Source organism: Malania oleifera, chromosome 5 (genome assembly GCF_029873635.1).
Source record: "Malania oleifera isolate guangnan ecotype guangnan chromosome 5, ASM2987363v1, whole genome shotgun sequence".
Taxonomy (NCBI): domain Eukaryota; kingdom Viridiplantae; phylum Streptophyta; class Magnoliopsida; order Santalales; family Ximeniaceae; genus Malania; species Malania oleifera.
The window spans coordinates 22,339,914-22,412,002 of record NC_080421.1 but is presented as its reverse complement, the minus strand read 5'-3'; the positions used below and the strand labels follow the sequence as shown (position 1 = coordinate 22,412,002).

The 72,089-nt window shown below is 35.9% G+C and overlaps 1 protein-coding gene across 6 annotated transcripts; it reads right to left on the bottom strand.

Annotated features, from left to right (window-relative positions):
• Positions 1-32,315: 32,315 nt before the first annotated feature.
• On the bottom strand, positions 32,316-42,241 carry LOC131154971 (pentatricopeptide repeat-containing protein At1g08070, chloroplastic-like). 6 transcript variants are annotated; one of them, XR_009136718.1, is made up of 5 exons: positions 42,051-42,241; positions 38,211-40,378; positions 33,671-33,806; positions 33,022-33,151; positions 32,316-32,795 (listed from the first exon to the last, which is right to left on the bottom strand). XR_009136718.1 is itself a non-coding variant. In XM_058107833.1 (3 exons), the coding sequence occupies exon 2, from the start codon at positions 40,137-40,139 to the stop codon at positions 38,253-38,255; it is 1,887 nt and encodes a 628-aa protein (XP_057963816.1). In that variant the 5' UTR covers positions 40,140-40,378; positions 42,051-42,241; the 3' UTR covers positions 33,549-33,806; positions 38,211-38,252. The 6 variants fall into 6 exon arrangements, 1 of the variants encoding a protein (XP_057963816.1); XR_009136719.1 differs by having other exon boundaries at positions 32,316-32,792; XR_009136716.1 differs by lacking the exon at positions 33,022-33,151.
• Positions 42,242-72,089: the final 29,848 nt, after the last annotated feature.

Genomic DNA, 72,089 nt, shown 5'->3' with positions numbered 1-72,089 from the left:
GTAACAACCCAAAAATTCATATCATTTTTTTTTTATTTATGCTATATAATCATATTACTCTGATACCCCTGATAACATCTACTACAACATCTCAGTCCCAAAGTGGGCACCAAGGAACACCTGTTCATAAGATAACACACCTATGCGTGCAACGGAAAACATAAAATCATAATACCATAAATACAATACCAGAATTTCAGTATTTTCCCCAATATATACATACACATCACTCGAGAAACATCCACCAGACCTCCTAAGATCTATTAAAAAATACATCTCTCTGAAATACTTACCTTGTAGACAGGGCAGTACAAACGTCTCCTCTATCTCTAAGCTTGATCTGTTAGTCTAGCTGGGTCACCTGAAATGTGTTGAATTACTGGGATGAGACAACTCTCAGTAAGATGAAATATGTTATTACCAGTATGTGGCAGCTGAATTTACATGAATAATATACTGTTAAAACAACAGAAATTGAGATAGTATGTAAAATAATATACAGTGCAACTCACACCTATGAGGCTTAAAATACAATTGTTTCTGAACTTTCTATTTAATCATACTTTTAGTAATTATAAATATATCTATTGTTTTTCTGTAAATCTATATATATATATAATTGTGTAAACATCCCTGAATGGTTGTATGTCATGATTTAACCCCTCATGGTAGGGTTGAGCGGCCAATAGGCAGGACTAAACACTGGTTGGCCAACCAGTGCTAGTCTAACTATATATATATATATATATATATATATATATATATATATATATATATATATATATATGTCTATAGCACGAAAGGCCTGCTCCACCTGGTTCGGATGCTAGGGAGCTATCTACTCTACTTGTGGCATAATCAGCATCCATCACCACACTTTATCTGAGATGATCTATATAATTTCTATCTGTTTTAGCATGATTCTGTATCAACTATAATTACCATGATGCTGTAATTCTCGCTATTAACCATGACGTTATAATATAACTGTATAACTGTATCAACTGTATGTCATGATTCTATAATTTGTATATTATGGTTCTGTATAACACTGTATAATCATGGTTCTGTAAAACACTGTATATATATTCATAATTTTGTAAAATACTGTATATTCATGGTTCTATAATCTGAATCACATGGTTCTGTATAACACTGTAAAAGTTGTATATCATAATTTTGTAAAAACTACATAATCATAGTTCTATAAATCTGTATAAAATTCTGTAATATTTTAGTATTTCTTATGCCACAGTTAAATAAAACTCATTAAGTATAATTTGTAATACTATATAATTTCCATGCTCTAATTTTTTTAAAAAATCAATGCATAATCAAATACCATGCTTTACAGGTAAAATTTCTAATTTAACTGGCATAACATATTTTCTTTTCCTGACTAACTGTACTCGTTTACTAACTTCTAACTCACGCCTACGACGTTCATAATTCCAAAACCCTAAAATCACAACATCCTAATTTAATCAACTCAAACTTCAGTATATTTTCATCTAACACAAGATCTGAGTTCAGAAAAGCCTGTTAACCATGAAAACCCTAAAATCACCTACTTACCCTAATTTTGGGATGGTTCCTGAACTTCTTAAACCAAAAGTTTGCTCTGGTTAAGTTGTAGAGAATCTCCCTAGGATCATCGTGGTAACTTCTTATCATCAAAATGGGAAAGATCGAAGCCAAAATCTTAGAGAGAAGGCAAAGGATCTGAAAATCTAGAGAGAGAAAGAGAACAAGAACTGATTTCTCACGAAAAATCTGATTTTTGCATAATTATAAGTGGCTTATAGGTGGCTGGCCACGTGGCTTCATCGATGAGACACGTGGACTCCTCGACAAATTGAAGAAGAGAGTTTGTCGATGAAGGCAATGAATTCGTCGACGAACCTGAATGTCCTATAATCCTGCTCTTGGTATCTCTTCGTTGACGAGACTCATGTCCTCGTCGACGAGTCAAAGGAGTCTATTCATTGACGAGCTCAGGGTGCTCATCGACGAATACCTGTAGATTCTTCTTTAAAAATCCTTTTTCCTTCTTTAATTTCATAATTTAAATTTCCAGGTCTCTACATTCTCCCCTTCTTATAAAATTTCATCCCCGAAATTTTATATGTATGCTAAACACCATCATCTGAGGAAAATTTACTACTTGTTTTATTAATTACCCTCACCTATGATGGAGGAATACCATGGTTACAATTAAGGTTCTGGGAGATTATAGGTATATATATAAAAGAAAATTCTTCCAAAACCAAAAACACTACTTATCCTTTAATCTAAAATACAACTTATACATACATTATCCTGCTTTGCATATAATAAAACCAAACTATATTTACTTTACCTGAATTATTACCATTCCTTTTCTATCTAATGCTAATCCCCACTGAATAGATGTGGGTATTTATGTCGTATCTCCTCCCCTGGCTCCCACGAGGTCTCCTCCACTGCATGATTCCTCCACAGGACTTTTACTAGTGGAATTTTCTTGGTGCGCAACTCCTGTTCTTTTCTATTTATAATCTGTATTAGTGTTTCCTTGTATGCTAGAGTATCTCTAAGCTCTATCTTCTCATAACTGATCACGTGGGAGGGATTTGGGACATATTTCCTCAACATGGAAACATGGAATGCATCTTGAATCCTGGATAGAGTTGGTGGTATAGCTAGCCTGTAGGCGACTGAACCCACTCTCTCAAGTATCTTGAATGGGCCAATAAACCTAGAGCTCAGTTTACCCTTCCTCCCAAACCTCATGTTTCCACTTAGAGGTGCTACCCTCAAAAATAGTTGATCTTCTACATCAAATTCCAGATCTGGTGGTGAGTATCTGCGTAGCTTTTCTGTCGACTTTGAGCTGCACTGATTCTGTCTTTAATAAGTCCGACTTTATCGTATGCTTGTTGCACTAACTCTGGTCCCAAAACTCACCTTTCACCTATTTCATCCCAATATAGTGGATAACACCTCCTACCATATAATGTCTCGTAAGGTGCCATCCCGATGCTAGTCTGGAAGTTGTTATTATATGTGAACTCAACTAGCAGCATATACTGCGTCCAACTACCCCCGAAATCTAGCACATATGCTCGTAGCATATCCTTAAGTATTTGGATCGTCCTCTTGGTCTTCCCATCAGTCTATGGATGAAAGGTTATGCTAAATGATAACTGAGAACCCAAAGGCTCCTGCAAACTCCTCCAAAATCGCGATGTAAATCGTGGGTCTCTGTATGAAACTATGGATATTGGCACACTATGAGACCGAACTATCTTCTATCTGTATAACTCTACCAGTATTTTCATAGAGTAGTTAACTTTAATAGGGAAAAAATGAGCGGTCTTTGTTAATCGATCAACAACCACCCAATTAGCATTCTATCCATGTAATGCTGGCGGTAACCCTGTAACAAAATCCATTGAGATATGATCCCACTTCCACTTAGGGATGTGGAGTGGCTATAACTATCCTGCTGGTCTCTGGTGCTCGACCTTTACCTTCTAACACGTCAAGGACTCTTCCACAAACTCAGCTATCTCCCTCTTCATGCTGTTCCACCAGAAGGATTCCCAAAGGTCCCGATACATCCTAGTGCTTCCTGGATGCACTGTGTAAAAGGATCTGTGTGCCTCCTCTAGAATAGCCCTCCTAATGTCAACATCTGTAGGTACACACAGCATGGTATGAAACCTTAGAGATCCATCATCTGAAATACTGAACTCCTCCCCTTGTCCGTCCTGCACTTTATCTATCATCTCTACCAATTCTACGTCATTCATCTAGGCAACTTTAATCCTCTCTTGCAAGGTAGGTTGTAACACTAGGTTGCAATAAATGCCTGGTGTTTATTTTCTATTAACTCCACACTGAGCCTCTCCAAGTCCATACAAATCGAATGTTGAATCTCCACTGCTGATAATGTTGCTCCCACTGATTTTTAGCTCAAAGAATTAGCCACCATGTTTGCTTTCCCTGGGTGGTAGCTAATAGTGCAATTATAATCTTTAATGAGCTCTAGCCATATTCTCTGCCTCATATTCAGTGCTTTCTGAGTGAAGATATATTTTAAACTCTTATGTTCAGTGAAGATCTCACATCTCCCACCATAAATATAATGCCTCCAAATCTTTAAAGCATACACCATTGCAGCCAATTCTAAATCATATACCGAGTAGTTCTTTTCATACTCCTTAAGCTGCTAAGAAGCGTAAGCAATAACCCTCCTGTGCTGCATCAGCACACACCCAAATCCGTTATGAGATGCGTCACTGTATAAAACAAATTCATCCTCTCCTAAAGGAATAGATAATATCGGTGCAGTGACTAGCTGCTGCTTCAACTCCTGGAAGCTCTGCTCACACTCGTGAGTCCATTCAAATCTCACATTTTTCCTCATGAGTTGTGTCAGTGGACCCAATAATCTAGAAAAGTCATCCACAAAATGCCTATAGTACCCTGCTAGACCTAGGAAACTCCTGACCTCCTGAACGTTCCCCTATCTCACCCAATTCACCACTGCTTCTATCTTACTCGAGTCTACTGATATGTCATCCCTAGATATCACATGCCTAAGGAAAGTGACTTGCCTCAGCCAGAATTCACATTTCTTGAATTTAGTGTATAACTTCTTTTCCCTTAATACCTATAATACCAACCTCATATGATCCTTGTACTCCTTAAAACTCTTCGAGTAGACCAGTATATCATCAATAAATATCACAACAAACTAGTCTAAGTACTGATGGAACACCCGATTCATTAGGTCCATAAACACTGCCGGTGCATTAGTCATTCCGAACAGCATTACCAAGAACTCGTAGTGTCCATGCCTGGTTCGAAAAGCTGTCTTCAAAACATCATCTACTTAACTTTTACCTAGTGATATCCCGACCACAAGTCAATCTTGGAGTAGACCTAGGTCCTTTGGAGCTGATCAAATAAATCATCAATTATGGGAAGAGGATATTTATTTTTAATTGTCACATTATTTATCTCTTTATAATCAATGCACATCCTTATAGTCACGTCTTTCGTTTTCACGAATAGAATTGGTGCTCCCCAAGGTGACACGCTAGGCATGATAAATCCTTTATCCAACAACTCCTGCAATTGGTCTTTCAATTCTTTCAGTTCAGCTAGAGTCATTCTTTAGGGTGCTTTAGATATCGGTGTTGACCCTGACAGTAAATCCACGGCAAATTTTATCTCTCGATCTGGTGGTAACCTAGGTAATTCTTCCAAAAAAAAAATTTGGAAATTCTTTGATTGCCGAAATATCAACTTATTTCAATTCTTCCTATAGCATCTCCTTTATATAAGCAACATACCCCTGGCAACCACCTTGAAGAACCTCCTTACCTGAATGGCCAACACTAACTGTGGCGAGGCGCGTACACGTGACCCCACGAATCTCAATTGCTGTTCACCTGGGGGTCTGAAGATCACTTCTTTTTTAGGCAATCAATGCTGGCATAATTAGATGCCAGCCAGTCCATACCTAATATCACATCGAACCCCTGCATGTCTAATATCATGAGATCGACTGGTAATACTTTCTCGTGAATGCCCATTAGATAGCTTTTAAGTACCCTTCTACACCTCATTACCGATCTAGTCAGCGTGGCTCCTAACAATTCAACATCTAACAGTTGTGCCTCAACCTCAGATAATTTAGCATATCTCAACGACAAAAAACAATGGGTGCCACCTAAGTCAAAAAAAACAACAACTTTATATGGTAAAATATAAAAATACCTGTTACGACGTCGCTGCAGCCTCCGCATCTCTCGGTGGCAATGTATAAACCCTCGCCGGGGCTGTGTTCCTATGCTGGCCGCCACCCTTGGATGCCTGATTATGTCTCTGGATGTGTCTAAGGGCTAGTGCACTATTCGGTGGCCAATGACATTCCTGTGCTATGTGTCCGGGTCTACCACATCTGTAGCAAACATTGTTTTCCAATCAACATCCTTCTGAATGTCTCCTACCACAAATGGGGCAAATAGGGTATGTCTGCTCACCCTGGTACCCATGATCTCCCCTCTCCTATCTCTGAGTTGTACCATATCTATCTCCCCTCCAAAGGCCTCGATTGGACCCTGCCTGAAATCCCAGAGGCATAGGCCTCTTTCTCTGACTTGGGGTTCCCACATCCCTTTGGCTACTCTCCTCTGCCACTGTGGCCCTGTCCACCAATTCGGAGAAATCCTGCACTTTTAGGACTACCACCTACTTGTAGATATCCCGCATCAAGAGTCTCTCAAACATCCTCACCTTTTTAACCTCATTTGGGATGACGTAGGGGGCAAAGTGTGGCAACTCAATAAACTTTTCCGCATTCTGTTGGACCGTGAGATTTCCCTGAGTCAATTTTAGAAATTCTGCTACCTTAGCCTCTCTGAGGGTGTTAGGAAAATAACGATCAAAGAAAATTTCTTTAAATCGGCTTTGGGTCATAGCCACTGGTACACGTCTCTACTCCTCCAATAATCTCGTAGCCGTCCACTATCTCTCAGCCTCGCCTGTCAACTTATACGTGGCATAAAGGACCCTCTGCTCATCGATGTAGTGGAGCACTGTCAGCATTTTCTCCATCTCTTGCACCTAGTTTTCAGCAATTGTAGGGTCAGCTCCTCCTGAGAATGCTAGAGGATTCATTTTAGTAAACTTCTTTATGGTGCAACCCTGGTCTATCGATGGGTCTCCCTGCTCTCTAGAGCTCCGCACAATCTCAGTCATAACCTACTGAGCTACACTACAGAGAATGACATTAGAATCCCCGCCGCCCCTGCCAGAAGGCCCAGCACCATCGTCACCGCTAGCATGGGCATTGCTATTTCCTGGATCCATCCTGTAACAACACCAAAATAATTTTAGAATCCATACCTCATAACATTATTCTTACATTAATCTAAATAAGACATCCTTTACCACTTATTTTTAATTTATGGTTCAGTCCTATCATCCAGAAATAGAAATTGACAATAGTTTACTATGGTTTTCTTGGAATCGTCACCCCAGGAAAAACACGGAAACCATCCCGAAGTTCCGGTATCCAAATTGCGAGACAAAACCCTAAATTCTCACCTTAAATTCCTAACATTAACTCACTGAAATTCTGATCTATCCCAATTTTCATAATCTCCCAGATCTATTCCTATACTCTGGTATTGTTTTTCACTGTACTCTATAGTCTACATAACTTAGCAACTTAGGCTCTGATACCAAATTGTAACGACCCAAAAATTCATATCATTTTTTTTATTTATGCTATATAATGATATTACTCTGATACCCCTGATAAAATCTACTATGACATCTCAGTCCCAAAGTGGGCACCGAGGAACACCTGTTCATAAGATTACACACATATGTAGCGGAAAACATAAAATCATAATACCATAAATACAATACCAGAATTTCAGTATTTTCCCCAAAATATACATACACATCACTCCAGAAACATCCACTAGACCTCCTAGGATCTACTAAAAAATCCATCTCCCTAAAACACTTACCCTGTAGACAGGGTAGTACAAACATCCCCTTTATCTCCGAGCCTGATCTACTCGTCTAGCTGGGTCACCTAAAATGTGTTAAATTACTGGGATGAGACAACTCTCACTAAGACGAAATATGCTATTACCAATGTATGACAGCTGAGTTTACATGAATAATATACTATTAAAACAATTGAAACTGAGATAGCATGTAAAATAATATACAATATAACTCACACCTATGAGGCTTAAAATACAACTATTTCTGAACTTTCTATTTAATCATACTTTTAGTAATTATAAATATATCTATTGTTTTTCTGTAAATCTATATATATACATAACTGATTAAACTTCCCTAGATTGTTGTATGTCATGATTTAACCCCTCAGGATAGGATTGTGCAGCCAATAGGTGGGACTAAACACTAGTTGGCCTACCATTGCTAGTCTAACTATATATGTAATGACCCAAAAAATTATGATATTTAAATAATAAAAGATGGAGGAAAATGGGAATTGGAAAAGGGGGTGACAGCAGGCCTCGTCGACGAACGCTTCGAGTTCGTCAACGAGAGCGCATTTTGTCGACGAGAAAATACCAAGAGACTATTTTTCCATCTCTGAATTTCGTCGACGACAAACAAACATTCGTCAATGAACTTCCTTCATGACCTCGTCGACGAGGTGACGTGGCTCATTGACGAAGGCCAGTGTATAAATATACCTAAACTTCATTTTTGGCCGACATTTCACACGCAGATTCTCTTCTCTCTCTCCTCTTCGGTTCCCTACCCTTCTCTCTTAATTTCTGGGTCCATTCTTTCTGAAATGATGATCCGAAACCACCACGACACTCCTGGGAAGTTCTCTACAAATCTGTTGGAGTGGATCGTCAATGGGGCTAGTTTGGAATTCATCTCAGATTCAAGGTAAGGCTTTTTATTCAGAATTTGGATTTACCATAGTTATAGGGAATGTTGTACACGAAAAAATACTAAATTTTAGTTTCGAGAGATGTTGTTTTTAGGGTGTTGAATAGGGAACCCTGCAGGTGCTAGATTGGTTATCTTAAGGCTTTTCAGAAATCAGGTAAGGGGATAAACTAAACTAGTTGTTTTCATGAAAATGCATGTATAATTTTACAGTATCTAATTTCGAAAAAAATAAATATATATTAGCATTATGTTTGGGAAAATACTGCTGTAAATGAGAATATGTTTAAATATGTGTAATATCCATTCTGTGTGGCATGAGTTGAATTTATATGATTTACTATTTTCTGGGAAAATTTTAAATGATATAGAGCTTTAAATATGATATACTTGCGTACAGGCTGAGGATTTATGTGATATGCCGGCATACGAGCCGAACTTTAAATATGATATATTGGCGTATGGGCCGAGGGTTTATATAATATGCCAGCATAAGGGATGAGATTTATATATGATATGACGGTGTATGGACCGAGAATTTAATCTGATATGTAATATGGCGTACGGGCTGTGAATGGTAAAATATGAAATGTTGGCGTACGGACCGATGATTTTCACGTTCTATATATGCAAAATGATATGATGAAATTAACTTGGCAATTATTATTATGATATAGCCATGTATCACTGTTTGAATATATATTATATATTATCAGAACCTGGTTGGCTTGGTTTAAGGTTACACATGCATGATATTGTAGCTATGTGATTATGATCATTATGATGATAGTGTTATCGTTGTCATACGGGGCAACGTGATGATGGATAGTCGATGTGGTTTATTGAAGTGTCGGCGCCCTTAGTGTACGGACCAGGTCTAGCAGACCCATTGTACTTATAGACTTTACTTTTGACTTGGCAATGGTCGACTAGCCATTGTCAGGTCCCGCCTTTGGGCCACACAACTGAGTCATATGGGGGTAAGACATGACAACAGCCAGCTAACCTACCATGGTATTTTCATATTATTAATATATGAGATGAATTATGTTTGTGGAAATCCAATATGTTCTACCATGTTATGATTATATATGTTTTCCCAAATATGAAACATATAGTTTTACCAAATATGTTTTAAGTATGATTTTATGTATCACACATGGAAAAACTCATGTTGCCACACATTGGTATTAGTTTATTTTCCTTTACTAAGAGGTTTCTCACCCTAAATTATATGAACATTTCAGAAGCCCCGAATAGGAGAGCGGATAAAACTCTGCAGAAGTAATTACAACTAATCTACCCTTTCTGAAGGGTAAGTATTTTGCTAGGGTCAGATGGATTTTTGGGTAACGACCCTAGGACTGGATTTGATTGTTTTGGGATGTATATGATGGATGTAATAACTCTGGTATTGTGATGAATGGTGTTATGTTATATGGTAATATGAGGTGTTTATGATTTTATGCTTCCTGCTACTTAGGCTTTCGTGTTATATTTTTTATGTATCCCTGGTACCCATTGGTCCAGGTGGACTATGAATATCCAGAATTATTGTAGTGGTGGAAAAAATATATATATGTGGAAAATAAGCAGGTCGTTACAGTTTGGTATCAGAGCCTAGGTTGTTAGGTTCTATAAACTTTAGAGTGCAACGGAAACAATACCAGAGTATAGGAAAAGGATTTGAGGATGTTCTATAGTCTAGAGGCAGGACTTTCGTGGTGGTTTCTGTGTTTTTCCTAGGCAGACAATTTCAGAAAAACCATAGTAAACTATTGTCGGGTTATGTTCCTAGAATATAGGACTGGGGGTTAGAAATAAGCTGAGAATGTTAAGATAAAAGGTTAGGTTAGGCGGGAAAATTATAAGGATAGGATTTCTAAGTTATATTTATTGTTTTTTTTTTCAGGATGGATCCAAGAGGAGCTAGTGCTCATGCGAGTGGCAGTGATGGAGCAGGGACCTCGAGTGTAAGAGGGACTGATTCTGACGCAGTACTATGTAGCGTGGTTCAGTTGGTTATGGATGAGATTGCTCAGCATAACTCTTCTGTCAACTTTGAGCTGCTTTGATCCTTTCCCTAATCAAATGGACCTTTGCAGAGGTCTGCTGAATTAATTGTGGACTTAGTATCTGCCGCTCACCTACTTGATCTCAGTACAACAGAGATCAACACCGACGACCATACAAAGCCTCATAAGGTGTCATCTCTATGCTCGCCTGGCAACTGTTGTTATATACGAATTCAACAAGTGGTAGATATCGTATCCAACTATCACCGAAATCTAGTACACAAGCCCACAACATATCCTCTAACGTCTGAATTGTCCTCTCAGACTATCCATCCATCTCCGGGTGAAAATACGTACTGAACGTCAATCGCAATCCCAAGGTATCCTGTATACTCTTCTAGAAACGAGATGCAAAATGCAAATCCCGATTTGAAACAATAGATATAGGGACACCATGGAGTCGTACCACCTCCTGCACATAGCGTTCTACCAGCCTATTCAGAGAGTAGCTGACTCTGATTGGAATGAAATGTGCAGTCTTCATTAATCGATCTATTATAACCCATATGGCATTCTGCCCATGCACCGCCATAGGTAAACTCGTCAAAAAATCCATCGAGACGTGTTCCCACTTCCACTCAGGTACGTCAAATGGCTAAAGTGGTCCTGCCGGCCTTTGTTGTTCCTCTTTGATTCGCTGACATGTCAAGCACTGCTCTACAAAACGGGCGATATCTCTTTTCATGTTGGACCACCAGAAAGATTTCCTTAAATCCCGGTATATCTTCGTACTACCAGGATGTACAGTGTAAAGTGAACGATGTGCCTCCTCTAGAATGACCCGTCTAATCCCGGCATCATTCGATACACAAATCCTGCCGTGAAATCTTAATATCCCATCGCCAGAGATACTGAAATCCGTCTTTAACCCCTTCTAAACTCCTTCCATAACCTCAACCAACTCGAGATCCTCCTTCTGCGCTGCACGGATCCTCTCCTGCAAAGTTGGTTGTACCACCAAGCTAGAAAGAATGGCCTTATGGTTTCTTTCTACTACCTCCCAACTCAGCCTCTCAAGGTCCATACAGATCTGATGCTGAAACTCCATTGCTAAGACTGACACATCAACAGACTTCTGACTCAGAGCATCAACTACCACATTAGCTTTTCCTGGGTGATAGCTAATAGTACAGTCGTAGTCATTAATCAACTCAAGCCATCAAAACTGTCTCATGTTGAGCTCCTTCTAGGTGAAAAAGTATTTAAGACTTTTCTGGTCGGTAAAATTCTCACACCTTTCACCGTATAAGTAGTGCCTCCAAATTTTCAGTACAAATATTACCGCTGCTAATTCCAAATCATGCGTCGGGTAGTTCTTCTCATATTCTTTGAGTTGACGAGAAGTGTAAGCAACTACTTTGCCCTGCTACATTAAAACACAGCCAAAACCCTTTTTCGATGCATCACTATAAATAACGAAGCCACAATTATTGGATGGAAGAGTCAGAACTGAAGCAGTGACCAGTCGTTGTTTCAGCTCCTGGAAACTCATCTCACACTCATCCATCCAATCATACCTCACATTCTTCCATGAGTTTCGTTAAAGGACCTGCTAAACTGGAGAACCCTTCCACAAACCGACGGTAGTAACCTGCAAGACCCAAAAAACTTCTAATCTCTTGAACATTCTTCGGTCTCGTCCAGACCACTACTGCTTCTATCTTACTCGGGTCCACTGATATACCTTCTTTAGACACCACGTGCCCCAGAAATGCAATCTATTCTGGCCAGAACTTGCACTTCTTCAGTTTAGCATACAACCTCTTGTCTCTAAGCATTTGCAATACCCGTCTCAAATGAACTTCATGTTCTGTAGCATTCCTGGAATATACTAGGATATCATCTATAAACACCAGAACGAACTGATCTAGATACTCATGAAATACCCTGTTCATCAAGTCCATAAAGGTTGCAGGTGCATTAGTCAAACCAAAAGGCATAACCATAAATTCACAATGGCCATACCGGGTTCGAAATGTAGTTTTCAAGACGTCCTCTGCTTTCACCTTCAACTGGTGATACCCAGATTGTAGGTCAATCTTGGAGAAGACCTGCGTGCCCTGAAGTTGATTAAACAAATCATCGATCCTGGGTAGCGGATATGTATTCTTTATCGTCACCTTATTTAGTTCTTGGTAGTCGCTGTACATCCTCATCGACCCATCCTTCTTCTTCACAAATAACACCAGTGCTCCCCATGGAGAAACACTAGGTCGAATGTACCCCTTGTCAAGCAACTCTTGAAGTGGTTCCTTCAACTCTCTTAGCTCATCTAGAGCCATACAATATGGAGCTTTCGATATCAGCGCCGTACCTGGAGCTAACTCAATAGAAAATTCCACCTTACAATCCAGAGGTAACCCTGGTAAGTCCTCTGGAAACACGTCAGGGAACTCGCGTACCACAGCAATCATCTAATTCTCATTCTTCCACTGGCGTGTCTTTCACAAACGCCAAATACCCCTAGCACCCTTTAAGGAGTAGCCTTCTAGCTTGCATAACAGAAAGGATACGTGGTGTAGAATGCACACACGATCCAAGAAATTGAAATTCCTGCTTTCCTGGCGGTCTGAACAACACCTCCCTCCTGTGGCAATCAATACTGGCATAACTAGCAGATAACCAGTCCATCTAACTGTAGATCCGGACGGTGTTGCTACTACCAGTTCATAACCTAATTGTTGCACCTCTAATCCACACAATTTAACAAAACCTTGGGAAATAAAAGAATGTGTTGCCCCAGAATCAAATAATACAACAGCTTCATGAGAAAGCATGTAAATGATACCTGTGATAATGTCACCAGCGTTCTCAGCATCACCAAGAGTCAAAGAATACACCCTAGCTTGGGCCTTACCCCCCTATTGACCGCCATGCTGTGTCGGAGCATTCCCTCTGTATTGCTGCTGCGAGGCTCCACTATTCCTCTACATCTGAAAATCTCTCATTCGATGTCCTTACTTACCTCACTGCATACAAGCCCCCGTAGCCAACCAACACTGCCTATGATATTTCTTACCACACAAAGAGCAATGTTGAACACGTGCGGTATTATAGGATAAACCACCACTGTTCTTTCCCAAACAAAGAATTAGGAGGCGCTGGCCTCTTCTTCGTAACTTGAACCTCTGCATCCTCTAGCAAACACTCCTCTGCTACCGTAGCTTTATCAACCAAAGTAGCAAAGTCCTGCAACTACAAGATCGTCGTCTGCTAATGGATTTCATTCCTCAGACCCCTCTAAAACTTCCAGGCCTTCTTCGTTTCATCAGGAATCATGAATGGAACAAATCGAGACAACTCCTGGAATTTGGTAGTGTACTGCTACACTGTCAGCGATCCCTGCGACAGATTCATGAATTCCTCCATCTTCACGTTTCTAATTGTGGCTGGAAAATAACGTTCAAAGAAGAGTTCTTTGAATTGGGCCCATGTCAACATTATTGGTATCGGTCGATGCTCTTCCATCTGCTTTACAGGCACCCACCATCTCTCAGCCTCTCCTGCCAACTTGAATGTGGCGAAGGTGACTTCCTGCCTCTCAGTGTAGTTCAACACGTCTAGGATCTTCTTGATCTCCTAGATCCAATTCTCAGCACGAACTACATCTGCATTGCCCATAAAAGCCGAGGGCTTCAACCTAGTGAACTGCTTAATGGAGCAACTCAACTCAGCCATAGGACGATCCTGCCCCCTATTCGTCCGCACTACCTCAGCCATAAGCTGCTGTGCGAAGTCACGCAACACACTAGTAGAGTCATTACCAGCCTTAGGGCCGGCACCCTCACTACTACTGCCACCTACGTTGGTAGTGGTATCCCTAGATTCCATCCTAAAAACAATTATGAGAATCCATTAGAAAGGTAATCACCTAGGAATCAACTAATACCATCATGTTATAAACTCAATCCCTTAAGTTCACATTCCCAATATTGACATACTCCATTAATTTGACAATATTATTTAAACTCAAATTTCACCCTTCTACTAGGAAACAAAACCGTCAATGGATTGCCATGATTTTCTGAACCTTTCGATTAATCTAGAAAAATACAGAAGTCTATCAATGGATTTTATACAAAGCAAAATCCAAGGTCTTATCCATGTCATATACTCTGGTATATTCTAGACTATCACAACTAGCACCTCCTAACTTCAGCACATCTCCCTAACCAGGCAGAATGAATCAAATCATACTTCCGACTGGCTATGTCTCTGATACCAATTGTAATGACCCGACCCTTTATATGGACCTAGGTGTCACTTACTTATACCAAATACCTGTACCTGTTCAAAATACGTAATCAGCCCACCCTAAATAGGGACATATGGATATAAATCATACAAAATTACGACGTAAATGTCGCAGAAAAACATAAACATTCATTGGGATTTCTATGAGTCTTATACCAGAGTTTACTAATACATCCACAAAATTTACATAAATTCGGACTTAGAATGAATATTGTTATTACAACCCTCCAAAAAGGAACTTCATTGAAGTTTAATACAAGATTCAAATGCTTACGTAAGCTAAACAAAAAATAAGCTCCTCAGTCCCTTTAGCTACTAGGACCGACCTACTAATGGACCTGAAAATAAAGGTTGTATGATAGGATGAGACACCTCTCAGTAAGGAAGAAAGTGTTACAACAGTGTGTGGCTGCATATAAGCACATTTTCATACAAACTCATACGTTTGAAACATTTTTTTAAAATACTATATCATATAACATATATTTGCACATCAAGTATTTAAATCATGCATATGATTATTAGAACACCTCCAGCTTGATATGACAATTTGCCTATTTACTCTATGGCACGAGTTGTGCACTAATTGCCTCTAACAGTGTCATGTTCGTGTAGACAAAGTCGAGCATCTTTATAGTCTGATCGCCCCCTGGTTTACTTTTACCAGCAGCTTACTAACTCCTCACAGGTCGACCATCTAATATACCCATACTGATTTTCTCATGTATGGTTGCACTGCCAGCATCGGTACCTAGCCCTAGGAGTTTATTTCAACCCCCGAACTGGAGTATCTTTCAACCCCTTTTTTTGAAGTTGCTTTCAACTTCTTTTAGTCACAAACTGTGGTTCCAGTATCATATATACAATTTATAGCAAAATATAGTAACCTATGCAATTCCAGTATTTTAGAAAATTCAGATAATCACATTGGATTCAAACCGATGCTTTTCCACTCAGTTTACCCCTTTTTGTTTATTGATTCAGCTCGGTGTATCACCGGCCTCCGTTTATCACATTCTCAGTATAACAAATTGGAACTTCGTTTCCATATCTATATCCATAGTATAGAAAATTCATACATTTCCATTGCAACATATATCACACAAGTTTAATCCAAATCCCACTAAATGATAGAAATCCAGTAAACATCATTTAAATGGTTAAGTAAAGGATTCGAGCATCTCCTATTACAATATAAATGCAAATAAGTAATTTTCGTAAGATTTGAAGATCATACGCCAAAATCCTCGTTTTTACCAAAAACCGTAAAATCGTAAAACCGGCATTTCTACTCGGTAGAATTTAAAAAATAAACAGTTAAATCATACATAATAACATAAACTAGCTTTTTAGCGGTTTATTTTTTCCAAAAATGCTATTGTAATCAAATTTCCCTTACCTTAAACTCGAAACGAAACTTCGTGCAAACACGGTCCAAATCGACAACTCGGGACCTTCAAAACCTAAAAACCACAACATATAATCTTACTATATTTCCTACTACTATTCAAATATCCAATCAAAACTAAGATCAGATCCCTACCTCGATTTTTGGGAAAAACCCAAAAATCTCCGAAACGACGATCTGATCCGCTAAAATTGTGGAGTTTCCTCTTCTGATCCACGTAATACCCTCCGTTTTTGGAAATGGATGACGAACGGTGAAGAATCTTAGAAAAAGAGAGAGAGAGAGAGAGAGAGAGAGAGAGAGAGAGAGAGAGAGAGAGAGAGAGAGAGAGAGAGAAATTAGAGAGAGAGAGATAGAGAGAGAGAGAGAGAGAGAGAGAGAGCTTTTGGGAGAAACTTAGCTCTTAAGCAACTCAAAATGGATATTTATAGGGCCTTTGACGAAGTCCAACTTGTCGACGAGGTGGCGTCTTCGTCGACGAATCCACCACACAGCTCATCGACGAGGCCATCCCTTCGTCGCCGAGCCCAAGTTCGAGATATTCTTTGATTTGCTCAGTATCTGCTCGTCAAAGAGGCTCTGAATTTCGTCGACAAGGATCTGAAGGATTTCGTCGACGAACGTGACCCTTCGTTGAAGGACCCAGCTTATACAAGTTTGGGTCTCTACGAAACTGATTTCTATAATTCATTAAATGATTGAATCTCTTTTGTGGATGATTTATATGCTATGTGAATTGTTAATTATGCTACCTGATTGCATGCGTAGTCTAGAATGTCTTCTGCATGGTGGATGCAGTAGATATGAATTGCATATCGATAGTGGATATAGGTTCTCGTGTGCCTTGAAATAAATCATAAATTGCTTATTTGAACCTATCAGGTACAAGTTTTAATGGAAAACGTCTAATTTACAGACAGCATGCTGTCGAAATTTTGGTAGATTTTTTACCCAAAGTAAAACCTTATACAAAGATGATTATGTTAAAATAAATGATAAAATATTTTTAAAATGATGAGTGAAAAATAATTGAATATTAAATTTCATCCTAACATAATCATCGAATAGTTAGAGGAGTTCAGCTCCATCTAGTGAAGCTAGGTCCATAAACCTTAGAGATAATTTCTTGGAGTTCATTTTTGTTTTCCTTTTTGAAACTATTTTTATTTTTTGGAGATACTGGAACTGTATTGATTGTGCTATTAGGACTTGATTTATCTTTTCTACAATATCATATATGTGTAGACAAACCCTAGGTTGTGTACTACTGCTGTTAGCTTAGCTAAACCTAGGAAGGACTTTTGTGATTTGCAGGTTTGGGAAATTTTCTATTTACGGATGACATGTTGCTGAAAATTTGTTATATTTCAACGTTTTCTTAACCTCCTCCCAAATATTTTTGTAGTGTGTTCTGCTTAAGATCAATGCCAATGTGTATTGCTTGTGCTATTAGGACTTGATTTATTATTTCTACAATTTCATATATGCATAGACAAACCCTAGGTTGTGTACTACTGCTCCTGATTTAGCTAAACCTAGGAAGAACTTTTGTGACTTGCAGGTTTGGGAAAAGTTCGATTTACAAACGGTGTGCTGCCGAAAATTTGTTAAATTCCAACGCTTTCTTAACCTTCTCCCAAATAAATCTTCTGAACACTATAACTTAGCCACTTATGAACATTAAAACCCATTAAAGAATCACAACTCGAAACCTCCTATATATTGAAAACTTTTCTAATCAAACTCAAGTTAGAAAATTAAATCCTAAGGACCAAAGACAAGCTCAAAAATCTCCAACAAACTACAAAAGGCAATCTTAAAACCTTCTAAAAACTATCATCAAAATGCACATGAGAAACAGACTTCATTCCTGCCAACCAACAAACCTCCCACAAGACCACAAGCCTCACACCTAATTAGCGCTCTAATTAAGAAATTTACCACCAAAATGAACAAAAAATGAAATAGCATACTTCCATGAAGAAAATGGAAGATGTAAACCAAGATTCCACCACTATCATTGAATAGAAGAAAAACAAACCATAATCCATTTCCTCAATCTATAACCAAAGCTTCCATAATTGAATCCATGAAACTCCAACTCAATCTATCACAAGCCTTCTCACAATCTACGTAACAACTTCATGCACAACCCAAACTACATCAAGAATGCTTGAGAAGCAACCTTCTGGACAAAACTAGATACCTTAGTCAAAATTTTGTTAGCTGTAGTCACAAAACCAGTAGGTTTGAAATTCCTTGATATATCCATCCTTCTTCGGCACTTATGAAATTAGGACTCTTGGTTACATCATTATTAGCATGAAACTCCGGTAGGAGGTACAAAACCTTCGTATAACATCCTTGACACTCTCCCAACTTAGGATAAAGTCCATCACAAACCCATTAGGTCCAGGAGCTTCATCTCTCCAACTCAAAGATACACTCCCATACCTTTGCAACTACAAAAGTGCTCTCTAACCACCACTTAGCTTCTTAGAAAGAAAATTCCATTCCAAACCTTTTATTCATAGGCCTAAGGCAATTTTCCTCAAAATCCAACCTTAAAAAAAATATTGCTTACCTCCTTTACAATAAATACAAATTGGACAAACTCACTATTCAAAATCTCCAACTCCCAAACCATATTCATATGCTTCCTCAGACCAGCCACATGATGAAGGAGTTGCAAAAGGCTACAATCCCAAGAGTGGGACAATCTCACTATTCTCAATCTCCAAATCCTAATCTACATATTCCCGGAAAAACAAACGACACCAGCTTTGGATACTTTGTGAGGCACCTTTAATCATAAAGATAGTAAAGGAGAGCATTCTTCTTGGTTGAAGGTGGAACAACGGTAGTAAGGGTCCCATTTATTAGTTACTATGATGTTGATCGGCTCCGTGGATTTATACTAAAATGTTCTTATAATGGTTGAGTTCTAATCCTAACTTTGAAAGCTTCACTCGTAACCCATACTTAAGCTGGTAGGGTCGTTAGTCATCACCCATCACATGTTATCAACAGGAAAGCATTCAATCTTAATCTGTATACGTATATATATTTATGTGTGCGTGTGTGTATATATATATATGTATGTATGTATGTATGTATGTATGTATGTATGTATGTATGTATCTATGGAAGTATGTATGTGTGTGTATATATATTTAAAGAGTTCATAGTGTTTCAAAGCTTACTTATATCTTCTTTTTGTTTGTTTTCTACCACTTATATCTTTCAGACATAAATTGAATTAATTGATTGGGCCTTTCATTCGGCTGCGTAGTCCCTTCACCAAAAAGGGTTTAAACAAATCACCCACTCACCAGTCGCCACTTAAAAAAATCACCCTAGCCTCTAATTCCACAAACCGCTTCTTCCGAGCCTCAACTCTTGCCTCAGCTCTCACAAGCCTTCTCACCTTCATGAGAACTCCTCAAATGCCGCAATAAACTCTCGTATCCCTCCTTCCTCCTCTTTTTCTTATAGCTCATTACTTTGTTATCCTCTCGCAAACGAATGATCATCTCTTTAGCGTCTTTGTACTTTTTCTCCAAGTCTTCCAATTGATCTTCAAAAAAGGGTTTACTGAGTGCCAGCTCTCCATTCTGCTCTCCAATTGTATATGCTCTTCTGGTGAAGTTAACTCACAAATGGATAGCAGAATAGAGAGCTGGCGCTCAGTAAACCCTTGCTTGAAGATCAATTGGAAGACTTGGAGCTAAAGTACAAAGACGCTAAAGAGACGATCATTTGTTTGCGAGAGGATAACAGAGTAACAAGCTATAGGGAAAATAGGAGGAAGGATGGATGCGAGATGTTATTGCGGCCTTCGAGGAGTTCTCGTGAAGATGAGAAGGAGATTGTTGCTTATGTGAAGAATAAGCTGAACGATTCGGAGTTCTCACTAATGCGAGAGCCGAGATGAGGGTTGAGGCTTGGAAGAAGCAGTTTGTGGAGTTAGAGGCTAGGGTGATTTCTGCCTGTAAGAGGATACGACTTTGTTGATAAGGTTCAAAGTTAGTTGAATTGTGTTTTAACTTTTTCTTGGTAATATTTTCTTGATGCATGGTATTATGTTATATGAATTGTATATTGAACTACTTGAATACATACTTGTATTGAACGCCAACTGCATGGTTGATGCATTATATTATGAATTGCATGCTGGTAGTGGATTTAGGTTATTGCATGCTTGAAATGTTATATTTTGTGAAAACAATCATGTTTGAGGTACAGGTTTTATGGGAAAATGTCCAATTTACAGACGGCATGCTACTGAAATTTCGTTAAAATTTTTTCAAAAAAAAAAACCATATACAAAGATAATTATGATAAAATGAATGTTAAAATATTTTTAAAATGATGAGTGAAAGTTTAAAAAAAAAAAAAAGTCATTTCATTAAGCCCTAAATTTGCATTTATTAACATACATGACATAGCATTTACTTTTAATTATGGATAAGTATTATCATTTGTCCACCACCAAGGATATTCTGTTTTGAGAACGAGTTAAAGTGTTTACGGGCGTGGTTTGATGCATGCAACTCTATATATTCATACGTACACCATTCACATTTATTTCAGTTATTCATTTAGGGTTGAAAATTATTATACAGCTCACTCTCTATATTTTTCTTCTTGATTATACTAAGCGTCAGCTCTCCATTTGTATAATAATTTTTTTTTATGATTCTTAATTTTTAACGTTCGCAACTGTCATAACATCAGTACAATATCATGCATGCACTATAGTCGTCGGATGCAACTTTTGGTTATTTCTTTGTAATTTTTATTGTTATTTGAACAAATGGAATTTCTATATTTTAATTTGAATTTGTATAATGTATTTGTATTTGAATTTTGAATTTTTTGAAATTTTTTTTGTTATTTGAACAGATGTTATTTCTATATTTTGATTGAATTTGTTTTTGAATTCGAAATTTTGAATAATTTATGAATTTTGTAGTAATTATGGTTTCAGGTTATGTATGCAAAAATATAATTGCAGATTTTTATAGGAACTGATGATTACAAAAATTAGTATTAAATTTTTTAAAATTTTTTTAATTATTAATGAAGGATTAAAATTTACCACTAATAGTAGGGTATTAGTGATGAATTAGTCACTTATAGTGCAGTATTAGTAAAAGATTCAAAATCGTCACTAATAGTAGCGTATTAGTGACGGTTTTCAAATCCGTCACTAATAGTAGGCTATTAGTGACAAATTTATAATTCATCACTAATACCCTACTATTAGTGATGAATTTGAGTAGAACCGATGTAGAATTTATAGTGACGGTATTAGGGTTTTAGTGATAGTTATAATCTGTCACTAATAATATATTATTAGTGATGAATTTATAATCCGTCACTAATATTGTATTATTAGTGACGAATTTAAAATTCGTCACTAATAGTTAATAGTAACCGCAGATATAGCAACTAATTTAAAATCATCACTAATACTTATAAATCTATCACTAATAGTATTAGTGACGAATTTATAAGTATTAGTGACCGATTTGATCCTTCACTAATACCCTGATTTTTTGTAGTGAGGTACTCATTATATTACACATGATATTTTTTTAACAACATTTGAATTGATAGGATTTGGCAGGTCATCTCCATCCATATCGTCTAACAATGGTGCTCCTAAGAATGTCTTCTTTACAACATAAGACCCTTCATAATTCAAAATCCATTTCCCACGAGGATCATTATGAATTGGCAAAATTTTCTTCAAGACCAGTTCTCCTTCCTAAAACTATCAAGGACGCACCGTACCTAAATTGACTGTTGAAGTGGGATCTTTACTGAGCACCATTTGTTTTCCCTCATCATTCTTAATATTTCAGGAGGTAGGTCCACCTTTTCCTTTTTTATGCTTCTGTCTCATTGATCGGATTCTCAAAGCCAACTATCAACTCTAGATCTTTGATACTAGTAAAACCATTTCTTGTATCCCTACTGTAGACACCCCATTTTGTCTCTGGCCAATATAACAAAATTATACAAATTTTTATTCCATAAATTAAAATGAAGAAAAAAAATGAAACACAGAGGCAATTGGGAGAGAAAAGTAGAGTGTTTTGATCAAGAGATAGCCATAATTGTGAATAAAAGAGAAGAATTCAGAAGAGATCTGAAAGAGGTGGTTGGAGTTCGAGAGTTAGAGCTTGAAGGTTTGGAGATTGTTGAAGGCCATAATCAAAGAGGAATTGAAGGACTGACATTGAACCTAAAGATAGGAGGAGTGTGAAGACTAAGGTTAGTTTCGTTTTCTTTTTTTTTAAAAAAAAATTGCTTTTAAATTGCACAAATTTTAAAATTGATGATCATTGTTTGAAATGTAAAATCTTGTTTAAATTAAAAGGTTTGGAACCAAAACTGATCCATTAATCTTATCCATTATTTGGATCAGACTCGTTGACCCAAGATCTGACTAGTTGACCCAAGGACTAGGACTCAAGACCTAGGTCCAATTTGGGCTTAGGCCTGTTGACCATTGAACTTGAACTTGACCCAAAATAAATTATCTTTCTTTTCAAACTATTCCTTTTTTTTTTTTTCAAAAATAAGAAATCAAATTTTCAGCATTGCTTGATGCGGCTGAGTCCTTTCCTTTAACTAGTAGTTTCCTTTTATCCCTTCTAACCTTAACAGGCTTCTTTTCATTATACCCTTGTGCAACTATATAAATGATTATAATCCTTCTCTCTTTAATCTCTCTTCCTCTTTAACATACAATGCTATAAGTTCATTAATGATCCATTTATCTTTATATATGTTGTAACTTATCTTAAATGGACCATATTGAGAAGGAAGAAAGTTGAGAATAAATAGCACCATAAAGGTTTCTACAATGGTCATACTCAAAAAAATTAAGTTGTTCAACCAAGTTATTCATTTTCATTATGTTCTCTCACACACCGCTAACCTTATCATATTTCTTAGTAGCCAAAATCGCCATTAGTGTACTTGTTAATGTCTTATCAAAAGTTTGAAATTGCTTCTCAATAGATTCCAAACATTCATGTGCCTTTTCAGATATTGAAATAGACATGAAAAAATTTTTAGCAATTTTAATTTTCATTATCATAAAACGTAATCTATTGGAATGATCACAACTTTCATAAACGCTTATCTCTTGAACCGAACTTGTGTCAAATGGCTTTTGAGGTTCATCAATACGAAGACATAGATCTAAGTCTAAAGGTTCTAGCGTGATGAATATTTATTCTTTCCAATCAAGAAAACTAGAACCTTCAACTTTAGAAAATTAGACATATAACATAAAAGTGAAGTGTGAGTAAAAGTTAGAAAAACATGTCAAGAATCACTAACAAAACTTAATATGACAGATGGTGCACATTCACATATCAAATTAAAAGATTTGGTTATTAATAATGTATGGGATATGGAAAATTTGTAAAGACTTTTGGGTTTTAATAAAGCGGAAGAAGTGATGGAAAGAGTTGGAAAACTTAGAAACTCTTCGTACATCCTGCTATGGCTCTTGGAAAAGAATGGTTTCTTTAATACAAAGTCGGCATGGGATGCTATCAGATTTGGAGCTCCAAAGTTTGATTAAAAAAAAGTGGGTTTGGAACAAATGGTTACCAAAGAAAATTGCTATCTGTATGTGGAAGGCAGCTTTTGAGTGCTTAAGCGTTGATGAAAAGGTGAGAAGGGTAGGGGTATCACTTGCTTCAGCATGTGATTATTGTGAGATGAGGCAATCAAAATATGTGGAGCATGTTTTGAATAAGAGAGATCTTGCTGCTGATGTATGGAGGAAGGTTTCGGTGGAGGTAGGTGTACCTTTCCTTAGGCACCAAAGTTGGAAAGAAAGAGTCCAAATGTGGTTTAATAGGGCCTTCCGATACTCTCAATTGGGAACTTTGATGGGTTTGATTCCTTATTTTGTAGTTTGGAGACTGTGGAGAAGGAGATGTGTGGCTAGAATGAAGGAAAAATTGGAGAGTAGTACAGATGTGTGGTTGTCCATTAAGAATTAGGTGGGGCTTTTAATTAAGAACATGACAGTTATGGCTCATTTAAATGATGCTGATGTTCGGATATTGTAGAATCTGGAAGTGCAGATCATGAATAAAAATAATAAATCTATGCAAGGTGTGAGATGGCTAAAATCAAGGCAAAGAAGGTTGAAACTAAGTTTGGATGGGAGCAACTTAGGGAACCTAGGGCCTGCGGGTGGTGGTGGCATTCTTAGAGACTGTACAGGTTTTTTTTATTTTTGGTTTTTCAAAATATTTTGGTTCTTATTCTAATAATGAAGCGGAATTGAAAGCAGTGATGGAAGGAATAAAGTTTTGCAAACAATTGGGTCATACCAGTATTGACAATGAATGTGATTTGAATAATATAGTAAATTAGATAAGATCCAATAAAGGCTCTTTATGGTATTTGTGGGATTTTTGGGAGTAGCTTATTGGTTTATTTGAGGGAGTAGATTTTTCTATAAATCATTTATATAGAGAAAGGAATAATGTGGCAGATGCTTTTGCTCGATAAGGTGCCATGGGGAGAAATAGTTTGTTTACAAATAGTAGCCAATTTCTTAGAGTTATCAAAGGTTTGTATAGATTGGATAAGGTGGGTACGGCGTATATGAGGAGGTATGTCTAGTTGGTTTCCTTTTGGCATTGGTTTAGGTTTGTTTCTTCTTTTGTTTGGTTTGATGCATGGTATTAGTATATCTTCCTAAAATACCCTTGTACCCTTGTATGCCTCCTCGTACCCTATAAAAAGGATGCCTGTGTATAGTTGTATTAGTACAAAAGATTTTAATCTTAACATGGTATCAGAGCCAGAGTTAACCTAATTTTTTATGTTCTTAAAATTTCCTTCCCCTGCTCAGCCAGCCATCGTTCCTGCTCACTTTCATCCCCGTCCGGCCTCGTTCCTGCTCGCTATCATCCCCGTCTGGCATCATCCCTGTTCCTGCTTGCTATCGTCCCCGTCCGACGTCGTCCCTGTTCCTGCTCGCTGTCGTTTCCGTCGTTTCTTGCTCACTGTCCGCCGTCGCCATTAGAGCTCTGCTTCAGACTCGTCATCGCTAATCGTCTCCAGATGATCCTCTAGAGCAGCAATGATCGCACGATCCCTCCTTCACTGTTGTTGTATCATTGTTCGCACGACCATACGGGTGTTGCGTATTGCGCACACAACACACCCAAGCACGACGCGCTCCCAAATCAGTGACCCAGTGGCTACCCTTCGATCCGATTCAACCAAAGTCGGTGAGAGATTAGAGAGAGAAAAAGACACGGAGAGAGGGTTGTATGTTTAGATGAGAGTGAAAAAAGGGAGGCAGGGAAGGTTACTCGGTGGTTGGGATTTTTATCCTCTTTTTTCAGTTCTACTCTTAGCTTGTGCGGCCCCAGCACTTACAAGCTACTTGAAGCCCGGCTACGTAGGCACAACCAAGGCACTGAGGCTTGTTTAATTTTATTACTGTGCTACAATTGCTGCTATTGCCCTTGCATTATTATTATTTTATTTTTTTTAATTTATTATGGAGTCTTTAACTGATGTTGCTCGCCCTATAGAAATTATTCTAAATGGCTCCAACTATAATGCATGGGCCAAGCATATGTCAGTTTTTTTGATTGGTCGGAGATTATGGCGTTTTGTCACTAAAACAAAACAAAAACCCACGAAAACTGACATGCAATCAACAGAGGAGTTTTATGAGGCTCTTGATGACTGGGAAAGTACTCACTGTAAGATCCTTTCCTAGTTTATTAATACATTTATTCCTACTATTCAAAGTCTCCTTCCTAAGTTTCGTAATGCCTTGGGATTTTTTGGCCAAACGGTACAACTATGGTAGTGATGTTGCTCTCGAATTTCAGTTGGAAACTAGGCTTTCCCAGCTGCGTCAGGAACCTGGACAATCTATTGTCGAGTTTCATACTCAGGTTAGTGGCATTTGGGATCAGCTTTCTCAAGCAGACCCTGCTTTTTTTAATGAGCAGTCGATTAAACTTTTTGCTGCCTATCGGGATCGTCGTCAGTTTATATATTTTATTATGCATATCCAGAATGAATTTGAGAATACTCGAGCTTCTTTGTTACATCGCTCGCCTCTTCCTACACTTGAGGTTGCTCTTGCGGAGCTCATTTCTGAGGAGACACGCCAACAAACTCGTCGCGTTCATTCTACCGATATGGTCTTAGCTACTGCTCCATCTTGTTCCTTTTCTTCGGCTACTCCTGTTGCAGCTGTTGCATCTTCTAAACCGTGTTGTTTCAATGGCCAGTGCCACTATTGTAAGGAAGACGGTCACCGTATTTCTGATTGTCCTAAGAAGAAGGCCAAGGATGCTCAGGATGCTCTTAAGGCTAAGGCCTCTTCCTCTTCCAAGTCTGTTGCTACTGTCTCCACGAGCTCCTCAGTTTTTGCTCCATCTTCAGCACCTCCTCTGTCATCTCTTTCTGCAGCTGACCTTGAGGCAATTATCACCCAGGTTCTATCCCGCACTTCTACTGCCTTATCAATCTCCACAAGTACCTCTACACCTTGGTTTATTGATTCTGCCTGTTGCAATCATATGACCTTTGATTCCTCTTTAGTGACACATAAGCAGTCTTTAAATCTTGTTCCCGTAATTTATACTGCTGATGGTTCACATATGTCTGTTAGTCATATTGGTCATATTTCTACTCCTACTTTCTCTGTACCTGACACATATGTTGTGTCTAATTTGTCTCTCAACCTTCTTTCTGTTGGTCAACTTGTTGAATGTGGTTTGATCTTAACCTTTTCTGACAAAGGTTGTGATGTGCAGGATCCGAAAACGGGCCAGCTTGTTGGGACAGGGCGTAGAGTTAGTCACCTTTTCGAGCTCACATCTCTACATTTGCCTCGTTCGTGTTCCCCTCCATCTCTTTCTACTGCAGTGTCTTCCGGTGTTTGGCATTCTTGTCTCGTTCATGCCTCATTGTCTCATGTTCAGTCTTTAGCTTCTAGTGGTTGCTTAGGAGATGTTAAATTTGAACATTTTGATTGTATGCCTTGTCAACTTGGCAAACAAAAAGCTTTACCTTTTAATGAAAGTACTTCTTTGTCTTCTGCACCTTTTGATATGGTTCATTCTGATATTTGGGGACTTACTCTTGTCCTTACTAAGGGCGGGTCTCGTTACTTTGTCATTTTTATCGATGATTACTCTCTGTACACATGGATTTATCTTTTACATGATCGCACTAGGTTACTTAATGTTTTTCATGACTTTAAGTAGATGATTACAACTCAATTTGGTCGCACCATTAAAGTCTTTAGGTCCGATAATGCCCTGGAATATACTTCTACCCCTTTCCTTGAAGAACTTCGAGAGGCCGGCACCTTATCCTATCAATCTTGTCCATCCACCTCCCAACAGAATGGTCGTGCCGAACGTAAGCACCGTCACATTCTTGACACTGTTCGCTCTCAACCCTTCTCTACATCCCTCCCAGAATCCTTTTGGGGAGAAGCTGCTCTTACCGCTACTTACACTATTAATCAGGTTCTCACCCTTACTCTTTCCAACAAATCTCCATATGAGGCTCTCTATGGCAAGGTAATCTTAACACATGGGATGTTTTATTGGTTATTATATAATCCCCAAGTGTTCTTTTATTTCCATGGTATTCCTCCGCCATAAGTGAGGGTTATTAATAAACTTGAAACGGAGCCGCTATGTGGGTGGCTTCCGGCTTTTTCTAAAAAAAAAAACTAAAAACTAAAAAAAAAAATATTGAACAATCCAATGCATTATCACATTTATCCTTTAGGTTGGATAATGACATGCCATAGATTTACTTCACAATAGTTTATGGCTTTTAGTTCCATAAGATTGTTTTTCCTCAAAATATATAATCAACCAAATGTTAAAAAAAAACAACTCCAACACATTTTTCACAAAAAAAAAAAAAAAAAAAAAATTGAAAAAAAGGTTTTACCAGTATGGTTATAACTTCGTTAAACTAGATATTAGCTATAATACGGTTGGTTATGGGCATCACTACCAACCATTGAGTCATATTTTTTGAACAACCACTTTGGTGACTATTAATTTGATAAAAAAATATAATAGTTAATTATATATCAAGATCTTCTTATATATGAAAACAATTTTATAGGTTCATAAAATGAGTTTTAACGTAATTGCTTTGATACCACATATTAAAAAATTTACTAAAAAAGGATTTTCAGCTTATTGTATGAACTATAATCAAGTAAGGATATAGAGAATGAAGTATAAGATACCTTGTGTCATTTTTGCAAGGTCAATCAAATTTGGATGTTATTATCGCCTTTATTCTTCAATTCCTATGGAACAAGTTTCAACAATGCATGTATCTACTTGATCTTCTCTACCCTTAATTACTCTTATATTTGGATTAGTGATGAAAATTCTACCAAACTGGGATGAGTGGTGAGAGGGAACGAGAGTCCTTTATATAGAATTTCATAAGTGACTCAATCCATCAAGGAGTCTTTCCCTAGAACCAAGGTGAATGTATCTATCTTTAATAATACATTGGTTATAGAGATTCATGACTTTACTCAATGCATCTCCATTATTTCAATATTTCTTAATTGCGAGACTGCTTGTTAATCACTAAGGATACATGACTTTAAAAATTAAATTAGACGAGCAGTCTAATCAAGTTGGACGGGAACCGGGTTCATGCCCAATCTGAGTAATGATAGAAAATCGAACTTGGAGAAAATCGAAATCTACGTGGTTAGAATCGGACAACTTGGCCTAACTTGGCTAACCTGCCGAGTTGACTCGGTGGCTTACAATCCTTAATAGCAATTTTTTGAAAATGAGGAGTGTGGTTTTAAAATCTGGAGATAACCAACTATTTTAATTGGGTTGGACCAGAACTAGGTTCATGCCCGGTCCAAGTGATGCTAGAAAATCGAATTTGGAGTGAACCGAAATCAATGGGTCGGGTCAGAAACAGGCAACTCGACCTAATTCCACAGGTGAAAAAAAAATTTGAGGAAACGAGGATGGGAGAAAGCTTAAACCTACGTGCTTTGGACAATAGTTACAAGCATGCTGACTGTTAAAACAATTTATTTTTGTTGTAACAATTTATGAAAACTAATTTGTCCCATCATATATAATTTTAAATTAAATTACATAATTGCTAAATATCTTTGAATATTTAATAAAACTAATGAGTTTTAAAAATATTTTAATAATAATAATAATAATTATTCAAATTTTGTTTTCATTTTAATATTTTATTATTGGTTTTTCACAAGTACAATTTATAAAAAGCATAATTGACATGAATGTGCTTAATCACTCCCTCTTTAGAAAGAGTTGAAGTTATATAGAGTATTGGGGTATTAATGGAAATAATAGAAGAGTTAAAAATATTTTAAAAATTAAAATTAAAATTATTTTATTAAAATACTTATATATCCATGTTTATAAATTTTGTGAATAAATAATTTGTAAGATTGAAGATATTTTAGAGGAGAAAAAATTGCCTAAACTTTTATATATTACTGGTTTAATCATCGATTTGACCCATCAGTTCAACCGATTTAATCTGTAGACACCCGTTTCTGCTTGGGCATCGTGAATCGATATCCGATTGCTCCAATTAGAACCCGAACCCAGTTTCTTTTTCCCAATTTGAGTCCGTTTAGATCTTTATAATTTTTGGAAATTGAATCCTATTTTCTCATCAAGACTAACCCTCACTTTCACACACTCACAGCTCTGCACATGCAGCATTTTATCTCCTTAACATTCCTTATTGGAACCAAAGAATCCCAATGGCAGAGGGGATTGCCTATTGAAAGGCTGTGTTCACTTGGAAGAGAGGAGGCCATTTTTGCTAACAATACGAGCAAAAAGAGGGTTGTCTGAGAAGCGAGATCGCTCGAGGAAGAAATCAAAAGATTTTTGGGCTTGAAAGTCATATGGAGTTGGATTGAAGAAATCCATAGGAAGCACAAAAGAAAACAAAATCAAAGGGCTGGAGATCCAGGCTTCAACAAAAGTACAAGGGCTGATCAGATTGAAAAGAAGAAATTCAATAGCTGCAAAGGTTCCTGACCTAATTTCCCTCCATTTATTTCATATCTTGCATTCAATTAGATTAGAGAATGCTTTGAAACCAAGACTGAAGTATAATTGGTGCATGATTTAATGCATGTGTTTGTTTGAAATCAAGTTACCCATAAGCTATTGAGATGTGATTGAAGTTTTGCTAATGCTTGCGTTTGAGGCATCAGTATGGTCGAGTTTAGCATAGAATCGATGCATACTGTGCTTGAATCAAATCTGAAAAAAAAATGCATTTATTCTTCTTAAATTTACCTTTAAAACTTGATTTATCCGCATGATATGTTTGAAATCACAATGATGAAAGTATGGCCAGTGTGTTTTTGTTGAAATCAAAATGAATAAATGATTAAGATGAACTGTAAACGTGCTGGATGATGCATAGTTTGTATGGGTGAAATCATAATAACTAAAAATAAACACGGCGATGCATGCTCTGAAAAATGAAATCAAAAGGTCCTGTTTAAATCACACCAGAACACAAACACACACCTTCGATAATTTAATCAGAGGCTGGATGATGGTTGTGCCCAATTCATTTGAACTCCATTTTTGGCTTGAAAGAAATCAGTGAAGCATTAGAGAGAACTTACAGAGAAGAAAGAGGGAACTATAGAAGAGAGTATAATAACAAAGAATTAGAGCTAGAGAGAATTTGGTCAGAGAGAGAGGAGAGAGAAAAAAAACAAACAAAAACAAAACAGAAAAAGGAAATTATGGAGATACAGAGAAGATTACCAAGGAAATTACGACAGAACCATAGTAAAAGTAGAGAGAGAGAGAGAGAGAGAGAGAGAGAGAGAGAGAGAGAGAGAGAGAGAGAGAGAGAGAGAGAGAGAAGACCCAACTGAAGCTCCGTGGAGCTCTAGTCCCATCACCCATGTGCATGCTCATTTTTATCATTCAAAGGATTATATTAAAAGGTTTGACAATTGAATAAAATAAAAAAATTTAAATCTTGATCAGTTGATTTCAAATACGAAAGTAAGGCTAATAATTAGTTACAAATATGAAAGTAAGGCTAATAATTAGTTACCACTAGACGAATGTGAAAACTAGTACCTTTCTTTCACTTTACTCTAAAATCTAATCCCATCTTATCTAATAACACAAGTCATTGATTATCAATTTCCTTTGATTTAAGTGTAGTTTAAGACAATAAACTGATAATATATTAAATAGCTATTTTAATCCCACTTAGAGTAAAAACAATTTAGTGACGATTCCATTTGATTATGTATTGAACTCATTTCTCATGCCTCTATATTACGCCATGTATTTTAATTTCGAGTTGGCCATTTGGTCGAAACAAAGATTCACTCCCCCTCCTATAAGAAATGGCCCTCAGAGACGTTATGGCATAATCAAACCAATAGCTTCAGTTGATTGGCCATTGACCTAAGTTTTAAAATTGTGATCAGCAGTAACTTTTGAACACAACAAAAGCAACACATTGAGATTCAGCTTCGAATTTAGAAAATATTAAATAAAAAGAACAAAATTTTTTTAAAAATTTCTTTTAATGTTTGATTAAAAAAAGTTTTTTTTTTTTTTTAAAATCAGTAGAGTGTAAATGTATTGATCAAAATAAATATGGACAGCAGCATAAGGAACCAAGTCCCATCAAAATTGCAAAGCAATAAGCACATAAGATACATCAAACCTGATCATTCCAGGAACACAAAACAATCAGACAAGTAGCAAATTACATCAAACAAAAGTCACACTTCCCAACCCCTCACCCAACTAAAGGGTAAAAAGTGGGGAAATCTATCATAGAAAATTCTATACGTGTGAGTCTGAATGACTTTGGCTATAGCTTCCGAAGTAAGAGGCAATAGTACCTTCAAGCTTCCTTTTAAATACCAAATCAGTGGATAAAATTTTAATTTTACACATCATGAATATTTAATTTCTCTTAATTTTTAATTATGTTAATATAAAATTTTATTTTTAATAATACTTAATCAAAAGAGAAAATATAATGAAAAATTCCAAAAAGACCCTAAGTGCTGAATCAAACATTTCCATTGATATTCTATATGTTTAGCATTTTGCCTTCTTGAGGTTGCTCAAGTGGTAAGGCTTGGGCTTGGTTTACCACATGGTCGAGGGTTCAAGTCTGCTACCATTAAGATCAGATTTACTCAGAAGTTATCTGTGGAGCTGCAATCTTCCCCTGATTTGGGGCCGCTTGGGGGGATCGAAGAGTTCGTCCAAGGCTGGTGTTCCAAGTCATCAAATAATAATAATAAATAAATAAATATATAGCCTTGCACAACTGTAATTCCATGAGTAATGATGCTACGGGCAATGGGCCATGGACTAGTGCAAGGCGGTGCATAAAACCTAGCATAAAACTTATAGCTCCTCTTCTCCTCTCGTGGCTTGTATTGTTGTGTGAGCCCATAACGTTTCGCGCCTGTATCTCATTTTCCATCCTCATAGCAGCTTTTAGTAAAGTGAGGTTATGTTTCCTTCCTGTTTCTTCTTTTGTACAAGGTAATCCAACAAATTAATAGATAATAATTGATTGTCAATATTACACACACACATACATATATATATATATATATATATATATATATATATATATATATATATATATATATATATCTCAAAAAAACACACAGTAATATTAATATGATGTCTCTTCTAGTAATTTTCAAAGCAAAAAAAAAGGAAGCTATTCACAACTTTGGCCAAATATTTTTACCACACTATTTTAGCAGTATACAAACTTCTCAGCATTAATTTCTTTATAACGCTTCTCAAAAGCTGTTGTGGGCCATCAATTGTGAATCACTTAGTAAAAGACTGGCAGTTGTTCCCAGAACGCTTATTTTCTGTTTTGTAAGATAAAAGCAGTTGTGCAGGCATTAATAATTATACGTTTGGTACATTAGCATAGAATGAGATCGAATAGAATTGACTCAATTATCTAGTAAATCATTTGAAACACAAGAATAAGGGTAGACAGCTACTCCAACATAAAAAAAAAGACCAGCAGAAACTCATTCCCACCGCCAATATATCTACAATTTGAGTACCATAAATTCCGAATACATAAAACCACAAACAATCAGTAAATCATTTTAGGGTGTTTGTAATTTTGGGTGTTTTGCCTTATAAAATGTTTGAACTAGTTTAGAAACATACAAATAACAAAAGACTGCACACTTCAATAGGAACATATGGAACAATAAAAGGGAATAAGTAATCCCTGATAGAAAAATAGTTTAGTTATTATAAATTATGCACTTTATTTATGTAGTTTAGGAGCAATGATTCTGCTCTTATAGTCGGACTGAATGGCAGAATGCAAGTAAAAAGTCACACTTTCCTGCCTTAAATACTACACTTACAATCTGGAGGGATGCTAAAAAACCAAGCTGGCAGGTGACACAACACATTCTGAAACACTGTAACATGGTCATTTTTACCATCCATATTGGCAACAAAGGCCACACATGCTGCGGAAGAGTTCGTATGCACGTCAGCCTACAAAATAACAGTTATTCGGTAAAAATGTTGCCCAATGAAAAATTCACAGATTAGATGCAAACCAAATATAGTATAGGTTGAAATTCGAATTTTGAGAAAATAGATATAGATCATAACCAGGTAATGGTTGCGATTCAATCCATTCAGAAATATAGCTACCTGGTAATATATTTAGATTGGCAGATCAGCATAAATATCTACAGAAGCCATGATGGGTTGATTGGGACAAAGCATATCTATAGTTCATATATGGCCAAAGAGTGCCTACTCCCCCCCCCCCCCCCCCCTCCTTATATTACAGCTAGCAGAGACTATATTTACAGCAATTGATGGGGTTCTTCAGGAGATAATGGAAGTAAACCTTATGTTAAGCTGATTAACAAGTTGAATATTCCCAGGTAGAGCCCGATCAGAGAATTTTCTAAACAATATTTATGTTAGGTTCAGCCTCAATGGGGACTACTCATGGCTAAACAAAAACCTAAACTATATGATCATAGTGATTGAAGGATGATAGAAAAACACAAAGCTACTCTGTGACTAGGATGTTTTATGAACCTTACCCACAAGGAACAAGCAAGAGAATAATGAAAAAAGGAATAAGATTGTCAACCAGATTATTACAATTGCCTGTTGCCAGTGTCAAGTGGCAACTAATTAGATGAATCACCCATATCTGGGAACTTGAACGAGGGAAAAGGTAATATTTTCTTTTTGGAACCTGCCAAAAAAACAGGATGGGTGAGGCTGACAACCTACCCCTTGACAGGGAGTCTGCAAATGGGCAAATGACAATGTAGCTAACACAGCCACATGTAGGAAAGCAAACCACAGATCCATATATTTCAAAATCACATTCATTCTCTGCTTTTTCATTGAGCTTTCAAGCAGTCCTGCTTTGGTTTCCTTGTCCAAATAAGAATGGCATGTGTGTGTGTGTGTGTGTGTAGTTAAAACCTAGGAAACAAAACTAAATATCATTTTTTATTTTAATACTCTTTATCAGACCTCCTTACATAAAAAGCTACAGCCCTCCTGTATCTTTTAATTTTAAAGTGGAAAGGTGAAGCCAAGGGCCATTGTCTACAAAAAGCCAAGTGTCTTTCAAAACCCCCTAAAACATAAATGGAACTCAACTGTCCAAGTAAATAGCCGCAATAAATCCTAGGGAAACTTATAGGGACTTCTGTGTGTGAGATTAATAGTTCATTACAAGTAAGAATCCCTCTCATGCGAAAATCTACTGATGTGAGAAAGCAAAAAAATTATTTTTAAAAAATGGCGTGAACGCCGTGAAGCCCAAAAACATTATTGTAATAACTTCATATGCACGTCAGTCAAATTTGTTTCATAAGTAAAGGATCCTTTTGACTGTTTAAAGGGCTATATCAAGAACCATACAAAGGCAGCAACCTCCCCAGAGATTTTAAAAATCCAACAAACACCCTTGACATTTAATTTTTAGGACACTTATGCCACCTCCATTAATTTATCATCAGGTAGCCAAACAAAATTTTTAAAAAAAATTAGCTATTTTCCTTTTACGCACATGAAATAGCATAACAATGGCTAGAAATTCATCCCCATAAAGTTGGCACCTTTTTTTACTACATTGTTTTGGATATTTAAAAAAAAACAAAAAATCCATCCTCATTGTATTGCTGTTTGATCTTCAAAGGGATTGGAGCCTTGGAGGACAGCTCTTGTGTAAACTAAAAGGTTGTTGATCAATTTTCCATGTGGACACCTTGTCCTCAGCCCCTTTTTTTTTTCAGTTTCCTGTGGTCATTAATAAAATTAACTCCCTAATGATTGTGTTTGCACTTTATCCACTTTTTTTGGGGGAAGGGGGGTTTACACAAATATATAAATGTTTTGGATATTTGACCAATATTTATTATCATGTGTCAAGCACAAAAAAAGGGAGCAAAATAGCCAATTTTTTAACCTATTTTTTAAACTTTTACTTGGCTACTTGAGAGTAAATTTACACGAGCAAATAGTGTCTAGGAAATCAAATGTCAAGGAAGGTCAATGGAGAATATATGTCAAATCAAATAAAATTTGACTTTACACATTATTAACATTTGTTTTTTCTTAATTTTTAATTATATAGGAAGAAATTTTGTTTCAATAGTATTTAATATAGAGAGAGTAATAGAAAATGGATTTCGACCTTATTTCCCTTTTCTTCTCAAGCAAAATCTTTCATCCAAGGAACCTGTGATCTGTAATTATAGTTCTTATTTTGTTACAGGGTAAGATGTAGATAATTTTTAATCAATGCTAGAATCTCATTGCACAAAAAAGAAGCTTCAAACAACACATTGCGAAAGTAGGCAATGCCTTCGTAAGGACCTTGATAAGAGTTCCTCTTGCAACTTAGGAAAGCAGTTTCCCTTCCCAACCTAGAAATTTCTTCCATAATCTCTCCTTACTTGAGTTTTGCAGCAGTTTTCAATCATCTAATACAACATTTATCCATATGACATACCTTGTTTGAGATATGAATATTATTAAGGCCTAGGTTTAGGCCTGATTTTACTCTTAAATGTCAATTCTGATTTGTTTCATGTGAATGTCAGATATAAAGTGTATTTGAGACCAGTTCTTTTTCTTTTTCTGTTTTTCTAAAATTATTCTAACTAAATTACACATCCCCATGTTTTATCGATATATGATAAATTCAGATTGGAAGCATTTGGTTTAGATTACCTGCCCTCATAAGATCAGTTTCTTCAGCATCTTATGTCTGAGAATGGAATTACTAATTCATAGGAATTTTATTTTTTTCATCAAGATTTTTAGGAATACATGATTACAGTATGTGGAATAACATGAATATTATAATGATATTTCAATAAGATTGTCGAGATAGATTTAACATATAGTGATAATAATATTGTGTACGTTTTCTGTAATCTGCATATGTACATACTAATGAAAAAATTGTAATAATCTTATCAAAATATATTTTAATAATAATAATTGTACTTATGATAATAAAATAAAAATAAATAATTATTATTATTGAAACTAATAATCAAAATATCAAAAAGAAAACATTTAATAATATAACGATAATAGTATTACAATTATTGTTGTCTTATTGTCGTTGTTGTCAATTTTTGCCAAACCACATGCCTGACCACCTGCAAGACAAAGCGAATATGAGACGTCCTGGAGTAGTCTCCGGGACACTCTTAGAACAAGGATGAATGAGCAAATTTTTTGTGATGGTTTTCTAATAGAGGTTTCTAGGAATGGAGGTATGACAACAAGGGATTGCATACCTCCCTTTCTTACCAATCTGCTCTTTGGTAGTCTTTTAGAAAATCTTGGGTTAGAAACCTAGTCCTCATGAGGTGGAAGATCCTTCTTCATCCCAACTTTAAGTTAAACTTATCCCCTCAAGGTTGATCCTTATCATTGAAAGAGATGAGACTATCTTTGGGAACAAACTTATCTTATTTATAAACTTCAGAGTGAATGAAATATTAAAATGCTTGTGGGAGTCTCCACGTCCCTTATTGGTCCCTGTGGCACACATGTATGCTAGAAAACTTTTATCCCATCATCTATTTTTGTAAAAAGTGTTATTAAAAATTATTATTATTGTTATTGTTATTATTATTTGTTTTTCTTTTCATAATTATGATCAATATCATAGAAAATATTATTTAAAATAATTATTATTACTTATGCTATTATTATTAATTAACAAGAACCAGAAATTTCATCCAAGAGCAACGAATGGAAAGGATATTTTTTGCCCCTGTGGAATCCAAGATTACCCTAAGGGAGACATGAGTATTAAATACCTATATTTTGGGGGCATCTTGAATTCCAATAGAATCCAAGATACTGTGCAAGATTCCCATACATTCCCAAACGCGAGCATCTAACATTATTCCCCAAAATCCGACAACTGGTGCCAACAGCCCCTCAAACATTTGTCCTCTTTGTTCAAAATGGCCGCCTAAATGATATATTGAATTTATCAAAAGATACACAAACCAAAATTCAAGGCCTCAAATCCTATACAATGAACATTGAACCAAAAGAAAACTAGCTAGCTATCAAGTTGAATTATTTTTAGAACCTTGCAAAATTCCAAAATTCATGGCGTTGTCAGATTGACAGCAAACAAAGGCAAACAAATCATGCATATTACTCCCCCGCCCTGGGAGGGGGGTGGATCCTCAATAATAGAAGAATAAACAATAAAGAACAATAGGATGCATATGTTTAGAAAGATCACAGATTCGTAGGCTATACGTCGAAAATACTATAAAAGCAAAGAACTGCATTTTCTTTGCTGCCAACAGTCTCCTAAGTTTTATGAAAATGAAAACTCCATTTTGAACAAGGAAGAACTATAACTAAGCAATTTGAGTGCACCTCAAGTAATATCAGCATCTTCAAGTAGCATTTGCAGAATCCCTAGGGGCTTGCCGCTTTCATTTCCTTTACTAATCCATCCAATGTGTAATATATGCTCTCAACTTGAGCATGTGATTGGGAACCAACAATAAACTCATGCACAATTCCATTGATGCTGATCCAACTATGCCCAGGCTGCTTCCTTACCCCATTTTCCCTCATGAACAACCTCAGCCCTGAGACATCGCGCCATCGGCCATCAACTGCAAATGCATTAGACAACAGCACATAACCTGCAGAACTTTCTGGGTCTGCTTCAACAAGCCTTTTTGAAATATCTCGGGCCAACTCAACTCTAGAATGGAGGTGGCAACCTCCAAGCAAAGCTCCCCAAACAAAATTATTGGGCTTGAAAGGCATGGACATAACAACCTCAAAAGCATCCTCAATAAGGCCAACCCTTGAAAGTAGATCAATATAGCAAGCATAATGTTCCAATTTTGGTGACAATGAAAATCTTTGACTCATCTCTAGGAATAGACGACGACCTTCCTTTATGAAACCAGAGTGACTGCAAGCACATAAAACACTAAGGAATGTACTGGCATTGGGTTGCAATCTAAACTCCTGCATTCTGGAGAAAAGTCTCAATGCCTCCTCTCCTTCCCCATTTATTGCAAGACCCATAACCATGGCATTAAAGGAAACAACATCTTTGGAGACCATCCGATCAAAAACCTCCTTTGCCCTCTCCAAACTTCCACATTTAGAATACATATCTATCAATGCAGTTGCCAAAAACATATTTGATTCTACAACACCATTGCATCCTTTAGATTCCATGTACCCATGAATCCACTTCCCAAGATCTAAATCACCAATTTGAGCACAGACTGAAAGAACACTAACCATTGTAACATGATTGGGACTACAATGGGGATTGTCCACCATCAAACGGAATAGTTTCAATGCCTCCATAGCACAACCATTTTGTGCATAGGCACCTATCATAGAATTCCAAGGAAGCACACTTCTTTTTCCCTTCTCAGCAATTTCATCAAACTTTTCCCTGCTCTTCTCAATCTTTCCCCACTTTCCATACAAATAAACAAGAATTGTGTTAACTGGATCTCTAACAAGATTCCTGGAGTCAACAGAACCAATGAATTCTGAGAAAATCCCAACCCATTTCTCAATTTTCACGATCTCAAGCTTTGAGCAAGCAGACAGAACACTGACCATCATGTCATCTTCTGGCCTCAAATCCTCCCTAACCATCAGGAAGAAAAGTTGTAGAACTTCGTCAGTCTGACCTAACTGAGCACAACCAGAAACCAAAGACGTCCAACAGCTAACCACACTCTTTTCCGGCATCTCATGAAATACCTTATGTGCTGATACCAAGTCTCTTAGACCCTTAGCATAAACAAGGACAAGGCCATTGCAAACAAAGGAATCAAGAACAAAGCCTATCTTCATAATATGGGTATGAATTTGTTGGACATGCTGAGAATTGCTGGATTGAAAGCAGGCCTTGAGGAGAAAAGAGAAGGTTAAGTCATTAGGTGAAAGTGACACCCGCTTTAAAGTTTTGAATAAGAAGAAGGCATCAGAGAAGAGACCCTCTTCAGCCAGGACTCTGATAACAGCATTGAAGGGGAATATATTGGGTAATTGGAGTTGATAAAATACTCGAAGAGCAAAATAAGGTGGGTAATGACCAATTAGACGAGTCGCTATCAAATTGTCTTGATGTGCGCCAACTCGATAGATTTGAGCATGAATTTGCAGGAGATGGTGGGTCGGGATGCAACCCAGCAGGAGGACAGAGAAATTGGTGAACTTCGAAGAAATTGGACTGGAAGAAAGAGACTGCGTAGCCAAGGAAGAAGAATAGAAAATTTTGAACTTTGAGAGGGCTGGAGAATGTCGAAAGGAAGAAATCATACTTGGAAGCTTCAAACACCAAAATATTCATTTTGAAAACCTTCAACATAAATAAGGAGAAGTCACATGCCGCATACGCATTACAATCTATCCATACCACTCATTCATGAACCCATCCAATACCGTCAACTATTGACTCATTAACCGGCTACCCATTCCAATAATAAAACCAACAACGCCAACTTGTCATCCTTGGATGTTCTTTTGTGCGCAAATCCTATTAAGGCTTGAATCACGTTCTGCCAATAACAGTTGATAAAAGTCAACAAATATATTCTAAACAGCAAACAACCAACTACCTCAAACAAAGAAACAAGATTTTCTTTAGATGATGACCTCAAAATGAGATATTATGGAAGCATGGTTTCAAAACCTGACCCAAACAGGTGGAGTCACTGAGTTGGTCAGACAGGTCAAACAAGTAACCTCGGCATGCTATATATATATATAAAAGTATGAATAGTATAATTTATTCTGTATATGAAAATATTCATATTTTTGAAAAAAAGATTAAAAACTTATAAAAAGATATAATTGTAAATCAATTTGTAAAGGAAAGTATCTTTGTTTTTAAAAGTTAATTTTTATAAAATTAAAATTTCCAAAAAAAAAAAGTAAAATTCTATATTATATATAGAAACATGGATAATGTAAATCATCTCATTGGCAAGAAAAGAATATTTTAGAAAGTAAGACCAAATATTCTTAAAAGAAATTAGGTTCTATAATATATAGAGAGAGAGTAAATTCAATGAAAATTAGATACATTACATTTAGAATATTTAAAAGTTAATTTTTGAACTAAAAGAAAAAACTTTCATTTGGTTAAAAAATAAAATAAACTAACATTATGTATAGATATCTACATCAATATCTATATTGTAATAAATTAATAAAAGTGTGAATAAAGTAAAACATTTTATGCAATAATATCCCTACAATTCTAAAAGCAATACAAAAGATTCATAAAATAAAATATATTCAACATAAATTAGATAAAATTAAATTTGAAAAATCTATTTTAGATATATTAAAGTTAGAACCTTAAAAAAATAAAAAATAAAAAAACTCAATTTAGCCAAAAAAATGGGAATGACTTCAACCTTCTAAAATTTTTGTAAAGTGTCAAACCTCATTTAGATCAATAACAATATAATTTCTAAATGATAAATTTGAGAAATGAAATGGTAGACCTAAAAGTATCCTCCACATAATAAAATTTATATTTATATTTATATAAAGTTTTTAAAAAAATCATTAATTTATTGTTAAGTAAATAAAATAATAATAAGTTAGAGTTTAAGTAGCAAATTATAACTTAGAAATTGTAATAAACTTATTAATATTTTCAAAAAATAATAAAAAATATCTACTTAATTAGTATATTCGTGTCATACCATACCTTATATTTTTAAAGATTTTTCATGTACTTATTTTTACATAGTCATAATAATATCTCATGTTGATATTTGTATTTTATGATTTTAAAAAAAGTATTAATTTTTATAAATAACTTTGAGTATTCACACTTTAATATCGGTAAACCAATATTTGACAATATATTATTAATTTATTTTAAAAATATATCTAAAATTTATTTAAAAATTATAAAAATTATTTTACACTATTATTCACATACAAACATGTGCAATCCACGTAATGTTCAAAACTAATCTAGAGATCCTAGCTCATAGCCGCATACATGGCGTACAACAATAAAAAATATAAGATGAAAATTAAATGACGAAATGAACTTGTCTTCAGTGAAGAACCATTTAGTTTGAAAATCAAATACTGAAATTCTAGCATGTCTAAAATGCTAAATTCCTAAATCATTTCATGTAGTTTCTATTTTCTAACCGTCAATGCTTAAAAAAAATTAAAAATGAATTGATAATATTAAAATAATACCCGGAAGAGGCTGTATCTTAGCCGGAGGGGAAGGAAGCTTCGTCGCCAACAGACGGAGGAGGAGGCTGCGCTGCCGGCCGGGAGAAGGGAGAAAACGACGAACGATGTGATTCGAGCGCAGAAGTGAGGAACTAAAGCTGAAGGGGGAAGGTAGGAAGGGTTTGGTCCCTCGTCTTTCTCCACTTTTTTAAATAAACTCAAAATTATTTTTTTTTTTTTTCAACAAAAAAATTTGCACCCAGTCAATCCAATTCGACCCGGGGCAGTTCGAAACCGTTCGCACCGGGTCACCGGTTCACTGCGGGACCATTTATTTTCGGGTTGCAGCTCTCACCTCCACTCGTCTTTCTCCACTTTTTTAAATAAACTCAAATATTATTTTTTTTCAACAAAAAAATTTGCACCCAGTCAACCCAATTCGACCCGGGGCAGTTCGAAACCGTTCGCACCGGCTCACCGGTTCACTGCGGGACCATTTATTTTCTGGTTGCATCTTTTGTAACTTTTAAAAAATTTAAATTTAAATTTTTTTAAGAATTTTTTTTTAAAATTATAAATTTAAAATCTTTAAATGTTAAAAGTTAATTTATTTTCCAAATAAACTATTATATTTCATTCTTATCTTTATTTTTTCAAGTATTATGAAATTATCAACACAATAATTACATTTCTTAAAAATGCATATTCAATCAATTTCATCTTATATTTGGGAGAGACTTTGAATTTGTTTTAATTTGGATAAAATATAATATAAAATTATTTTAAGTTTGGTCCAAATTTATTAAATCCAAATTCGAGACTCGAAATTCATGTTCTAAACATAACTATAGTAATTTAGAATTTTTTACTAGACATTCAAACTACAATTTTTTATTTTTTAACACTGCTCCTCTAGTTGGTCTAATTTGAATATCAAAACATGCGCGAGAGGCATGATGACAACCACACAAACAAACAAACAAAAAGTCCAGTACTCCCAGGGTGTGGTTCAGGTGGTAGTGCGTGCTGCGGGAGTACCTCTCACGAGGTCAAATGTTCAAACTCTCCCGGGTTCGTTTTCGCCCCTGGATTCCTGAAATTTACCTCCCTTTGGAGTTGTGAGGTCGGCTTCAAGGGGCGCGGGATTAGTCACGTGGATCGTAAAACGGACACGTGGAAACCTGGTGCGTAATCCCAAAAAAAAAAAGTCCATTGCACAAGGGTTGGTGTATTCAAAAAATGTAGAAATGGAAATAAGAATAGGAGTAAAATTATTGGTTAATAATACAAAATGGATATAGAAAGTATAGTTTCAATTTTTTTCCTAATATTCTTTAATACTAACTATAATAGAAATAAAAATAAGTTATTTTTCAAAAATATTCATAATATTGTAAAACATGTATATTTATGTAGATGACTATCTAGATAATAGATTACCACCTTTGGTATGCCCACATAATAGTTCATTATGTGATTAACCTTTGGGATCTCAATGTATTTGCCTATATAAGGACATGTTATACAACAAAATGAGATAATAAGATGATTAGCAACATCTAGTTCCTGAAAAACTAGACTGTTGAATTTCTATAACTCCAATTTTTTTGTATTCCTCTTTTATTTCATTTACAACACATTATCAACAAGATCAAGTCTCTAATGGTATATAGTAAGTTTCATTGGTATTATTCTAAGATAAGAATCTTATTTGCTTTAATATTTGTTATTTATATAACTTTAGTTTTTCGTCAAACTATATTTATATGTTAACTATATCTCTTATCTCCGGTACGTATCCTTAAATATTTTTATATTGGAATATATGTGAGAATAACATTTTCATTTAATATTTACCTAATTTTGAATTTTTATTTGTTTTCAAAGTAACTTTATGATGTTAAATCTCACAAAACTTGAATTTGTTACCCTTGATATATTTCTTAAAGAAATTATCTGTCATGAGTACTTGATACTGAGATTCACCTTAATGTTATGAATCTTTAAAGTACAATTGAAGAAAAAAATTAAGCATCTCTGCAGGATCGCACAAAGGCAATGATTTTCCTTTGACACCATTTGCACGAAGAATTGAAAATTAAGTACCTTACTATTAAGGATTCATTAGTCCTTTGAAACAATTTAAATGAGATATATGAACACCAAATAGATACACTTGCGGCTACAAGATTTTAAAACTGTAAGTGAATATAATTCAACCTTGTTTAAAATTAGCTCTCAATTGAAGTTATGTGGAGAAAAATTACCGATGATGATATGTTAGAAAAACACATATTCAACTTTTCATGCCTCGAATATGCTCATGTAACAGCAATATCGAGAGCATAGATTTACAAAATATTTTGAGCTAATTTCTTGTTTACTGGCGGCTAAACAAAATAATGAGTTTTTATTGAAAAATCATCAATCTCGTTCAACTGGCTCAACACCATTCCCTGAAGTGAATGTGACTTTTTCTCAAAGTCGTGGACGAGGTCGTGGTGGTAAAAGGGGTCGTGGTAGGAAAAATTATTGGACCCGTAGTGATCATCCTTCAAAGTTTGAAAGCAAAGGTGTTGAAAAGACTCGAAGGAAATGTGTAAAGAATAAAGAAAGCTCAGAACAAAATAACAAAGTCTAAAATAATAACAATATTTGCTATAGGTGTGGAACAAAAGGTCATTGGTCTCGAATATGTCGCACTCCTAAACACCTAATTGATCTTTACAAGGCATCATTAAAAGAAAAAGGAAAAAATGTTAAAGTGAATTTGTCTGAACCCATTGATGCTAAGTATGAGTCTCCTTTGGATGTTGATTTTGATGTTTCTGATTTTTTTTTTTTTTTAGGATCCTAGTGGCAAAATTGACCATTTGATTGGGGATGGAAATGTCTACTATTAAATTATTTTCATATTTATATTATTTTGAAAAATTAACTTATATAATTTTTTTTTTATTAAAAGTTTTGCATATAATATGCTTGGTAATATTTTGTTATCTTTCTTAATTCTTAAATTTTACTTTTCATTTACTAGATCATACAAAATAAAACTTGATAAAATGGAGGATAACATGTGTTTGGTGGACAATGGCACTACTCACACAATTCTTCGTGTTAAAAAATATTTCTTGCAATTAACATTAGCTGAAATTAATGTTAATACAATATCTGGTTTTGCAAATGTAATAAAGGGCTCTAGAAGAGTTCACATTATGTTTCCAAATGGGATAAAATTGTATATTGATGATGCGTTCTAGTAGATCTCGAAGAAATCTACTAAGTTTTGAAGATATATGTCGCAATGGATATCATGTTGAAACCAAAAATGAAGGAGATATGATATATCTTTTTATTACATCTATAGTTTCAAATCAAAAGATCATATTAGAAAAATTTTCAAGTTTTTTCATCTGGCCTATATTTCACAAAAATAAGGATGGTTGAATCAACTTTTATATACCGGAAGTGCTCCCAACCTAGAAGTTTTATACTTTGGCATGATCGTCTTGGCCGTCTTGGTTCAACTATGATGGAATGAATCATTGAAAATACACATGGACGGACCATTAAAGGATCATAAAGTTCTTTTACTTGGTGATTATTTTTGTACTTCTTGTGCTCAAGGAAAATTACTTGTTAGACCTTCTCCATCTAAATTATCTTTAGAGTCTCCTTCTTTTCTGTAAAGAATGCAAGAATATATTTGTGGCCCAATCCATCCATCTTGCGGATTATTTTGATATTTCGTGGTTTTAATTAATGCTTCCACTCGATGGTCACATGTTTGTCTACTTTCAACTCGTAATGTTACTTTTGCTAAATTCCTTACTCAATTATAAAGTTAAGATCAAGTTTTCTTAATCATCCCATTCAGACTGTCTATTTAGATAATGCAGGTGAATTTTCTTTAAAATCATTTTATGACTATTGCATATCAATAAGAATAAGTGTTGAACATTCTATTGCACATGTTCATACACAAAATGGTTTAGTGGAATCCTTCATTAAGTGTTTATAATTTATTGCTAGACTTATGCTTATGTAATCGAAGTTTCCTGCATCTGCTTGGGGTTATGCTATAGTGCATGTTGCGTCTTTGATTAGAACTAGACCAACTGCATATCACAAGTTTTCACCTTCATAACTTGTGTTTAACCACCAACCTAATATATCTCATCTTAGAATTTTTGGTTGCGTTATATATGTTCCTATTGCACTTGCACAACGAAGTAAGATGGGACCATAGCGTCGGCTTGATATTTATGTTGGTTTTGATTCTCCTTCTATCATTAGATATTTTGTGTAATAACCCAGAAAAAAAAATAGTTATTAAATAAAAAAAAACTTATTAATTAATTAAATTATTAATCAATTAATTAGTTAAACATTATTAAATTAATGTATTAAATAAACAAATAAAGGGAATAGTAAAAAAAAATTAAATTAAATTAAAATTATTTATTAGTAATTAATTAGTTAAATATTATTAACTTGAATTAATTAAGTAAAATGGTGATTATATATATATAAGTATATAATATAAGTTAAGTTGAAGAAAAAAGAAAAAAAAAAAAGATAAGGAAGCCTGGCTTCCTGCAATGAATCGTAGAGAGAGAGAGAGAGAGAGAGAGAGAGAGAGAGACAGCTCCTACGCTTTCTCTCAGACAGTCTCGCTCGCCTCTCCGTCTCCTCTCTCTCTCCCCTCATTTCTTGACGGATATTCGATTGATTGGGAAACGGAATGTCACGCTCCAAACCTGCAGATGGGTCCCAGATGTGAAAATAGTTCTGTATCAATTAAAACATACATGATACAATACAATAAGAGAGTCTGACACCGTGGGGTATACGGATGCCCTATACTCATACACATATACATCCATACTCATCAAATACGCAGCGGAAAATGTTTCATCTATCTATATAACATACCATACTAGAGTCTATACAACACTAGGACATATAAACACATACAACACTAAGATATACAATCCCATAATTACAATACATACTCCGGGTGTCAATAGAAACTATCACGACAACCCGGTTACAAAACTCATACCAAATCAAGCACTAAATGTAGCTAAACAACAACCCCGCTTCCGGATGCTAGGATGCTAGTTTCGGCTACCTGAAGGACCTAAAAACATTTGTATATACATTCGGGATGAGACACCTCTCAGTAAGGAAGAAAGCAGGTTATATCAGTGTGTGGCATACCAGTGTTATTTTACGTCAAACATAACACCATATAATACGATACAGTTCGAAAATATTTCCATACAGTTCCAGTATTTTCACAAATCCATTCTAGTATATACGATACCCAAACATACGGTCAGTGTCGTCACACTAATACGCAACAACCCTGCGAAGACCGGAGTCTCAAAGCGATTGCGTTGTCAATACGGTGTAGCTCACACCTCTTGGTGACTAGCCGGAACACACTAGTGATATTTCACATCCTCGGATATAAAGCCGGACACTCTCGCCCACGGTAATGAACCGATACATGGCGCAGCATACGGTAATTAGCCGCCACTAGCTGATTTCACAAAACCTAGAATCATTTTGGAACTCATGTTCTTATACTCATCAGCATACGGTAATTAGCTGCCACATAGATGTTTTACAAAATACCTGGAACAATTACATACAACCATACATTCCACACTTATTTGGTTTATAGAAAATCATATCGTTTTCCAATTCAAGCATACAGTTTTATACAAATATGGATTACAATCATCTTAATAATATCATTTAAACATACCAAACAATTTTCCAAATTAAAGTCGAGATGATCCTTGAAATCCCCAATTTTCCCAAAAACTGTAACCCGAAAATCTCGTATTTTACCCAATAGATTTTCCCAAATAAGTTACTGAAACATACATACGATCGCAACTTACAAGTTTAACGATCCTGATTTCAAAAAGTAACTGATATAAACTGAACCCCCTTACCTTAACCTGAATTCCAACTACAAACTCTACAGTCCCCAAAACTAAGTACCAAGGCTCCAAAACCTATAAACCACAGTACGATACATGCTTACAACTCATACTACTACACATATTTCGAATCAAAAAAGAAAACTAAGTCTTACCTCGATTTTGGACCGAAACCTGAAACTACTCGAAACGAGATTCTGATCTGCTAAAAACATAGATAATTCTCCCTTGATCTATGCGGTAACATCGGATTTACAAATCAGGCGACGAAAGGCGAAGAAACCTGGAGAGAGAGAGTTCTTCAAGTTTTAGAGAGAGAGGGAGAGGGTATTCTTGAGATAACTTAGTGATTAAGCAAAGGAAAGTGATATTTATAGCCCTTGACTCAGCCACCCTCGTCAATGAAATGGCACCCTCATCGACGAGAACAGAAGGGACTTCGTCGACGAACTATGCACAATTTACCAATTTACCCTTCTTTTACATAATTAATCCATATATCACGGTTCGGGTTCTTACAATCTCCCCTCCTTACAAAAATTTCATCCTCGAAATTTGCAATCTCTCATTACAAACTCAATTATATTACCGAATACATACATACTCTAAGAAGAACCAGTGGCCATTTATACGCAGCCTCGTTACAATACATACATACCTACATATAGTCCCTCACTTATGGTGGAGGAATACCTTGGTTACATACATACGCGACCTCGGGAGCTCACAATAAAAACAGGACTCTCTCAGAGACTAACCACACAATACTAATACGATAACAGAGTACTACATACATACATATATTCCCATACTGACCCTGCTATCTAACTACTACTCAGAATAATTGCGGATACTTCGGCGTATCTCCGTTTCTAACTCCTAAGAAGCTTCCTTAACCGCATGATTCCGCCACAATACCTTTACCAATGGTATTTCCTTAGTACACAACTTCTAAACCTTCCAGTCCAGAATCTGAACAGGTACTTCCTCATATGCCAAAGTATCCCCAGTCACCAAAGACTCATAACTAATAACATGCGACAGATCTGACACGTACCTCCTCAACATAGATATGTGAAATACATCATGGAACCTCGAAAGCGCAGGGGGTAGTGCCATCTGATAAGCCACCAAACCCACTCGTTCTAGAATCTCGAATGGTCCAATATACCTCGGGCTCAACTTGCCCTTTTTCTTAAATCTCATCACTCCTTTCATCAGAGCGACTCTCAAAAATATTTTACCCCCCACTTCGAACTCCAACTCACGGTGGCGAACATCCGTATAACTCTTTTGCCAACTCTGAGCTGATTTAATCCTATCTCGGATCAAACCCACCTTCTCAGACGCCTGCTGAACGAGTTCAGGTCCTAACACTTGACGTTCACCAACATCATCCCAAAACAGAGGAGATCGACACCTCCGACCATACAAAGCCTCGAATGGTGCCATCCCGATACTAGCCTGGAAGCTGTTGTTATACGCAAACTCCACTAGTGGCAGAAACTGAATCCAACTACCACTGACGTCTAATACACAAGCCCGTAACATATCCTCCAAGATCTGTATCATCCTCTCTGACTGTCCATCAGTCTGGGGGTGGAACGCTGTACTGAAAGTAAGCTTCGTCCCTAGTGCTTCTTGCAAGCTCTTCTAGAATCGAGAAGTAAACCTCGGGTCTCGATTTGAAACAATGGACACCAGTACCCCATGCATTCTTACTATTTCATGCACGTACAAGTCCGCTAGCCTACTCAAAGAGTAGCTAACCTTCATCGGTACAAAGTGAGCAGATTTCGTCAACCTGTCCACGATTACCCAGATAGCATTTTGCCCGTGAAGCGCTGACAGTAATCCGATAACAAAGTCCATGGAAATGTGCTCCCATTTCCACATTGAAATAGGAAAAGGCTGGAACGGCCCCGCCGGCCTCTGATGCTCAACCTTCACCTGCTGACACATCAGAAACTGCTCCATAAACCGGGCAATCTCCCTCTTCATAATACTCCACCAGAAGGACTCGAGCAAATCCTAATACATCTTCGTACTACCTGGATGTACCATATACAAAGAACGATGCGCTTCCTCTAGAATCATCCTTCTGATCTCGTCATCATTTGGAAGACATAGCCTAGTTCCAAACCTCAACACACCTCCGTCAGAGATGTTAAAATCCACAGCCAACCTTTGCTGCACTTTCTCCACAATCTCAGCTAACTCCGCATCATTAGCCTGTGCGACTTTAATACGCTTAAACAAAGTCGGTTGGATCACCAAGCTAGCAATGAAAGCCTAATGATCACCAGACACCAACTCTACGCCAAGGCTTTCCAGATCCTGTCTGACATGATGCTGAGCTACAACCACAGATACTGCTACATGTTCTGACTTCCGACTCAACGCATCTACTACCACATTAGCCTTTCCCAGGTGATAATTGATCGTGAAAATGTAGTCCTTGATCAACTCTAGCCACCGCCTCTACCTCATATTCAGCTCCTTCTGCGTGAAAAAGTACCTGAGGCTTTTGTGGTCAATGAAAATCCACACTGAACACCGTACAGGTAGTGTCGCTAGATCTTCAGGGCATAAACAACAACAGCTAACTCTAGGTCATGTGTAGGGTAATTCTTCTCATACTTCTTAAGTTGTCAAGAAGCATAAACTACTATCTTACCCTATTGCATAAGCACACATCCCAAACCCTTTAGGGATGCGTCGCTATAGATCACAAAACCACCATCCCCCGAAGGAATGGTCAATACTGGAGCAATAACCAGCCGGTGCTTCAACTCAAGAAAGCACTGCTCGCAATCACTAGTCCAATCAAACTTCACCCCCTTCCTGGTCAATCGTGTCAGAGGTCCAGACAATTTAGAGAAACCCTCTACGAACCGACGATAATAATCCACCAATCCTAGAAAAACTCTGAACCTCTTGCACACTCTTCAGTCTCCTCCAATCAACCACAGCTTCAATTGCTAGGATCTACTGAGATACTGCCCTTAGACACCACATGGCCTAAGAACGCGACCTGATTCAACCATAACTCACACTTCTTCAGCTTAGCATACAGCTTCCTCACTCGTAGAATCTGTAATACCATCCTCAGATGGTTTTCATGCTCTTCCATACTCCTCGAGTATACTAGAATGTCATCGATAAATATCACTACAAACTGATCCAGGTACTCATGGAAAACCCTGTTCATTAGATCCATAAACACTGTCGGAGTTGATCCTTGAAATCCCCAATTTTTTCAAAAATTGAAACCCAAAAATCTCGTATTTTACTTGATAGATTTTTCCAAATAAGTTACTAAAACATACATACGATCATAACCTACAAGTTCACCGATCCCGATTTCAAAAAGTAACTGATATAAACTGAATCCCCTTACCTTAACCTGAATTCCAACTACGAACTCTACAGTCCCCAAAACTACGTACCGAGACTCCGAAACCTATAAACCACAGTACAATACATGCTTACAACTCATACTACTACACTTCAGATCAGAAAAGAAAACCAAGCCATACCTTGATTTTGGCCCGAAACCCGGAACTACTCGAAACGAGATTCTGATCCACTAAAAACGTAGAGAATCCTCCCCTAATCTATGTCGTAACGTCGGATTTACGAATCAGGCGACGAAGGGCAAAGAAACCTAGAGAGAGAGAGTTCTTCAAGTTCTAGAGAGCGAGGGAGGGGATAGTCTTGAGATAACTTAGTGATATTTATAGCCCTTGACTCGGCCGCCCTCGTTGACGAAATGGCGCCCTCATCGACAAGCCACTAAAGATGCCTCGTCGACGAGACGATGACCTCGTCGACGAGACGATGACCTCGTCGACGAGACGGTGACCTCGTTGACGAGCCTGAGATTCCCGGTTTCTCAAAATCTCTCAGCTTCTCCTCGTCAACGAATCTCTGAATTTCGTCGACGAGAACAGAAGGGACTTCGTCAACGAACTTTGGCCTCGTCAATGAACTCTGCACAATTTACCAATTTACCTTTCTTTTACATAATTAATCCATATATCACGGTTTGGGTTCTTTCATGGAAGGTGTCATTGGATTCCTAACTTCGCTACCGACATTTCTATTGGAACAGATTTGTCGTGGGAGCGGCGTAGATACCATTCCTGGGGTAAGGCAACCTTTCCCTAATTTCTCAATTTCTCGTTAAATCTGCTATTAAATCGACGATCAGGCACCACCACGAGGTCCTAGTCGTGATCGTCATCATTTTGACATGAGTAAATTTCTAATTGAGATTTTCTAGGCCTCACTCTAAAGCAAGAGTGAGATTTGGGAAATTTGGAAAATTGGTTATATTTGAGGGTATAACTATTTATCTGGTATTTAAGGGCCTAATAAATATTAAAATAGTATTTTATTTAGGATTAATTTAATGAAATTAGGATTTTTGATTCAAGGTCCGGGTGAGCGCCGCAGGTATTTTTCGGGATCCCTGTTGGCATAGTTCAAGAAACCAAGTAAGGGGAAAAATTTATATTAAACTAGAATTTTTATGAATTTAATAGAAAAATAAATTGTATTATATATACGTGTATATGTTTTGGTATGGGTTTAAAAATGTCAACCATTTAAATTACGTTTTCTGAACTTAGGGCTGTTTATTAGATACGTATATGTGAAAATGAACTGATGAAAGTGAAAGATATTTTCAAGATAATTATGTAAAAAATGAAAGGTATATTTTCATCATATAAATGTTAAATGTGGGTTGGCTTATTTTACAAGAAATATATGTATAAATTTTACTGCTAAATTGCGTGGTATGAGTAAAATAGAATTTTATGTGGAATTATGTTATATATATGAAATGCAAGATATACAGAAAATGAACTGAGCATGAAAATGATATATGAAATATGCTACATGTGAGTGTTAATGCAATCAAGGAAACAACCACAGCTGAAAAGATGCCGAACGACCACAGTTGAAAAGATGCCGAACAACTACGGCTAAAAAGATGTCGATCACGGCTGAAAGGATGCCGAAGCTAACCAACTACGGCTGAAAAGATGTCAACCACGGCTGAAAGGATGCCAAAGCTAACCAACTACGGCTGAAAAGATGTCGACCACGGCTGAAAGGATGCCGAAATTAACCAACCACGGCTGAAAAGATGCTGAGATTAATTAACAACAGCTGAAAAGATGCTGGTTATGAAATGGAAAGAAATGAAAAATAAGTATGAAATGAAAATGAATGAAATGGTATAAAATGTTGTGAACAATGTAAAATGGGAAAGAGTCACGCAAAGTGAAAAGCTACGAAATGTCAAGCTGAGAACATGAACATATGAGAATTACAGAATAATGATCGACAAAATAATGTATTATGATATTATCAGTATTTATGCTAGTAGAACATGTTACATTTGGGTGGGGCAAACTCTTCACCCAAGGGCTTGCTGAGAAAGGCGAGTGCACTAGTAAGTATCAGGTGTAGCAATAGGCTGCATAACGTACTAGGGCAGAGGGAAACTACTTGTATGGGTGGGTAGATTTCCTTATTCTTGGGGCCCTTGCTGGTAAACCTTTGTTTAAACTGTGTGAGTACGAGATCAATTTAATACTTGAGGGCTTACTGAGTAAGGTGAGTGCCCTGGTATGCTTTAATTATGACCTTCGGGTTGCCTAATGTATCAGAGCAGAGGGGTGCTACTTGTATGGGTGGGTAATCACCCCTATTCTTGGATAATCTCGTGGGTTAAATCTTTTACATATGATTGATTAAGTTCAGAGAATGATTTCAGAAATTATGTTAACAATTTTCAAATGTTAAATATTATGTTGTTATATAGACTCATGTTGGTCACACACTGCTTTAATATATTATTTCTTCCCTCACTGAGATGTGTCTCACCCAAATATGAATTTATTTTTTTTAGGATTTCCTCGAGATCAAACTTAGAGAGTTCGAGGTTTTATAGCATTTTTGGGAAATAGAAAGAGAAAATGGTATATTTTTTTGTTAATTTTGAGATATATATTTTATGTTTTATGTTTTATGTATTGAAGTCTCTAGATAGATGAATAGTTGTGAATACTGGTATTTGTGGATAATGTTTTGGTGACATGTATATATGTGAGTGCAGGTGGTGAATAGTTAATTTGGAATATAGATAGGAATAGTAAACTCTGGTATTATATAATTGGAGATTATATTTATATTTTTTGTTGCGTGCGTACATGATATTAGAATGTGGATTATCAGGTAAATGAATGGTTTAGTAGCACTCCAGGCCCACGTAGGGGGTCGGGGCGTTACATCCTGAACTACTAACATGTGATCTTTTTAGAGTAAGATTTCTAGATTGTCAATTTGATGAATCAGTTTTCCTGTCATTAGGAGAAGGAAAAGGTAAAGGATTAAAAACACAAGAAATTTTTTGGAACACACCAACTTTGTCTAATCTTGGTACATGCACAAATCAATGTGAACTTGAAGTTCAAAGAATAATTCATTTGCAGAATGCTACAAATCAATTGCCAAATGCTTTTACAGATACCAAAAGGGTCACTCAATCACCTGTTCTGGCCGCAAATATTCCTGCTAGATTGATTGTTCTAGAAGAACACCCAATGATAATAGCAGCTAATGAATCTAAAGTGCGCCAGAAGCGTGGTAGACCAATTGGTGCAAAAGATACTGTTGATTTAGGTGTAATCCCAAGAAGGGGGGAGGGGGTGAATTGAGTATTCTAAAAAATTCTTTGAAACTTATTTACCACCTTAGTTCTTATGTCTAAATTTAACCAATTACTTATCAAGTTCATGTGAGATTATTCATCATACATACAAGCAAGCAAGACATTGAAATGCAATGCGGAAAATAAAAAGATAAGGGAAGAGAGAATGCAAACGCGATTTTACGAGGTTCAGCCAACCCAACCTATGTCCTCGCCTTAAGCAACCCACTCAAGGATTCCACTATAATCTCTGCTCCTTAAATTGAGATGGAGATTCCCTTACAATCCGCTACTTACAAGAGGTACAACTTCCTCCTAATCCGTTGCTTACAAGAGATACAACTCTCTCCTCAAACCCAGTTCACAACCTGAACTATGAATACAATGAAATCTGTAAAACACTTAAGGTTGCTTCTAACAAACACTCAAGGTTGCTTCTAACAAAGTTAGTGAATACAATTGAAATTCCTAATACATAATCATATGATGAAACTTGAAGCTTAGAATGTATGTAACGATACAATCGTTAATGAATGATATGCTTCAACACATAATTTCCTTTTTAATCAAAAATCTCAAGTAAAGATATATTAAAACGCTTTGGAGAATATTAGGGTTCTAATTCACTTTGCGAAAATGCACAAATATATCTTATATGAACTTATTCAAAAACTTTGTCTTGATTATTAGATCAATCAAAATCAACAACTTTCTTTCAAATATTCAATCACACAATGATCTTTGTAATATGCACATATATCGATATGTATTCAAAAGATCAAAAACCCAATGTAATATCTTTTAGAAAAATATCCCTCAATAATATATCGTTATGAACTCTATGGATATTCAAACAAATAGTCTTATAATATTAAAAATATCAAGTCTTTGAATGAAAACTCACTTGAATCAAGAATATTTAATCAATGACAAAAGCATTTCTCAAGTGGTAATCTTATCAAAATGATCTAATATATATTCACTCAAGATCAACCTCTTAACACATATTCAAAAAATGAATTTTGCAATGAAAAACTCTTTGAAAAATATATATCAATTAGCAAATCAGTATAGATGAAAAACTCTTATGAGAATAACTATTAACGTGCAGATTGATTTACCAAACCTCAATACCAAATGGAGTGCACAATGATTGCTAAATTGTCTTTTGAAAATCAATGTAGCCTCAGCTCAGATTCGACGTAAGAACTTTAAAATCCCAATCTAAAGTTTCAGCAGTGTGTTCAAATTGAGCTAAACATGCAATCTCCTCAAGTGAATGCCAAAGGTTTGTTATTGTTTATTCTCGTTGATTTTAGCTCCAGCACTAGGGTTTAGATGATGTATATATAGGGGCTTTACCCTTAGAATAGATCTCAACTGTTGGATCAAAAAATATCTCGCGAGTTCTCTTATTAAAAAAATTAGATTTTTAAATTTTTCCGCAAGTTCAGGTGACTAAGGTTAAGGCCCAGGCGACTGAAGTTCCTTAGAGTTTCGAAAAATTAACTTAGATATAGGGTCAGGCGACTGAAGTTGAGGGTTCAGGCTCTTGAAGTGACAAGTTTAGGCGACTGAAGTTGACTTCAGTCTACCGAAGTGTCTCGACCAAGTTCTGTGTTTCACCATTAATTCTTTAGGCGACTGAACTTAATCTTCAGGCTTCTGAAGAAATTCTTCAGGCGACTGACGTTGAGTTTAGGTTACCGAAGTGGTCATTTCCTGAATTTTTTCTTTCTAGTTTAAAATTCTGCTTTGCTCTCTCTCTTGGCTCTTTTATAAAAGTATTTTACAGGGTTTTGAAAATATTTCTAAGTCCATGAATATCCCCTAATTATGTTCATGAAATGCATGAGTCCTAAATTCATTCTAGTGTATGATTTGAGCCTCAAATTAAATCATATGAAAATGTAAATACATGAGTTCTAAGTACCCATTCCCATGACGCTCTTGAACTTGTTGCTTGCATCTTCATTCTTGTACTCTTGAGTTCCTTGGATCTTGCCCAGATATGTATGTTTTACTCTTTATGGCTTCCATGACTTGTTATCCTTTAGTGCATGCTTAATATAATTCATGTTCATATACTCAATGCACAAATCAAATACCAAGTGATTTGTCATTATCAAAATCAGATTGGACTCGTAGAGTCAACATATACTGTTCCTCGAAAAAAAAACACTCCAAAAGAGTTCATCAACATTCAAGAAGAGGTTAAAATAAATATAAATCAACAATCCCATATTTCCACATAAGCAACACCAGAAGTGTTTTTGGTACCGAAAAATTATGAGATCTCATTAAAATTTGGAAATATGCTAAGAAGAAATGAAGTTGTTGTTGACAATGTGTTTGCATATGCGATTGCTTCAGAAATTATTAATGATAATGAGTTTGAGCCTCAAACTATAGAAGAATGTCGATATCGAAATGATTGGCCAAAATGGAAAGAAGCAATACAGGCTGAACTAGACTCATTAGCCAAATGTAAGGTATTTGGACCAGTAGTCCAAACACCTGAGAATGTCAAACATGTTGGGTATAAATGGGTTTTTGTACGTAAAAGAAATGAAATGAATGAAATTGTGAGATACAAGGCACGTCTTGTAACACAAGGTTTCTCCTAAAGGCCTAGTATAGGTTCTAATGAGATTTATTCCCCTATTATGGATACAGTTACTTTCAGATTTCTGATTAGTTTAATGGTTTCTGAAGGACATGACATTCTCCTTATGGATGTAGTAACAACTTACTAGTATGGCTCATTGGATAATGACATATATATGAAAATCCCTGAAAAATTTAAAATACTTGAAGCACATAATCCAAAACAACGATAAATGTATTCTGTTAAATTACAAAGATCCTTAAATGGATTAAAGCAATCTGGACAAATGTGGTACAATCATCTAAGTGAATATTTGTTGAAAATTGGATATGAAAATAATCTTATCTGTCCTTGTGTTTTCATTAAGAAGATAAATTCTAGATTTTCTATAGTCACAGTTTATGTTTATGACATAAACATAGTAGGAACTCCAGAAAGGATCTCAATGACTGCTAATTACTTAATGAAAGAATTTGAGATGAAGGATCTTGGGAAGACAAAATTTTGCCTTGGTTTTCAAGTTGAACATTTAACAAGTGGAATTCTTATTCATCAATCATCTTATATAGAAAAAATCTTGAAACAATTTTATATGGATAAATTTTATCCATTAAGCTCCCCGATGGTTGTTCGTTCACTTGATGTGAAAAAAGATCTTTTTCATCATCAAGAAGATGATGAAGAAATCCTTGGTCCTGAAGTACCCTATCTTAGTGCAATAGGAACACTCTTGTATCTTGCAAATTGCACTAGACCAGATATAGATTTTGCGGTAAATTTTCTGGTAAGGTTTAGTTCTACACCAACTCAGAGACATTGGAATGAAGTAAAAAATGTTCTTCGTTATCTCTGCGGCACATCTGATATGGGTTTGTTTTACCCAAAGAGAGTAAAGTCTGTGTTGAAAGGATATGCTGATGCTGGATATATTTCTAATCCTCATAAAGCTCGATCACAAACAGGCTATATTTTTACATGTGGCGATACTGTTATCTCATGATGATCTATAAAGCAAACGATCATTGCTACCTCTTCAAACCATTCAAAAATATTGGCAGTTCACGAAGCAAGTCGTGAATGTGTATAGTTAAGAACTATAATCTGACACATTAAAGGGACAAGTGGATTATCACTGGAGAATGACATGCCAACAATATTGTACGAGGACAATGCAGCATGTATTGCACAAATCAAAGGTGGGCACATAAAAGGTGATAGAACTAAACATATTTCATCAAAGTTCTTTTACACTCATGAACTTTTGAAGAAAGGAGATGTTGACATTTGCAAAATTCGTTCAAGTAACAACTCAGCAGATCTATTCACAAAAGCATTGTAAACTTCAATTTTCAAGAAGCATGTACATAACATTGAAATGTGACAACTTAAGGATATTTCTTAATTGATTGTATTTTTTAGGGGAAGTAAAAATATTTTACTCTTTTTCCTTCATTAAGGTTTTGTCCCACAGGGTTTTCCTTAGTGAAGGTTTTAATGAGGCATATTCATAGTGTATAGTCATCCAAGGGGAAGTGTTGTAAAACATGTATATTTATGTGGATAACTATCTAGATAATAGGTTATAACATTTGGTATACCCACATAATGGTTCATTATGTGGTTAACCTTTGGGATGCCAATGTATTTGCCTATATAAGGACATGCTATACAACAAAATGAGATAATAAGATGATTAGCAACATCTAACTCCTGAAGAACTAAACTATTGAATTTCTATAACTTCAAATTTTTTTGTATTCCTCTTTTATTTCATTTACAACACAGAATAAACAAAAAGTATTTATATTATAACCTTTCAAATCTATGAATTCAAATAAACATTACAAAATTTTTTTAATATTTTTTATCACAAATTTTTAAATTTTTAATAAGAATAATAAATTATGATTTTTGGACTTTCTTGCTATCCTTCTCAAGGATGATGATGATAATAATAAATATTGTAGTTGATGATAATGTTTGTTCTTGTTGTTATGACAACTTAAAGAGTCAAAATGGAATTAAGAAGCATTATACTCTCTCTCTCTCTCTCTCTCTCTCTCTCTCTCTCTCTCTCACACACACACACACACACACACACACACACACACATGCACACTTTCTACTTCCACTCTCCCTTCTATTTTTGTATTCGCTTTCCTCTATTTTCTTATTCTCTATTTTCTCTCACTTATCTCTTCTCATTATCTCTTTATATTTTCTCTTTCTTATTTGCCTTTTTGAATAAATTTTATTGAATTGGAAGATGTACTTATATATAAGAAATTTCCTTCAATCACTCCTACAATCATGCTAGTCTATTCTAGGTAGTCAAATATAAAAGGCTTACCTACAATCACTCCTGCAATAATGCTAGTCTATTCTAGTTAGTCAAAGTATATAAAGCTTTCCTACAATCACTCCTTCAATTATGCTAATCTATTCTAGACAGTTCAAGTATAAAAAAACAACTAAACAAATATAAAATTAATACAACATATTTGTCAATGAATGGTTGGATATTGTTGACCTTCTCAACACTCCCCCTCAAGTTGAAGAGTATATATCAAGAACTCCCAACTTGCGTATCATAGCTTAAAAGGCTTCCTTACCCAATGGCTTTGGTTACAATTGAACCATCTTGTATTTTGTCACGAATATAATGACAATATATCTCTATATGTTTGGTTCTTTCATGGAAAACGAGATTGACTGCTATATGTAAGGCGGTTGTGTTATCACAGTATAACAATGTTGGCTTCGGATGCAATATTCTCAAATTTTTCAATAATGAGCATAGCCAGGATAATTCATAGCATGCATTTGTCATGGCTCTATATTCGGCTTCTACTGAGGAGAGAGATACGGTTTTTTGCCTCTTTGTTCGCCAGGAAATAGGAGAAGATCCCAAAAATACACAATACTCCTCTGTTAACTGCCACGGGGTGCCTAGATGTTCCCCAGAATTGGTCTATTACAGGTTTATTTAAGTGACCCTAGATAGGTTTGTGCGGTGTGATAGGGTCTACCGCACCTGTAACAGACATTCTTTCCAACTCGACATTCTCCTAAATGTCTTTGGTAACATCTTGAATAAGGAGGGCGTGATGGATTACCTTGTTCAGGCCAATCTCCCATTCCCTATCTCTGACCTCCACTGCCCTCATGCCTTCTCCAAGGCCCCCGACTGGTACCTGCCTGATATATAGGAGGCGTACATCTCTTCCTCTGGTTCAAGTTCATAAATTCCTCCGCTTGGGCACCTCTGATGGGAGAGTGAACATATTGATCATAGAAAATTTCTTTAAAATGGTTTCATGTCAAGGTTGCTGGTTCTGGCCTTTGTTCTTCAAGTAGCTTTACCGACATCCACCAACGCTGGCCTCCCTAGTCATTTTCAAAACAGCATACAAAACTTTCTGCTCATCTGTACATGAAAGCACTACCAACATGTCCTTGATATCCTGGACCTAATTCTCAGCCATGAGTTGATCAGCCCCCCTCCAGAAATTGACAGGGCTTCATACGCGTGAACTGCTCAATTATGCAGCTCTGTTCCCCTAAACTCCTAGTCATTTCTATCATCACTTGCTGGGTGACACTACGTAATACCACTAATACACTTAACACACTAGGATCTAAAAATAATCTTCTATGACCATTCATTTTATCATCCTTAATCCCAATTCAGAATTCACTCCTGCCACTAAAAAATAAAACCCAACGATAGTATCCATGGTTTTCCTGAAATCATCACCTCAGGAAAAACACAGAAACAACCTCGGTCCTTTTATATCTAGCCCGCAAGATAGAATCTTGAATTCTCATCTTATCCTCTAACAATAAATGACTCATTTTTCAATCTACCCATCTCCTATTTCCTCAAAATTCATTCCTATACTCTGGTATTATTTCCGCTGCATACTACAGTCTACAGAATCTAGCAACCTAAGCTCTAATACCAAAATGTAATGACCTGAAATTACATAACATTTTTTTTCCAAATAATATATAAAATATACTGATAATCATTTTACTTTGATACCCCTAAAATCACCTATACAATAGAAAGCATAAAGTCATACATCCATAATTACAATATTAGAATCCAGTATTAACCCAAAGCATATATACATAATTATACATCATCCCAACACCTTCTACCCAACACTCCTGAATACTACTCAAAAATACAATCCCCAGATAACACTTACCCTTCAGATAGGGTAGTGTAGACAACCTCTTTACCTGCAAGTCTGATATGCTCGTCTAGCTGGATAACCTAAAAAATGTTAATTTACTGGGATGAGACAACGCTCAGTAAGAAGAAATATGCTATTACTAGTGTGTGGCAACTGAGTCTACATAAATAATTTACTGATAAATAACTGAATTGAGTTATCATGTAAATACTGTGCAACTCACACCTACATGGCTTAAAATACAATTGTATTATTTAAGTTTTTTTATTTATCCATATTGATAAGAATATAATATATCTGTTATTCTTTTGCAAATCTGTATATATATATATATATATATATATATATATATATATATATATATAAAACTAAGAAATATCCCTAAAAATTTGCATGTCATGATTTAACCTTTCATGACAGGGTTGTGCGGCCTGTAGGCTGGACTTAACTCTAGTTGACCTACCAAGATAAGTCACCTGAATACTCTATCAATCCTCATTCCGACCATACTGCAATCCCTCCAAAGGCACGGTATTGGTATCTACCTTGTCAAACCGGCCTCCTCAACCCAGATGTCCGAGGAGCCTACAATCCCTCCATAGGCACAGTTGATGGAATCCACACACTATCTGAGATATGTGGTTGCACTCTGATATGAAATAGCAACGGTACCATGCTCTATTGACTGAATCTATATGAAATAATTCATCAGGGATGTGATACTATATAATACTAATATATATAGTTATCTTGTTGTTTCATCATGATTCCAAAATAACCATAATACTATAAATCTGATTTGAAATACTATATTATCTGACTAAAATAACTATAATATCTGATTGAAATAACTGTAATATCTGACTGAATATTCTATAGTGTCTGAGTGTTATGGTTTTGGAAATCATGACATTCTGTAAATACTATAAAATATCTGTCTGTATAATATCTGTAAATATCCATCTGATAAATATTTGTCAGCAAAATATATCTGTCTGTATAATATCTGTTTGTAAAATATATCAATCTATATATACATTGTAATTCATAATTCTGTAAAATCTAGTAAAACATGTTCCTATGCAAAAACACTGTATATCATGATATTTTGAAAAACTATATAAACTTTGTACTAAACAAATATCTACTCAGGCCACACAATTAATAAAACTCATGTTCTGGAATTTGTAAAAATGTATAATTTATACCCTGTACCTTAATAAACAAATACTATAATTTACTGATAATATTTCTAAATTTACTAGCACAACATATTTCCCTTACCTTGGCTAACTGAACTCGTCTACTGATTCTAACTCACGCCCATGGAGTTCATAATTCCATTTCCCTGAAAATATATATATATATATATATATATATATATATATATATATATTCTTGTCAAATAACTGATTTCCCATAATAATCTTATACTCACATTTCTCAAATTATAAACTATTCATTATCTTACCTGAATTCTTGGGAACACCCACTAAAAACTTAGTCTGCCTGCCATGTATATACCAACCTTGAATTGTATAAAAACTCAATTTCTCAATTTAACCTTAGAAATGCATTCATATCTAAGCTTATACCTTTAATAAATTAATAATCAATCCAAAAATACCCAAATAACACCTTTACCTAGTTTCCTGAACTACGCCTGCAGGGATCCCAAAATTATACCCGCAGCACTCACCCGAACCCTAAATTCAATAACCCTAATTTAATCAAATCAACCATAAATAAAATACTATTTTAACTACTAGTCCTATAAATTCCCAATAAACATTTAAACTTCCAAATATAACGAATTTACTTAATTTCCCAAATCCCACTCTCGCTTTGGAGTGGTGCCTAGGACACCCAAAATGAAATTTTACTATGCCAAAACAACGACAATTGAGATTAGGACCCTGCAGTAGTGCTCGATCGTTGATTTACCTGAAGATCTAAGGAGAAATTGAGTAAAAAGTGAGGGTTTACCTTTCCCCAAGAGTGGTGCCTACACCGCTCCCACAACAAATCCACTCCGATAGAAATGTCAGTGGCAGAATTAGGAATCCAACGGTACCTTCCGTTTCCTGATCGGCCGAATATCCACTGAGAAATTGAGGAGAGTGGAAGAGTGGTTGAGGAGAGAGAGAGAGAGAGAGAGAGAGAAGGGAGCAGTTTCAGAATAAGAACATATTGAATTGCAATCTATGGATGGATTACATTTCAATCCATCTAATATAACCTATATTATATTATTTTAATATTATATATATTTATCATATTACTTAATTTAATTAATTCAATTTAATAATGTTTAATTAATCAATTTATTAATTATTAATTAGTAATTAATTAACTAATAATTAATAATTAATAATAATATTTATTTATTTATTTTTATTTTTATTTTATTATTATTTTTAAACTTCCATGCATATAATTTTCTAGGCCATTACACTACTAATGATAGTTGATCTATTTGTCACTTTGTGTTGTATCGAGTACTATCTATGTATTGGCTTTGTCTTATGTTGATTTGTTTTTTCTTTTAGTATGGCTTGTAACTCCCTTGTTTATGACTTTGTGTAATTTTTAATGACTATATGACTATGCTTTTTATGTGCTATCCTAAGACTCTTTGTGACTATGCTCCTTATTTTTTTTTTTTTATTGATGTCAAAAGGGGAGAGATATTTTAGAAAGCAAACATGAGAAGAGAGTATCTTAGAGAGCAACCATGAGAGCATGACAAATATGTAAAACACATAATCTAAACATTAGATATAGCATGGGGGAGTAAAAACAAAAATAAGCATAATGAGAAAAATGAGAACATAAGAATAATAAGAACATAAGCATAAATGTTGACATGAGCTATAATGCATTATAACATAACATACTTGATTGTGAATTATTGAGTCTTGAACTTACTTATATTCGAAATCTTCATTTTCCCATATTTGTTAAAAGGCATGCTTATTGTAAGGAGGAACCTTATCAAGGTTCTCTCATCTTTGCTCATTATTTGTCATTATCAAAAAGAGGGAGATTGTTGGCCTAAAATGACTTTCGAATCTTGTTTTGATGATAACAAATAAAGGTTAATTTAACAAATTGTTGTTTAAGTGATGATATTACAAGAAACCTTGTATGAAGTTGAAAAGGATCAAAGAAATGAAAGTTCAAGATCACAAGTGCCATAAAGCTATACTCCATCAACAAAGTGATCAAAAGAAAGCTTAAGAGGACCAAGATGTTCAAAATGTATGGAAGCTTAAAGGAGACTCAAGCTCAACTCTAAGAGGATTCAAAGCAAAGACATGTATGAAGACTTCAAGCTTAGAGTGTTTAAAGTCTTTAGGATGACTTATGTAAGTATTTCATTATAAATATCATTTTGAAATGCTTTGAAGCTCATTAGAGGTTGATATGGACTTAGAGACCTTATTTTGAAAACCCTGGAAAAAGCTTTTTAAAGTAACAAAGCATGATAACTAAGATTTTTTGAAACTGGACCAAAAAAAAAAAAAAGATTTTATAACTGTTTAGACAACTGAACTTTTGACCTCAAGCGCCTCCAAGATTTTCCTTCATTCCAGAAGACCCTCTTAAAAATCAAAAGTTTTATGAGTTCATCCTTATAGACTCTAATTCCATAATTTTGAAAAGCTTTTTAATAAAGACGATCCAAAATGAGTTGATTTTTGCACCATCAAAATTAGAAAAAAACCAATATTTGAAAAGAAACCATTTTCGGTCACTTTTCAACCCCAAGGATATTCCTATAACAATTATTAAAAGGCATGGTACAATGCTTTTTATGTAACACCCCAAACTCGAGAGTGGGGTTCAGGGTGTTACGTGTTCCATTCATAGATCTCTAATACCATAAATATCATCCAAGAAGCAGAAAATAATTAAATATCCTCAAATAAAGTATTAGAGTACTATAATACTATGCATCCAAAAAGGTATATCCATTCAACCATATACATAACCAGGAATTTAAAACATAAATTTAAATACTTCAAGTTCTTATAATCACTCACATTATTCTAAACTATCCAACCCTGCCTCGGAGCTGGCTAAGCTTGATCACTAGAAGGTCCTGAAAAATGAGTTGTATATTGGGGTGAGACATTTCTTAGCAAGGATGGAATAAATTATTATCAATGTGTAGCAACATGAGTTTTAGTGTATACAGAATATACTCATTTATTAATTAACAACAACAGTAAGGACACTTGTAACCATACTCACACACATTCAACATCAATCACACCATAGAATATGCATACACATACATCACAACACGTCCACATTTACCATACATTCAATACACATTTATGCACTCACACCCATAATTGAAAATGCACATTTACTTTACAACTCGTGGTTCTCAGGGCATCGCTCCCCATCATTCCCTCCACGTTCTTACTTCACACACTTCCACAATCACAACACACACAACCCTATTCATAGTAAAACAGTAATACGACCTCCTCATGCTTACTAACGCCTTACCCCATCTATATAAATGACAATATAACGACCTCCTCAAACCCTGCCAACATTATATTGCGATTTATAACAGGTACAATACAAAGAACTCTTCACTCCTGCCAACGTTATATTGCAATTTACATGAATAACAACACAATACCATGACATATGAGTTAAATGCACTTCAACAATCACAATCAGTTTATTAAAAAAAATATTAATCTCATTTCACCCGATTTAAATTATAATTTCGTAATATCGTAAACTACTCAGGAAAAATACATTTTTAACAAAAATCAGGTCTGATTACCTCCACAATTTTATTTAACCACAAATATATTTTTCAGAAACAATGACATTCAACCTGCACATTTTAGGTTTTCCTCAAATTCATATAATAATCAAAAATATCCATTTCATATGCCCGAATCTTCGTTTCCATATGCCTAAATAATTCAGAAAAATCATATATAGTATTTCGGTATCCAAATTCTCAATTTAATCGGTTTTTTTAAAATAACAATTATTATAAAATCCTTAAGCTCACAAACTCCAGTTTAATCAACTCATAATAATAATAATAATAATAATAATAATAATAATCCAAAATCCAATTTCCATATATCCGAATACCCAGAAAACATATTAATCAATTTCTGTAATCACATATTAAAATTTAATCTATTAATTTATAAAAATTCCTCATATAATTTATTCCCCTTACCTTAACCTTGGAGTGGTGCCTAGGAAGCTCAAACCTAAAATTTGCTTCGATTAATTTGCTCAGGATCGAAGCTGGGACCTTGTGGTAGTGTTCGTTTTTCGATTCGGCTTATAGATGAAGAAATAATCTAGAGAGAGAGAGAGAGAGAGGGATGGAGGAGAAAGAGAGAGAGAGACTTGGCGTCAATTTTGGGGGGTCTTCTCTGTATGTTTTAAGATTTTTAGGAAAGGGGCTCTCTGGATAGCTTAAACCTTAAGCTTCCTATATACATTTATAATCCTATTATTTTAATATTATATATATATATATATATCATATTATTTATTTAATTAATTCAATTAATTCCATTTTTTTCATTATAATACTATTCATTTTATTTGTTTATTTAATTAATTAATTTAATATAATAATAATTAATTAATTTTTTTTGGATTATTACACTAATCTCATATAAATATTTTTGGGATCGTTACATTCTCCCCTCCTTATAAAAATTTCGTCCTCGAAATTCGGTAATCAATCATTTTACTTAACTCCAAAGTTATCTAACCATCCTCATACCATAAATTGCAACATACTCCACAAATATGCATAAATACGTCACTTAGAATCATATAAATCTATTGCTTGCCTCAAAACATAAACATATTACCTGCTGCCATGCCACGGGTAATATCCGCTTCAGTCAGGATAAGTGTATGCACACGCGCCTGGCCACCTCGGGGTGCCTAGTTGTTCCCCCGGTTATGATCTGCGGTAGATGCATTGTTCGGCGGTTCCAGACAATCTCGGGCTATGTGACCGTACTTGCCGCACCTGAAACACACAGTGTTACCCCGATAGCCTCGATTATCCAATCCTTGCCTCTAGCCTCCAGTATTACCATCTCTCCTCTATGAACCCTGTCTGGCGTCCGCATGAAAACTGGGAGACATGGATCTCATCTTCTGATCTGACATCTCTGCACCTATCTGCAGGCTCATCTCTACTACAGTGGCTTTATCCACCAACTCTGAGAAACTCTGTACCTGTAGGACTGTCACTTGTTCAAAGATCCTCTGTCCCATGCCCCTCTCAAACCTCATCGCCTTTCTAAATTCATATGGGACCATGTATGGGGCGAAGCGAGATAGCTCCATGAACCTGGCAATGTACTGCTGCACAGTGATGTGTCCCTAGGTCAGGTTAAGAAATTCCTCCACCTTTGCATCCCTAGTGGTTGCAAGGAAGTACCGGTCGTAGGAGACCTCCTTGAATCGACTCCATGTCATAAATATGGGTACTAACCGCTACTCCTCCAGTAGCTTCACCGCCAGCCACTACCGCTTGGCCTCTCCTGTCAGCTTAAAGGTGGCAAAGAGAACCTTCTGCTCCTCAGTGCAACACAACACTGTCAGTATCTTCTCCATCTCCTGAACCCAATTCTCAACGATGATTGGGTCAGTGCCTCCCACAAAAGTAGAGGGTTTCAGGCGAGTAAATTGCTCGATAGAGTAGCCATGGTTCACAGGTGGGCAATTTTGTCCCCCGGGGTCCCGCCTAATCTCTTCCTTGACCTACTGAGCTAAACCTCATAGCATTGTGGAGGTATCGATATCATCCTCACTGGAAGCCCCCAAGTTATTATTCCCTCCGGCATCTACATTCTTAGCTTTGGGATCCATCCTGAAGATAGGATAGAGGTGAGTTTAGAATTTTCATATCTTAACATAATCGGTATAGTTATAAAGTAAAGAAACTAGTTTAACATCCAAATCCTCAATTTAAATATCAAACACCCAACTTGACCTTAAACCGTCAAATCACAACACCTAAATTACCAAAATTCTCTTTCAAATGCTTATCCCCATAAATCAACCAACCTAACCTTCGAGTTCTAATTTCAAGTTCTAGTCTCTCTACTTGGAAACATCACTGTCAATGGATTTACCATGATTTTCTAAACTCATCGACTAATTCAGAAAATCACAGAAGTCCGTCAAGGGATTTTTGCCTCCAGGCTACAAAACAAAACTCAAAATTCCTATCAATATCCTAATCTATCCATTCCTATATTCATCCTAACTTGAACTTATACTTTGGTAAAATCATCTGTTAAATTCTGTAGAATGGCTAAGCTCTGAAACAACTTAATAACGTCCCGAACCCGAGAGTCGGGCCCGGGGTGTTATGTGTTCCATTAACAGATCTCTGATACCATAAATATCATCCAAGCAGTGAAAAATAATTAAACATCCTCAAATAAAATACCAAAGTACTATACTATGCATCCAAAACTGTATCCATTCAACTATATACATAGCTAGGAATTTAAAACATAAGCTTAAATACTTCAAGTTCTTACAACCACTCACACTATTCTAAACTATACAACCCTGCTCTGGAGCTGGCTAAGTTCGATCACCAGAAGGTTCTGAAAAATAAGTTGTATATTGGGGTGAGACACTTCTCAGTAAGGATGAAATAAATTATTATCTGTGTGTGGCAACATAAGTTTTAGTGTATACAAAATATACTTATTTATTAATTAACAACAACAGTAAGGACACTTGTAACTATACTCACACATATTCAACATCAATCATACCGCAGAATATGCATACACCTACACCACAGCACATCCACATTTACCATACATTCAATCCACATTCATGCACTCACACCCATAATTAAAAATGCACATTTACTTTACAACTCGTGGTTCTTAGGCCATCCCTCCCCATCGTTCCCCCCACGTCACCCTATTCATAGTAAAACAGTAAGATGGCCTCCTCATGCCTACTAACGTCTTATCCCATCTATATAAATGACAATATAACGACCTCCTCAAATCCTACCAACATTATATTGCGATTTATAGCAGGTACAATATAACGAGATAAAGGATCTCAAAAGTTCAGAATCCTCAGAGTTTTGACAAGTTTAGGCCTATTAGTCTTTGTAGTGTTATCTATAAAAAATTTTCAAAAATTATTGTTGCAAGGATGACAGGTTTATTGTCTGCTTTGATTTCTCCGAAACAGGGAGCTTTCATTCCTGGTAGAAGTATATTTGAAAATATTTCTTTGGCACAAGAAATGGTTCATTCTCTGCATAAGAAATCTAATGGTGGAAATGTAATGATCAAAGTGGACATGGCTAAGGCATATGATAGGGTCGATTGGGATTTTATAAACTTGGTTCTGGAAAGCTTTGGTTTCTCACGAAGATTCTGTGGTTTAGTGGCGGAATGTGTTTCCTCTCCTTGGTTCTCCATTATGATGAATGACACTTATAAAGGTTTCTTTAAACCTTCTTGAGGGCTTCACCAAGGAGATCCTTTATCTCCTTATCTATTTATTATTTTACAGGAAGTTCTCTCTCAGCTTCTAAAGAAAAAATTTATGGAGAATAAGATAGGCGCTTACTATCATCCTTGTGGGGCGCCTTTGGTATCTCACCTTCTCTATACAGATGACATCCTTATTTTTGCCAATGGCAAGAGAAGTTCCATTCGAATGCTTATTAAGACTTTAAAGAAGTATAAGGATTGGTCTGGTCAATTGATAAATAAAGAAAAGTCAAGTATTTTTTTTCAAAGTGAATTGCTTTTGCTCGGAAGAGATCTCTGTTAAGGACGACTGGCTTTGCGGAAGGCGGTTTTCCTGCTACATATTTGGGCGTTCCTTTGGTATCGGGTCATCTTACGGCCCGTATTTTAGAGCCTCTAGTTGATAAATTGAGGAAAAAGATAGCGGGTTGGAAATTTAAGCTTTTATCTCAAGGGGGGCGCCTAATTTTAATTAAGCATGTATTATCATCAATGGCGGTTCATCAATTGGCGGTATTGGACATTCCTACTACTGTCTTCAAAAAGATAAATTCTATGTTATCGAAATTTTTTTGGAGTGAAGTAAATGACAAAAGGAAAAGGAATTGGTGTTCTTGGTCTAATATATGTAAGCTAGTTTATGAGGGTGGTTTGGGTGTTAGGGATTTGGCGAAGGTAAAAAAATCATTGCATATGAAGTTTGTGTGGAGATTGTTAACTATGGATAATATGTGGACTCATTTCTTTAAAGCCAAGTATTTGTATAAGAAACACCACTTGAGAGAAATGAAGCTAGAGAAAGGAACCAGATTTTGGAGGTCGATTACTTGTGTGATTCCTGAAGTTTTAAAGCATGTCCGTGTTCGAATTAAAGAAGGGTCGGCTTCTTTCTGGTTTGATCGTTGGTTAGCCTCCGGCCCCCTTTGTGCTAAGGTTCAAGAAATCAGTAACCATAAGCTTCGAACTCAAGATTGTTGGGATAGAGATGGGTGGAATGTTGATTTATTAGTGGATATGTTGGGTGAAGATCAAGCTGAGGAAGTAATAAACTCTACTATTTCTTGCAAAAAGGGTCCAGATATAGTAATTTGTGAACCTTCAACAGATGGGAAATGCACCACGGCAAGTGCTTAGGAAATTATAAGGGAGCATAAAGAGGAATTTTCAGTTGCAAAATGGATTTGGTATCCTATGTTGCCAAAAAAGGTGTCAATTTGTATGTGAAAGTCTTGGTTTGCTTGTCTTCCGGTTGATACTCGTATTAAAGAAGTAGGTGTCCATATGGCCTCTCCATGTGATTGTTATTCAAATGCCGAGATTGAATCTTTAGACCATATGTTTTGCACCGGATCTTTTGCTCAGGAGGTATGGAAAAAAGCAGCAGTGGCGTTGGGTGTTAGTTGTATGGCAATGAGTACTTGGAAAGGCAGAGTTAATGTCTGATTTAGTTGTGCAAGACGGGCCTCACAATTAGGCATTTTGGTAGGTCTTATACCTAGTCTCATCATCTGAAGACTCTGGACTCGTCGATGTAGAGCCAGGATGGAATCAATTCATGATTCGGTGAGAACTGTGTGGCTTGATATTAAATATTGGCTGAGATCCATTTCAGACAAGTTAAATAAATGTGCACCTGCTTCTTGCACGGATATTGCAGTCCTTCGTGCTTTGGAAATTCAAGTAAAAAATGTGGGAGTTCATCTCCCTCGTGTAGTCAGATGGTGTAAACCTAGGATAGGTTGGGTTAAATTGAATGTGGATGGGAGCTGTAGAGGTAATCCAGGGAATTGTGGTGGTGGGGGCGTGATAAGAGATGAAAAAGGTTTATTTAAAGCAGCTTTCTCCTCATTATTGGGTTATGGAACAAATAACATGGCTGAATTGAAGGCGATTATTTTAGGGATTAATCTGTGCAAAGATCTCGAATTTGATCAAGTGGAGATTGCACGTGACTCTGCTTTGTTGGTTCAATGGATAAATTATGGGAAGTGCTCGGTTTGGAACTTATGGGATTTGTTGGAAGAACTTATGCTAG

Excerpts from the sequence above, each read along its gene's own strand:
- LOC131154971 (XM_058107833.1), bottom strand. The coding sequence starts at position 40,139 with ATGATTTCTTCCTTTCGACATTCTCCAGCCCTCTCAAAGTTCAAAATT.